The 71,200-nt window shown below is 47.6% G+C and overlaps 2 protein-coding genes across 2 annotated transcripts in view; both read left to right on the top strand.

Moving 5' to 3' along the window:
- Nucleotides 1–17,479: 17,479 nt before the first annotated feature.
- LOC125435468 (protein NKG7-like) lies at nucleotides 17,480–32,782 on the top strand. Its single transcript, XM_048501667.1, has 5 exons — nucleotides 17,480–17,576; nucleotides 26,383–26,605; nucleotides 27,650–27,796; nucleotides 29,439–29,570; nucleotides 32,541–32,782. The coding sequence occupies exons 2-5, from the start codon at nucleotides 26,431–26,433 to the stop codon at nucleotides 32,597–32,599; spliced, it is 513 nt and encodes a 170-aa protein (XP_048357624.1). The 5' UTR covers nucleotides 17,480–17,576; nucleotides 26,383–26,430; the 3' UTR covers nucleotides 32,600–32,782.
- A 19,831-nt stretch (nucleotides 32,783–52,613) lies between these two features.
- ETFB (electron transfer flavoprotein subunit beta) overlaps nucleotides 52,614–71,200 on the top strand; it is a 20,785-nt gene continuing 2,198 nt past the window's right edge. The window contains exons 1-5 of the mRNA XM_048499116.1: nucleotides 52,614–52,756; nucleotides 58,769–58,927; nucleotides 65,275–65,433; nucleotides 66,591–66,653; nucleotides 71,082–71,200. The exon at nucleotides 71,082–71,200 is cut by the window's right edge and continues 40 nt beyond it. Of these exons, the coding sequence (XP_048355073.1) occupies nucleotides 52,694–52,756; nucleotides 58,769–58,927; nucleotides 65,275–65,433; nucleotides 66,591–66,653; nucleotides 71,082–71,200 (563 nt within the window). The 5' untranslated portion in view covers nucleotides 52,614–52,693. The remainder of the gene's footprint in view (nucleotides 52,757–58,768; nucleotides 58,928–65,274; nucleotides 65,434–66,590; nucleotides 66,654–71,081) is intronic.

The following is a 71,200-nucleotide window of genomic DNA, read 5'->3' on the forward strand; positions in this document are numbered from 1 at the left end:
CCGTGCAGACAACTCAGCAATCCTGCAGAGGCCGGGCCCATAGCATTCGTGCTCTCTTTGCCTCCTTGCATATGGGTTTCGTGGGACATTGTTTTAAAATGTAATTGTTTTTAACTTATATGTATGTTTTTATATATGATATTATATTGTTCACCACCCTGAGCCCTTCAGGGATAGGGCGGTATATTAAATCAAATAATAAATAAATAAAAATAAATAGAAGATGCCAGCCACAGATGCAGGTGAAACGTCAGGAGAGAATGCTGCTAGAACACGGCCATACAGCCTGGAAACCACACAGCACCCCAGTGATTCCGGCCGTGAAAGCCTTCGACAATACATTGAAATAGTTATATGTTTTAGATGTTTTTATTGTTTATAATTGTAGTACGCCACCTGGAGCCCAGTGGTAAGATTCAAATAATTTAACAACCAGTTCTGAAAGGACTCAGTGGTGGGATTACAACCAATTCTCTGAACTAGACAAAAAATTAGCTACTGATTCTACCAAACTGATATGAATAGGCTGAATCCCACCACTGCTTGAGCCTGAAAGAGAAGGGTGGGATATTAAGACTAATAAGGAACAATAAATAAAAGAAAGAAAGAAAGAAAGAAAGAAAGAAAGAAAGAAAGAAAGAAAGAAAGAAAGAAAGAAAGAAAGAAAGAAAGAAAGAAAGAAAGAAAGAAAGAAAGAAAGAAAGAAAGAAAGAAAGAAAGAAAGAAAGGTCAAAACTTTAGAAGTGTCTGGCCCATAGCATATTTATCATAGCCTGGTCAGGGGTTAAGGATGGGAAAGGGAAGATCAATAGGGGTGGCTAGACCATCTTTCTCAAAAGGAGTTGCTTGTCATTCCACTGAATAACCTTTGCTAAGATTCTGGAAGAATACGGTGCTCCCCCACCCACCTCAGATTCTGTTTGAAAATAACTGTGGGTGGGGAGTAGATTCAGAGTCCAAAGGTCCCTTCTGCCAGCCCAAACATGGTGTAGGACAACAATCTCTTCCCCAGGTTTCTGGATGACAATCGCCACCACGGTTTACACCATCTTCATTGCCAAGCGAGGAATTGCTGAGGACGTTCGGGTCACCTACCTGCCAACTTTCTACTTGGCTTGGTACACTGCACCTGCCTTTGCTATATCAGGTGAGAAGTACAATGGAGAAATCAGCTTGCCGGGCACCACCGTGTCCTAAGGTGGCTGCCTTTGCTATCCCTGCCGAATCGCCTAGTGCGGGGGCGGCGAAGTGTGTGGCTGAAGGGAAGAGAACGGGATGGGAGGGAGGAGTTTAGCAGAGGGCAGGGGGTAAAAGAAAGAATTAAAATAGTCCAGGAGCAAACCATGACGTGTGTGGACATGGCAGGAGGTGTCTGGCAAGTGTATGCCCATCAACACCTCTGCTGGTCAGGACCACTACCACTACTACTACCACTACCACTACCTCCTCCTCCTCCTCCTCCTCCTCCTCCTCCTCCTCCTCCTCCTCCTCCTCCTTCTTCTTCTTTTTTTTCTTTCTTTCTTCTTTCTTCTTTCTTCTTTCTTCTCCTCCCTCCTCCTCCTCCTCCTCCTCCCTCCTCCTCCCTCCCCTTCTCTTCTCTTCTCTCCTCTTCTCCTTCTTCTTCTTCTTCTTCTTCTTCTTCTTCTTCTTCTTTTTCTGCTTATTCTCCTCCTCCTCCTCTTCTTCTCCTTCTCCTTCTTCTTCTCCTCCTCCTCTCCTTTTCCTTCTTCTCCTCCTTCTCCTCCTCCTCCTCCTCTTCTTTTTCTCCTCCTCCTCCTCCTCTTCCTTCTCCTCCTCCTCCTCCCCCCCCTCTTCCTCCTCCTCCTCCCATTCAAGAATTATGTAATGGTAATAATGGCCCTTTCCGCACATGTACTTTCAATCCACTTTCACAATTGTTTGCAAGTGGATTTTGTTATTCCGCACAGTAAAATCCTGCTGCAAAATGCATTGAAAGCGGATTGAAAATGCATTATTCTGCATGTGTGGAAGGGGCCAATGACTCTGTAAAGTCAGGAGAGCCAAAAACTTCCTTGACAAAAGATAGCAGAAAACATTCAGATGGTCAAACGTGAGATTTTGCATTTATGTCCTGGCTAACCCTTTGACTTTCCTCCTGGCATCTCTCCGCAGGTTTCCTGTGTCTGATGGCGCACTACTTCATGCCGGTACACCGGCTCAGCTTAACAGACCAGGATAGCTATGACAGATCTTCCAGTTTGGAGTTGAGATTTATATCGTCGGAGAGCTGTCAACGTGACCTGATGTCGAGCAGCATAGCAGGATACTGACGTGCATATCTTGCAGAAAGGCTGGAGAAGAAATGGAGGGGTGATCACAGAAGAGGGTCGACAATTGTGCACTGCTTGGGAGGGGCGGAAAAGTCTGAGACCATCTCTCCAGGCTGAAAATTGTGGAAGCCTAACGGATGGGATATGCCTGCTATCGAAGGCCACATTCAAATGCTGCAAAACAGGGCAAGCACTACCTTGGTTCATTCTCCAGATAGTACATTCCGTTCCCTTCTTCTCCTTTTCCCCATACGCAGAAACGCTTGCTTGCATTTATAGCAGACGAGGCCTGATTTCACGCGTGCAGAAGAATGAGGTTGGAATAAAATGATAAAACGCTGAGGGTAGAAGAAACTATACTCTTTCACACCGCAAGGGGAGGATAGCATGGGTTCAAAAACTCTCCACCAGTAGAAAACCGACACAACAAACTAAGCTGGGAGGGGGGTTAGGAGCTACCTCTCTGCAGTGTTGGTTATTTAGTTATAGGGAATTTTGCATGGAAAACAATATCCAGGGTTGAAATCCACTACCTGAAGTCTCACAAGACACACGCCATTCCTCTACCTAGACAATCTAGCACCTCATTTTCTGGTGCGTCTAAACTAGTCTATGCATGGATCCTTTTGCTGTTGTGTTCAGAAAGGACTGGTCTAGTGACTTTCTCCATCTGATTGCAGAAGATTTTATACCTGAAGGTCTTCTTTCTGTGTGGATGTACTGGCAACATTCTAGACGTTCAAATTAAAAGCAAACAAGCTATGAGACAGTTATTGTTGAAACTGAAAAACGTTTCCCTTCCAAAAACACCCTACTGACTCGGTCTCAAATGTTAAATCTTGTTTTTCTATCTTTTGTCTGTCTATTAGATGCCACGAGTCTGTCTTCTTATTTTTAACATTAAAGATAACAAACAAAATACAGTTGTCGAGTTTCAGTCCATAACACAATAAGCAGCAGCACAGGAAGAACAAGCGATTGGGGTGAGAATGGACATCTTCCAACCAAATTGCAAGCAAATTTACATATCCTACACAATCCTCTGAACAAGGAACAAGATCAGCGGCAAAGACTGCGAAAGATATATTCTGCTGGGATTGTTATCTAAATTGGAAAGTCTGCATTAATGAAATGTGTCCAGAAATTATTTTTTTAGTGTCCCAGTATGTTTCTTTGATTTTAGAAGATTTTTAAAAAGGCTAGAAATTGAAGTGTGGCTGAGGAGACAATTTAAAACCAATACACTCCAATTCTATGGAGAGAGGGAGAGAGAGAAAGAGAAAGGGGGGAATGAATGAATGAATGAATGAATGAATGAATGAATGAATGAATGAATGAATGAATAAATGAATAAGCAAGCAAGCAAGCAAGCAAGCAAGCTTTTTTGGGGAAAACATGCCAGCTCACTGAATGTTCATTGCATGTAGGTCAATAGAATTTCACCATTCTGTTCCCTTCACACGGCTTATCCTACAGATCTGTGTTTGTGAATGCAAAACATAGCTGGTCGTGGTTTTATTCTTCAATTGTTTTGCATTGTTCCTGGTTTGCTTTTTATCCTGTTTTCAATGTTGAGGGCACATTTGTGGCAGTTGAGGTAGGATAGCAAATAGCTTAAAGAAAAATAAATGTGTGCATGCAACAGCATTTGGTAATCAGTACATCTGAGATTAGACAGAAGCGCACAGAACAGTGGACGGGCTTAACATGTTCTTCCATGTGAGTCTGCCCATCTTTTAACACTGCAATCCTAAATTAATCCCGCCTAAACCCATTCAACTCAGCGTAGACTGGAGTAACTCTGCACACGATTGCACTGAAAGAGTCCCTGTCAGTGGTGTAGTGCCAACAGAATGGAGGTCCTTATGCTGTGGTGGCAGTCACTACCAAAGCACATATTTTAAAAACCTGCACAGCCAATCAGAAGACTTTCCCAGTAAGTCCCAGTAAGTTCCCAGGTAGATTTTTGAAAACCTACCTGACCCCACCCACTTCCTAAAACACTTGGCTCGTGCCAGAAAAGGCATTGGTGGGTGTGTTCTGAGGACCCCTTTTCTAGTCAAAAGCATCAATCTCTTGGGCTTGTGACCAGAAGCAAACCTGCTACATAGGACAGATCCCAGAAACATGATTACCATATACTAATCCTTTGGCATATCAGTAGGGACATTACTGAAATGTCATGCTTACTCCAGTTCAATTCACAAATTCGAGTTTATGATTTCTCAGGCTGAGACTGAGGTCACCTTTCCCCTCAACCCAAAATGATGTAGTCAAATGGGAATTAAACTAGACACATCTACTTAGGTGACAGTGGCATAGAAAGAGCATGCAAATGGCATTAAAATGTGTTAAACATGGCATAAAGCAGGGATGACAAAACTCTGGCTCTCTGGATGCTCATGGACTATAATTCTCCTCAGCCCTTGCCCGCATGGTCAGTTGGAAGCTGTACAAAGTTGGTCCCAGGAATTCTGGGATTGCTAAGCAGAGGAAGGTCATGGCAAACAACCACTGAATCATCAAGGAGTTGCCGGACCAATTTGCAATACTGGGCTTCTGACTCATGGTCTGTAATGGGAGGAAATTCGCTCAGTTTCTGGAAGGCTCGAATGTAAAGCTCATGCACATGGAGGATGGTAGGGTTGCAGCCAATAATGAAGGGGAGACTCTGAAAACCTTTGATACGATGTGCTATGCGGACAGGTAGTTCACGATGCAGGTAACGGGCACTTTTTAGCAGGTGGCTTCCATCCTGAGACCGCCCCGTATACAACATTGTGGTGGGTGTCAACCTCACAGAGGGCTTCTCGGCTGCTATGTCGATGGCTGACTGGTTATAGAAGGAGGTAACTGTCTTTGATCTCTCACGGGCCAGTTCATAGTGCTGATCAGTAGTTGAGGTGGACCGATACCGGAGGCCAGGCAGAAAGAGTGGGAGCACACAAGGAACCCGGCTCCCTACTCCCCCTAGGTCCACCATCAGCAATGATTTCCACATCATTCTGCTTCCACAGACATCTTTTAGGGTGACGAGTTACAGGAACATTTCTGTTTCCCCCAAGTTTCAGCACGGTCCCCTTAAGCAGGGCCTCCGTACATTCCCTCAAGTAAACTTGTTTACCTTATGCCAACTGCCTTGGTTCACAAGGACAAAGAACTCTGTTTTCATGGCTGATGCCAACCGGCACAACCGCCTCCACGCTTGGACTAAACCACCTCGCCCTCCTTTTGCTGACTTTTCTCAACCCTTGCTACAGCTGCCAATAGCAACAACCACTGAATGTCTGTTGTTTTGAAAACCCATGGAATCAACATAAATCAGCTATGACTTGACAGCGAAAAAAAACCCCTTATGATCAGGGGACATGCCTCCTGGCCTCCATCCCTGAAGTCATTGCTCTGGACATGGGGACGTGTTCCCTGGCCCCACAGAGTGACGGAAGCTAGGAGGAGGTAAGGAGGCATTTGGGGGCGCGAGCGATGCAGAGCTCGTCTGCCACTCCAGAAGAAGAAGGGCTCGCTCGCAAACGGCCCCGGGGCTTGCATCAGCCCCACTGCTCTGACCGGAAATGGCCTGAGTGTGTGTCAAACTAGGTTCCAACCTTCCCTGGCGTAAGAATTTGAATAGGGGTCTCCCATATCCTAATCTGAGGTTGTAACCACTACAGGAGAAAATGAGGCTGCACCAGTGGGCAAAGAAAGATGAGGGGGGTCAAGGTAGTAGGTTATATAGCTCTTCCAGAGCCCTACATCTTTTGCAGTTTGCTTTATCTGGGAATCTTAGAGATTTCCCAACTCTCACCTTGAACAATTCAATGGCCCAGTCTGAAGGCCCACTGAATAGTCTATACCAACCACTGTATGATAGTCAGTGGGCTTTTCTGCATTCTCATTTACCTCGTTTGTAAGTTCCGGTTTCTTCAGGGTATTTTTCTCCCAGTACTGCACCTATTTTGCTTCACAAATGGTCGATTCAATCTCAAACAGCCTTAAGACCTGCATGAAAACAACCTATAAGGGGATACACCAAACATAAAGCTGTTTGATATTGAATCGACCGCTGATGACGAGAGCAAAACGCACGCAGAACTGAACCCCGCCTTCCCTAGTCTGAAGTAATAGGAACTTACAAGCAAGGAACATTGTTGGTATATATACATACAAGTGATTATCACTTCTGTCCTGAAGGAGTTAAACATTGTCTGTATGGCCGAATTCCCACTGAAAATTTAATCTAGATACAACCAAGTTTCAAAAGAATTGGCACCTTTTCATCCAGGCTCCAACATCCTCACTGCAGCATGTTTCTAGTGAAGACATCTAGCCCGGCCCCTTGGGGGAGTGCCTGCTGTCATGGATGCAATTGTTAAGCTAGCACCAACATTTCAGAGTATCTTTAGGAGACCCTCCTGATGATACCAACCAGGTTTGGTGAAGTTTGGTTCATGGGGGCCAAAGTTACGGACCTTCAAATGTGTAGCCCCCATCTATTATCTCCCATTGGAAACAATGGGGAATGGGCAGGGGCGTAGCTAGGGAAAATGTAGCCCGGGACGAAATCTGAGTTTTGCGCCCCCCCCCCCCCCGATATGGGCAGCTGCCCTCCACCACTGCTACCAATGAATGATTTTTTGCACCAGGTCATCTCAAAGTCACCATCTCATTATAGAACATGTCCTAACTCACAAATCTGAACAGAACACAGCAATGGGCCATGCCACACAGCAGAAATAAAAAAATGTTGAAAACATTCTCAAAATGCTTTCAAAATGTTTTATTACTGCTATGAAAATGTTTTATGGTGTTATATCCAGCACCCCCAGTTGCCCCCCAGCATTAGAAATACAGTACAGAGCCAGGAAGGAAAGGAAGGAGGAAAGGGTACCGTTAACAATAACAATGTAAGGCACTTACTAACATGGAATTCACAGTCTTTAGAAATAACGAACTTAGAAACTTGGAATAGCTTTAAAATAAATTATTCTTTATAAAATAACTTAACTTGAAAAAATACAAATATTTCTGCATACAATACGCTGGAATTAGTTTTCCATGGTATAGATTTGTTACAGTCACATGCCTTATTATCTTTTATACTGTGTGGAACTATTCTTGGAATCATAAACATTTCAGTAAAAACACCAAGAGTTCCCATCTTGAGGATCTCTCACAACATACTGCATAATACAGATACTAAATTTGTGAATCCATTTTTCCATGTCCTGTCTCCACACTCAAGTCCATCTTTCAAGGACCTCTCTTCACAAATTGAGATCACAGGATCAAGACCTGGCTAATGCCCTCGGTTGCTCTAGTGTTTATGTACCCATGGCCGGGTAGGGGCTTGCAGGATTTTTCCTGTAAGAGAGTTGAGACCCTTCGGTAAGGCTCTCTATTAGGAGAAAAATCTGCAAAGGCTCCCAGAGGCTTCTAAACCCCCCAGAGCAGCCCTGGGGAGGAAGAGAGTCGCCCAGGCCACCCCCCCACCCTCCCAAACAGCGGGTCGCCCCCCACCCCCTCGGATCATGACGTGGCTGGGGCTACCCTCGGCTGCTCTGGGGGTGTTTGGTGAGCTCCATGGCCGGCAGGGCCTTCTGCAAGGATTTTTCTCCTGGGTGAGAGCTGAGACCTTTCTTGCAGGCTCTCTTACAGGAGAAAAATCCTGGCAAAAGGGCCCTGCCGCCATGGAGCTTACAAACACCCCCAGAGCAGCCCTGGGAGGAAGAGAGTCGCCCCAGGCTTCACCTCCCCCCCCCACCCTCCCCACCAGGGCTCCCCACCCTCGATCATGACGCTTGGGGCTACCCTCGGCTGCTCTGGGGGTGTTTGGTGAGCTCCATGGCCGGCAGGGCCTTCTGCAAGGATTTTTCTCCTGTAAGAGAGCCTGCAAGAAAGTCTCCAGCTCTCTTACAGGAGAACAATCCTGGGGAGGAAGAGAGTCGCCCAGGCCACCCCCACCCTCCCAAACAGCAGGTCGCCCCCACCTCCACGGATCAAGACCTGGCTGGGGCTGGGAAGTTGCTCTGGCCCATGGGCTGCTTCTGCAGTGATTTTCTCCTGTAAGAGAGCTGGAGACTTTCTTGCAGGCTCTCTTACAGGAGAAAAATCCTTGCAAAAGGGCCCTGCCGGCCATGGAGCGTGCCAAACACCCCCAGAGCAGCCCTGGGGAGGAAGAGAGTCGCCCAGGCCACCCCCACCCTCCCAAACAGCGGGTAGTCGTTTCCGCCCCCGCCCGCCCGGCCGGATTGATCCAAGGCCAGTCTGGCTGCCTGCCAGCCAGTGCCTGCGTCCTGCTTACCTGACCTGTTGTTCGTCGGACTCCGGCAGGCAGGCGCTTAGGGACTGCTGGCGGCTCACAGAAGTGGAAAGGGCTCCCTTTACAGCAGCCTTTCCGTTGCTCCTCTTCAAGCCGTATGCTAGCCACAGGTCACATGTGGTGCCTGTTCAAGCTGTGGGCCCGCCCCCTCAAACTCCCCGCCCCTCAGGCAGCCTCAGCAAGCCCACAAGGAGGCCTGCTTGGGCTGCACATCCGCCCCAGCAGCCCAGCCATAACCGGCAGCCAGCAGCTGACGCTGCTGCCCCCCACGTGACTTGGCAGGAGCCCGCCCGGGGCGGACCGCCCCGGATGTCCCCGTTGGAGCTACGCCAGTGGGAATGGGGCATCCCCCTTGGGAGTCCAAAGCTTCACAAAGCCTGGGTGGTATTAGTAAGAGACTCCTCTGATGATAACATCCAGGTTTGGTGAAGTTTGGTTCATGGGGGCCAAAGTTATAGACCCTCAAACGTGTGTCCCCATCTCCTATTAGCTCCCATTGGAGTGTTTTTTTTTCCAAAAAGTTGCATATACAAGCAGATCCAGGAAAATCCTGAAAAGGGGTGGGGGGGAGGAGTGCCAGAAACTAGACCGATCTGTGTTCCACGGTTCAACTGTGAGGAGATCTCGAGGGAACCTGGATATTTTGGGTGACTATCCCAGAATTAATCGCCAGTGAGGAAATCACCTAAATAAACAACATGCTGATTTCACATTGCGTTGGGTTTAGTTGTTGATGAGCTATTGGCTCTCCATTGCTTACATGCAACAGGTCCTGAGTGGTTAAAAAACAAATCTATGTTCCCTTTTCCTGGTTCTGTTCCTAGTAAGAAACTGTGCACCTAGATACCAATATGTGTGACAGACTGACATTTTGTCGAAATTTTCTTTTCAATCTACAGGCAAACTTACTTAGTTGGATAGTAAACTTAACATAACTTTGCAACTCATGCATCTCGGCTGATTATTCTCCGATTCTGCTAAGTATATCTCTTTGTAAAGAAAAAAACACACAACAAAAATTAGGATGCAAAAAGGCCTAGTGTGTACAATTCGTCACATATGTGTCTGTGTCTGTCATCTGAAATCCAGGGAGGGTACTCATTCCCTACACTCCAATCTTTATCCGTAAGGCGAGGGTTTTTCCAGCCCCACCCACCAGGAAGGAAGATTCCAAGGCAGTTGAAACAATCCAGGAAGTATCCATAGGGACACTGGACACCAGAACTGTCAGAAAAAGAATTAGAAGGAGGAGGGGAGAAGGTCTACGAGACCATAACCCATCCACATGGTCCCTGTTCCCAAAGGGAAGTGATTTCCTGTTGAATGCACTTGGTGTATGTGCATCTCCTTAGGTTCCCAGTAGTCCCCAAGGTTGCTTTATCTTAGCCACGATGCCTCCAACCGGCGCCCCGCAGTGGCTCCAGATGAATTTGTCCTACCGATCCACCAGCATGGCCTCTACCTGCATCAGCTTCTTTCTCCTAACCATCTCTCTGTTTAGTCCTTCCTGGACAAAAGTCATCGCCCCAGAAACCAATGAGTCTTCTAGTCCTGCCGGGGAGGCTTGCAACAAACTGGTCTGCGATCGGCCGAATGAAGACAACGGTAATGATGCTCAACTCTGAACCGTACCGCCTGAGCTTCTTGCACACGCCCTTTCCCATCTTGACGTATAACTGTGTTGCCCCACTCCAGGTGCTTAAATGGCTCCATGAACAGCCTGCGTCTCCAATACGATACCCTGTGCAACGCGTGCATCACAGCCAAAGCGCACGATGCACAAGACAATGCGGATATTTTCATGCTCTCAATTGTTGTAGCTACTCAGCCAGCCTAGGGCAGAGGGGTGTTTTTTCCCCATTAAAACAGTGGTTCTCAACCTGTGGGTCGCGACCCCTTTGGGGGTCGAATGACCCTTTCTCAGGGGTCGCCTAAGACTCTCTGCATCAGTGTTCTCCATCTGTAAAATGGATAAATGTTAGGGTTGGGGATCACCACAACATGAGGAACTGTATTAAAGGGTTGCGGCATTAGGAAGGCTTGGGACCCACGTACCTGCGGGACCGTCTTACCCCATATGTCCCGAATCGGTCTCTGTGTTCGGCAATGGCCAACCTACTGGTGATTCCTGGCCCCTCAATGATACGGCTGGCTTCCACTCGGGCCAGAGCCTTTACAGCTCTGGCCCCCGCCTGGTGGAACGCTCTCCCACCAGCTGTTCAGGCTCTGCGGGATCTGGTTGAGTTCCGCAGGGGCCTGTAAGACAGAGCTGTTCCACCGGGCTTTTGGGGATAGGGGCCCCCTCCCTCTCCTCCTCTCCTCCCTCTACTTTATTATAACATCTAGTGAATCCACCGCCTCATCCCCCCTCTGGGGCTCTGGGTGAACTGAAGCTGGCACCATCTTGTTTTAATGTTAGTTTAATGCTAAGTTTAATAATGTTGTATTTTTAATAAGATAGGGTTTATTATTAGAGCCATATTAACTTATATTTATTGGATTTTAATTTCTTATTGTGCTCTGTTATATGTTGTTCACCGCCCTGAGCCCTTCGGGGGAGGGCGGTCTATAAACCCAATAAATAAATAATAAATAAATAAGGTTGAGAACCACTGTGTTAAAACCATAAACCAAATTAATTTTCCCCCTGGCAGATTTCATGAAAGCCGCAAGAATCCTCCTCGTACTTGCCACCGCTACGGGTTTCACTGCAGCGTTCTCCCTGTTTATGTCCTGTCGATGCTTCAGACCCAGCGGGAGGCTGTCCAATTTGCTGATATCCTCAGTGGCCAGCTTTGCTACAGGTCGGAGAGCTTCCTTCCCCGCCCCCCCCCCCCAATCATGATACAACTTTCCAAAGCCGATTACCCACCGGTGCTTTGACACGTGGTGGGACCGTAAGCGCGTCGGGGCAAAAAGCCCTTGGTTGGAGTTCATGATCCTTTGTTGGCCTCTCAACAGGCACGTTAGGGTACGGCAGCATGGCTTTGTATACTGTGGGTGTTTCCTGGAAGGACATGACCTCTATCGGTCACATGCACTTCACATGGAGCTTCTGCCTCGCCTGGTTGGTGTTCTCTCTCTATTTCATGAACGGTGAGGTTTCAGACTCTCTTGCTTGGTGGGGTGGGTGGGGGGGTGTAGCAGGAGAGAGCTACTTAGAGCTATCAGGAGTGGCAAAGTGGAGAAAAGATCTGAGCTAAGGGGCACAACCCAGCAGGAAGTCCATGCTAATATCCCCGTGTTTTCCTTGCACAGGACAGCTTCCAATTCCCATGACCATTAGTTGGTTCATTAGGAGCAGGAGTGGCGTAGTGGTTAAGAGCAGGTGTACTCTAATCTGGAGGAACCGGGTTTGATTCCCTGCTCTGTCACCTAAGCTGTACACTCCAACACACACCAGCTGGGTGACGTTGGGCTAGTCACAGCTCTTCAGAGCTCTCTCAGCCCCACCTACCTCACAGGGTGTTTGTTGTGAGGGGGAAGGGAAAGGAGTTTGTCAGCCCCTTACAGGAGAGAAAGGGTGGGGGATATAAATCCAACTCTTCTTCTTCTTCATTGACTCCCTTCTATTTATTTAGATGTGTATATTTTGTTAGCTGTGAGAATTAGGGCTGCCAATATCTAGGTGGGGTCTGGAGTTCTCCTTTAATTACAACTGATCTCCAGATTGCAGATATCTGTTGCTTTGTGGAAAACAGCTGCTTTGGAGGGTAGGTTGTACAGCATCATACGCCCATGGAGCTCTCTTCTTCTGAAACTCTGCCCTCCAATCTCCAGGAATTTCTCCACCCAGAGAATGTTCCGCTAGACAGGGAATGTCGGAAAGTCCTGTATCCCTCTCTCAGATTGGGGCCTATCCTTCGCCGCTTGTGTGGATGAGGCTACCCTATTGTCATCCCACAACAGTCCAGTGTGGTGGGCATGTGCCCAAGGCCAGCACGGCAGATGGGGGGGATTCTGAACTTAGTCTCCCTAAATTGTCCAGTACAACGGTTGGCAATCTTTAGCACCCAAAGAGCCATTTGGCCCCGCCTCCCCAAGCCCCGGCCCCGCCCCTGGCCTCCCCAAGCCCTGCCTTCAGCCAAGGAGGTGGAATAGACAGTGGTGGTGATGCCAATGACGGCAAGTTGCACTTGGGATGCGGCGAGCATGCCTCCTTCCCCGCCCCCTCCTTTCTTCATTCCTCCCTCTAGCATCCTTTCGTCTCTTTCCCAGGCGCCAGACGAGGAAAGGACGCTGGAGGGAGGGAGGGAGGGAGAGAGAGAGAGAGGAAGAAGGGGGCGGGGAAGGAGGCGCGCTCGCCGCATCCCAAGTGCAACTTGCCATCGTTGGTGTCGCCGGTGCGGAGCCGCAGTATGAGGACGAAAGAGCCGCATGCGGCTCCGGAGCCGTGGGTTGCTGACCCCTTGTCCAGTACTATTTCACACTGACTTGGCACAAAGGGCTGAATTAATTACTCATCATTCCAATCCCCTCCTCTTTCCTAACTCCTCAGGTTTCTTTAGCTTGGTAACCCACATCCTGTATCCAGTAGTTGGTGTCGGGTGGCACAGAAATCAGATCTTGGAAGGAAGAGTGCAGGAGCTGTCTGCTGGGGACAACATGGCTGTGGGGGCACCACCAGTCCTCCCCTATCAAGAAGACTCCACCAACTCAGAGGTCAATGCCTTCCCAGTTCCTTCCATCTGTATAAATTCCACCATCCTCTAAATTCTTCCATGTTGACCACGGGATGGTATCAGAGCACATATGTCTGCTGTAACCTGGTGTGTTTTTGTCCTCCTGCCCAGCACAGCTGGTCTGTCTGAATACAAAGACTTGCCTTGTTTCTTCCGAGACTGGAAAGTGATGTTGTAGGTTCTGTTATTGCCTGATGTTTGCATTCTCATGCTCGCTGAGGGGCCAAAAGTTCTTTTTTAAATTGCACTTCAAAAATTGGAAGAACCACATTGGTCCCATGATGACAGTAGGGCTCCCAACATTCTGTCTCTGCCGGTAGATTTGGAAGAGGTGGCATCTGGGGAGGATGGAGTTTTGGAAGAATGTGATGTTACTTCTAGCTGACATTCTAGGCTGCCTCCTCTGATCTTGATAGTCCCTACCATAGAGACTAGGGAAAATTTCTAGAGTGTCACCATGTAGATGCCATTTTTTTAAAAAAATCCAGGGCCAACTAGTGTGGAACTCTAGGATAAAATTGGACTAGGATTGTTCACAAGCAGAGACACATCTTGTCCACAGGTTTTCCATGATCCTTTCCTTTCTCTCTCTCTCAAAACAATCATCCAGTTTTTCATTGCTATCTGGGGCAGAGGGAGGGGAACCTGTGCCCGGGGCATACGCACGCCCTGCACCCCTGCTGCAGTGCCGTCCACCCCTGCCCTACCCCAGAACACTCCCACCACGCCCCGGCTACACCCCTGATGCAGCACACGCCTGGGGCATTGCGCACCTCCCCAACCCCATTGGCGCTATGCCACTGTTATTATCCTACAGGAGACAGGAGGAATGCAGACACTGTCTAGCAACAAACTGTTCAAAAATGTGTTTGGGTGGAGGTGGTGGGAAATAACCCTTGCTGCTGATCGTCTGACCATTATCTCCCTAGACCTATATGGGGAAACAGTCTACATGCTTCCATGTATTAAGAACATAAGAACAAGCCAGCTGGATCAGACCAGAGTCCATCTAGTCCAGCACTCTGCTCTTCTGCCTTTTGGTTATGAAAAAAGGAAGTAATTATTATTTTTAAAAGACGCAAACTCAAACCAGATTAATTACAAAGAACAGTGAAAAAATGAGAAAAGTAATCTTCAAAAAAGCAGTAGTGCAAGTTATTAAACCAGAGAAAAAGAAACCAAAAACAAGGCTCTTTAGGATAATGGCTCAGTTCAGATGACACTGTGGCCGTACATATTGGGAGAATCACAATTAGCACGCATTCCTGGTACATGTGGTTGGATGTCTCCCAAACATATCACTGTAAAATATTCACATATGCTAATTTGAGCTGCTCCCCGTCCCCCAAATTACCACAGGCTAAAAATGGGGGAGAATCCTGTGTTAGAAAAAAACTGAGGACACTCTAGAACAGGGGTGTCCAACTCTGGTGCTTCAGATGTTAATGGACTACAATTCCCATCAGACCCTGCTGGGAATTGTAGTCCTTGAACATCTGAAGTGCCAGAGTTGGATACCCCTGGTTTAAATAGATGATAATGGTGGCAAGAGTTACATTTGTAACAAAAAGGAAAACAGAAACATGTCCATGCCAGGAGGACTGTGAAAATAAACTAGCTGAATATGCAGGGATTGCAAAATTAACAAACTATGTGAATAGTGGACAAGTTGAAGAATTTCAAGACAAACGGAGAGCACATAAAAAATGAGGAGCAGAGAAGGAAGGGGCTGGTGGGAATTGTAGTCCATGAACATCGGAAGCGCCAGAGTTGGACACCCCTGCTCAAGAAGCATGCCCACTGACTGCACAAACCACCAGGGCTGTCGGGTTGCCAATCTCAGGGGAGCAGGCTGAAGATCTCTTGGAATTACATCAGATCTTCAGACAACAGAGATCACTCCGCCTGGAGAAGGTGGCTGATTTAGAGGGCAGAGTCTATGCCATTGGAACCTGCTGAGGCCCTTCTCCTCCCCAAATCCTGCTCTCCACAAGCTTCACCTTGAACACTCTGGTCGAATCCCCACTTGAAATTTGCACACAGATCCAAACCTGTTCATTGTGAAACTGTGTCCTCTTCATCGGAGTTTCTCCCTCCCCACTGCAGCGAGCACACAGCAGACACACCCGGTTGCAGAACTCTTAGCAATCCCCTCTACCAGGCTAGCTTGCTTCGCCGGTCTTCCCTGATTGGCTGGCGTGCCTTGATAGGGTGGGACCTTTTCCCACTGTGGAAACGTACATTGTAGGGGCATGATAAAAAAAAAAAAACCAGCATGTAAATAACGTTTAACTGTTTAACTGGGCAAACAGTTAATCGTTACCTGTGTAAACCATTAACAATTCAAAGTTACGCGTTTGCATCCCCTTCTGCTGGCCGATCACAAAAGCGGAAATGAAACCAAGGAAAGGCTGCGCGCGCATTGCAGTGCTGATTGGTTGCCCAAATTCTGCGTCACACTCCAGGCTGGGAAATGAGTCAGGGTTTCAACCCTCATCCCTCCCCTCGGATCAGCTCTGAACCGTGTTAATGGGCTCTATGCCACTTGCAACCAGGTCCTGCCAGAATGTGGATTAACGGGGAGAACGAGGGCCAGAAACTGAATCTGCCACACAAGCAATGGGGAGGTCGTCTCTCAAACCTGGTTAGTTTGTGTTCTGAAACCTGGCTAAGACGGTAGTGGGGATTCGACCTCCGAGTGTTTGCCATCTCGGAGCTGACAATCCTAGCTGAGGATGGTCTTCAGGCATACCTGAAACAGGGTTCTCCTGGTGGTCTCACTGAGGGTTGCCAGCTTTGGGTTAGGAAACACTTAGAGGTTTTGGGGGTGGTGTCTGAGGAAGGCAAGGTTTTGGAAAGGGAGAGAATTCGGTAGCATCCAATGCCATAAGAGTCCATTCTCCAAAGCAATCATTTTCTCCAGAGGCACTGATCTGGGTCATCTGAAGAGTAGTTATAATAGTGGGAGATCTCCAGGTGGCACCTGGAGATTGGCACCTTACTCTCATCCCCACTCCCCCAATCCATACTCTGCTTTTGCCCTACCTGCAAAACCACATGTCCCCATACAAGAGGGAATGCAATCAGTAAAGCCTATCCCAGCATGCAACTGGGCATGCATCTTAATGGAGAAGACAGTGAGAATCCTGCAACCAAGAAGGCTAAGAAGGATCCAAGGTCAGTCATGAATGTGCTGAGTTTTCACCTGTTATTTCTCTCCATCACAGAACCCTGAAAATGCAAAACTTCTGCCCAGAGTAGGGGAAAGAAGAGTATCTTGTAGTAGCTGAATGTACTATGAGTAGGTTTGTAACACTCTCCTCTGTTAGCAACAGAGAAGAAGTTTAAAAAAGCTGTTGCTTGTATAACATAATTTATACTCTTTTACAAACATCCCTCCTTGTCTTTTAACTATTGGCTAGATTTGGAATACGTACACATTGCATTTGAATCTCCACTCCTCATTTGGACAGGACTTAAATTAACAACAGTTTACGTAAGACTTGGCAAACTAAGTTTTGTTTTTTTCTGTAAGTTTTTATTCCCCACCTTCCTTTGCTCATTTGGTCACTTTGACATGGTTGCCATACTAACTACTAATTTCTTATCTTTTAGTCTTCCCAAACCACCTGAAAAACTCAGTATCAGGCTGTTTTATGAGTTTTGTTTCTTTCAACAAAAATAAGTTTTTGAAGTGCTTAGTGCTCAGTAAATTACACTTATATAACTTATATAATTAAATACAATGGCTTAAAACATTATAAACTATATGTTCATATCAGGTTGATCAATGGGGAGGAAAAAAGGCTGTATTTCTGCAACCCCAGATATGCAGCAAAATATTAGCAGGGGGAATCGACTCTCATCTCTATTCTCATCTCTACATCAGCCCCTGGCTCATGCTGTTGTTAAAGGCCCAGAGGTGTAGCCAGTATAAAAAGTGAGCAGTCTCAGTGGTGGGAACAGGATGCGGCCCTTAGCAGTTTTAGCAGACAGGGCCGTGGGTCCCCAGAAGCCACAGACCCATCCGTTTAACACACCTGCCCCTGAGCTGCAAGAAGCTACAGAAGAGCTCTGTAGAGGAGGCGGGGATGTGATAGGAAGGCGAGAGAGTTAGGTGTGAAAAAGAGAGGCAGGAGGAAAAGATTGCAACGAGGATCCACAGAAGAGCTGCAACAGATCAGACAAGGAGGTTGACAGGCCAGATTATTTGCTTCTCAAGCTGGGCTTCCTGTTTTGGGTCAATCACATCCAGGTAACGATTCTTCTTGCAAGGTGATCCAGGTAAGGATAGAATTGACTTGGTCCTCTGTAGCCATCTGTGGGACAGATTTGGCTGATGGGGAAGGGCGGGATTCCAATACACCCTGCGTAGTCTGGACCGGTGTGAGGCTGAGAGAAAATGACTGAGCCAAGGTCACCCAGAAACCTCCCATGGCAGAAAGAGAGATTTGGTATGGGGATACAAATGAGGGCAGTCTTAGCCGTGAGGTAAATGGACCTACTGCCCTGGGCTGAGCAGACTTGTTTTCTGTTGCCTCAGAAGGTCGGGCCAAAACCAATGGCTGAAATTAAATCCAAAGAGTTTTTGACTCAACATTGGTCTGTTCCGCACAGCTGAAACAAGACGTCCTGAGGGATGCAAAAAAAAAAAAAAAGGAATTCTGGGAAGGCATTCTGCATAGCCTTCTTCCCAAGCTCAAGACATCTTAAAAACAACAACCTCAAGACATCTTTTTAAATACTCTTCAAAGTGCATTTCCCCCCCTTAAGCTGCCTGCAAGACGTCTCCTGCCCGGCTGCTCAGAATGCAGAGCTCAGGAGGCCTCTTTATGTTTCCTGCCTGACTATTTTGCTCCCTGGTCAGTTTCGCGCTCAGCTTGCACCCAACATTTTGTGTGGAACTAAAGGGATTCTCCCTGCTGCCATTTACTGAAGGTTGCCCCAGGACGTTTGCTCCGCAGGCTCTGATTCTGGGTGCCTTTTCAGCCGGTATAGTAATTAACTGTACTCAGCTGGTCCTGATGATTCTGGCAGTACATAGTTTACCCTTTTTTTAAAAAAACCAAAAGCTACCTTCATAGCTATACAGAGACACATGAGAGAATCATAGTTGCTCAAAAGATGGGTCTGCCACCCACTGAAAAACACTGGGTTGACCTGCCCCCCATGGACCAACATTATTTTTTACATGCCGGTCTGAAGAGGGCAGGTCAACTCAATGCTTTTCAATGGGCAGAAGATTAATCTAAAGATCAGCTAAGATCTCTTATGTGCGTCTGCACAGCTATAAAGAAAGCTCCTCAATTTTTTTTAAAAAAGGGAAACTATATACTGTTGGAATCAGCAGGACCAGCTGAGTACAACTATGTACTTTTGGGGCTGAAAAGTCACCCAAGATCAGAGCTTGAAGAGCAGCTTCCTGAGGCAACCTTCAACAAATGGAGGCAGGGAGAATCCCTTCAGTTGCACACACAACGTTGGGCACAAGCTGAGGTTGAGACTGACCAGAGACCAAAACAGCCAGGTGGGAAACAGCCCCTTTCCCCTCTGACGCCTTTGCTTTCTGGAAATCACACCAGAAGCCACCTCTTTTGAAGACGTCCCCCAGATTTCTGATTTTGGGTGTAGAGAGTGAAAAGACACAGGTGTCTCTTTTTAAGACATCTCACAGACGTCTTTTTTTGTGCTGCGCAGAATGGACCATTATGAAGAACTTCCTGATAGTGTAGAGCAAGGGTCTTCAAACTATGGCCCTCCAGATGTTCATAGACTACAATTCCCATGAGCCCTACCACTTGGCCATGCTGGCAGGGGCTGATGGGAATTGTAGTCCATGAACATCTGGAGGGCCACAGTTTGAAGACCCCTGGTGTAGAGCAGTCCTCAGCGGGCCTAGCTTCTTCAGTGGGCCAGGCCTCCACATGAGGTGGTGGGATCTCCTTTGGAGGTTTTTAAGCAGAGGGCTAGAGGGCCATCTGAACTCATGGATGACTCTGACCCTTTCCACACAGATCACCTAAAACATTTGTTAAACATTTTCAACTCCCTCCCCCTTTATCATGATATTAGTCCAGGGGTAGGGAACCTGCGGCTCTCCAGATGTTCAGGAACTACAATTCCCATCAGCCCCTACCAGCATGGCCAATTGGCCATGCTGACAGAGGCTGATGGGAATTGTAGCTCCTGAACATCTGGAGAGCCACAGGTTCCCTACCCCTGTATTAGTCGATACTCTCATGGCCACCATTTTGTGATTTCCCTCCCCCCTTTTTGAGTTTTGAGTTGACTTGGTGCATCAATGCTTCCAAGCCCCAGGTCGCAATTCTCATAGCGTGTATCGATGTTTTGAAGAGTTAACCACCCCCTGCCCAAAATTAAACAAAACCGTATGGGAAAGAATCAGAATACCCCATTGAAATCCCTTCCCTCTCCAAATCCTGCCCCTTTCAGGCTCTGTTCCCAAAATCTCCAAGTGCTTCACAATGAAGGGCTGGCCACCCGAAGTATATGACACAGCTGGCCACCCGAAGTATGTGACACAGCTGTCTTCCTGAAGATGAGCAGGTCTAAGTCCAAGCAACATACAGGCTGGACAAGGCCATGAGAATAGATCTCTCCATGGAAGTCAACGTCCCAGTGAACCAAGTGCAGGGAAGCACTAAAATCTCTCCTGCTCCTGGGATTACATTTTGATGGACCAACATGGCAGTTTTGGAAGGAGGCTGAATCGGATCCTTTCAAGTGTTGAAACACAGCTTGGTCTGTCAGTGTGGATGAGGTCCCCTACAGTTGGCAATTCTATGTTGGGGAATTTCTGGAGATTTGGAGCTTAGAGCCAGCGGAGGGCAGGGTTTGTGTGGAGAATTGGAGATCAGCACAGCATAATGCCATAGTTTGCACCCTAGGGGTGCCAGCTTCCAGGTGGGACCTGGGGATCCCCTCAAATACAGCTGATCTCTAGACTACAGAGATCAGTTCCCCTGGAGGAGATGGTTTGGAAAGTGAAATCTATGGGCATTGTACCCCACTGAAGCCCCTGCCCTCCCCAGGCTCCATGAGTTTCCCAGCCTCCATCTGGCAATCTTGATACCCATTCCTCTTTGGTGGCTAGTGGGAACACGGCATCCCAATTTGCAGGGCTTAAGAGGTAGGAGGTTAAGAGCTCGTGTATCTAATCTGGAGGAACCGGGTTTGATTCCCCACTCTGCCACCTGAGCTGTGGAGGCTTATCTGGGGAATTCAGATTAGCCTGTACACACAGGCCAGCTGGGTGACCTTGGGCTAGTCACAGCTTCTCAGAGCTCTCTCAGCCCCACCTACCTCACAGGGTGTTTGTTGTGAGGGGGGAAGGGCAAGGAGATTGTAAGCCCCTTTGAGTCTCCTACAGGAGAAAAAGGGGGGATACAAATCCAAACTCCTCCTCCTCGTCTTCCTTGTCCTCCTCGTCCTCCTCGTCCTCCTCTTCTTCTTCTTCTTCTTCTTCTTCTTCTTCTTCTTCTTCTTCTTCTTCTTCTTCTTCTTCTTCTTCTTCTTCTTCTTCTTCTTCTTCTTCTTCTTCTTCTTCTTCTTCTTCTTCTTCTTCCTTCTATTACACCACCAAAGCTGCCGTTTTCTCCAGGGAACTGATCTTTGCCATGTGGAGATTAGCTGTAATTCCAGGAGATCTCCAGGCCCCACCAAGATGTCGGCAACCCTTCCTCTAGGGGTGTTTACTTCTAAGTAAAGCCTGATATTACAACCGATCTCCAGCTCAGGTCTCCAGAGGTCAGTCCCCATGCATAAAATGGCCACGGTGGTGGGTTAACTCTATGGCAGTGATGGCGAACCTATGGCACGAGTGCCAGAGGTGGCACTCAGAGCCCTCTCTGTGGGCACGCGCGCACAGGGTTCATTATGCAGTGGGGCAGAAAATAACCTCCCCCCTCCACACACACACACAAATCTAGGCTGACTTGGGCTGCTAGGCATGACGCCCCGCGTCGAGCAGAGAGGACTCGCCTGGCAGGCCTGGTGCCTGTGCTCCGGATGGCTGCTGCTCGAGGGGGGGGGGCAGAGGCAGAGGAGGCGGAGGCAGAGATGCTACAGAGGCACAGAGCAGTGCGCACGGGACTTGCTGGAGGCTAGAGCAGGCTGGCCCCTGCTCAAGCGGGTGGGGTGGAGGCAGAGGGGTTGGGTAGAGGCACTGGAGCAGCGCAGGGCAGAGCGGCGGGTGCACACAGGACTAAAACCCCAGTATTCAGGTTAAATTGCCATGTTGGCACTTTGCAACAAATAAGTGGGTTTTGGGTTGCAATTTGGGCACTCGGTCTCGAAAAGGGTTGCCATCACTGCTCTATGGAATCAAATCCCCACTGATGTCCCCCCCTCAAAAAATCCTCTGCCCTCTGCAAACTCCACCCCAGAAATTTCGTGAAAGGGGCCTAGGGCTACAGTTGGCTGCCTTGGGCCCCCTCCACAAGTGAGGTTGGCTGAGGAGAATCTTCCGTCGTTCAAACAAGGCCTGTTGGAGGGTGTAAGAGGGGTGTGAGGATAACTGTGCCTTCAGGCTGAGAGTTTCTACTGACATCACGGGGACATCAAAAGTGTGAAAAAAAATGTCAGGAAGTGGCTTGAGGTGAGGCACGTACAGCGATGCTGTGGCTGCTGGGCCCACCTTCTTGTCTCCCACCAGAGTGAGCAAACCCACGTAGCTCTTTCTGATCTGTGTCCCTGGTTTTCAAACTGCTGTCTGAAGAACACTTTGGTTCTTCAAGAGCCGTTCAAGGTATCCAAGAATGTTTTTAAAAGCCTTGCTGGATCAGTCCAGCAGTCAGTCTACTCGATTATCCTGTGTCTCAAAGCAGTCCACCAGTTGCCGTGGGAGCAGTGGTGGGATCCAAAAACTTTAATAACAGTTTCCCGTGGTGGTAGGATTCAAACAGTGGCGCCGCCGCACAACCGCACCTCCAGTCCCTATTGGGCAGGGAGGTTGCTTTAGTAACCCCTTCTCGGCACTCAGAAAAAATTAGTAACCACTTCTAGAGAAGTGGTGAGAACTGGTTGGATTCCACCTCTGCCTGGGAGTCAACAAACAGGTCACCGAAGCTGAGGTCTTCCTCTGAAAGCAAACATCTCCCCCCTCCTAATACTGGTTTCCTCAGGGACAAAATGCAGTAACAACGGATGGTAATCTTCTGGTAGGACTGCCAGGTGGGGCTGGAGACGTTCCAGAATTATAACTGATCTCCAGATAAGAGATCAGTTCTCCTGAAGAAAATGGCTGGTTTGAAGGGAGGCCAGCATGGCATTAGGAGAAGGCTGGGAGGTCCCTTCAGCCATCACCAGAGGAAGGGGGTGTAAAGTGGCTGAATCCAGGTTGGGGAACTTCAAGAGATTTGAGGATGGAACTTGGGCTCATTCCGCACATGCAGAATAATGCACTTTCAAACTGCTTTCAGTGCTCTTTGAAGCTGTGCGGAATGGCAAAATCCACTTGCAAACAGTTGTGAAAGCGGTTTGAAAATGCATCATTTTGCGTGTGTGGAAGGGGCCTTGGGGAGGATAGGGGGAGACCCGGTTAGGGCACGATGACTCAAAGTCCGCCCTCCATCTTCCGAGGGGAACTGGACTCTATAGCCTGGAGATGTAATTAGATGTAATTCCTGGGGATTCCCAGATCCCACCTGGAGGTTGGTAAAAATAACTGCACCAATGGTTCAAAACTCAATTATAATTTATTCTTAATTAATAAATATTTTGCCAGGTGACAGTCTCTGCATATCATTTAACTATTCATTTACAAAATCAACAGGAAATAACCTCTAAACTATTTTTTTCTGAGATAACAACTTATAAACCTCTTTTTAAAAAATGATAAACATCAAAGTGTTGTAGGGCTAGAAAACCCCTGGATTGGGTCGCACCTCATCACAAGGACTTTGTTTGGGCTCTGTAAAAAACTTTAAAAACAGCCCGGGTTTGTGCAGGTTCACATTATATTCTCTTAACTTCTTGAGTTTGTTACTTTTTTAAATTCACCTGATTCATGCCCTGCCTTTTTCCCCAGTGAAGACTCAATGTTGCATGATACATGCGCAGCCTTTTTTGTTTGTTTGTTTCGTGAGTGTATCATTGTAACATGTGCATGAGAGAATATTACTCTCAAATAGCTTAAATGTGTGCACGAGAGAACATTACTCGCTTAAACGTTTGCATGAAAGAACGGTACTCACTTCAACGTTAGCACGTTTATTTTGCGCAAAAAAAGTTCCTGCCCCAACACGGCACAACAGCCAATCAGGACGAGGAAGGAAGAGTCGCTGAGCAGATCGTGTGTTTGATCGTGCTGTAGTGGGGATTGCTGCACTGTTTGAAAGCGTGATTGAGATGGATGTCCTCATCACACACACACGCCACGATGGGGAGGGTGAAACTTCAGTGAAAAGGTGCCGTTTCTTTTGAAACCTGGTTGTATCTGTATTTAATTTTCAGTGGGGATTCAGCCAAAATCAAGGTTCCTTCCTGGCATCCTTTCTTTTAAATTGGGGGCATGTAACAAACTCTCCTTACAGTGTGGAGAATAGAATCCAGTCCCTTTAGAGTCCTGGTTTTGCTTGAGACTCTACAAGGTCATCTCAAGTAGAAGCAGTCAGGTTTTTATCTGACGGTTTCCACGAAACGCTTTTGAGAGATCTGACTCCCACATCCGTAGACTGTGTGTGGCATTTAGAATTAGAATGATCGGGTGTGAGAAGAGGTGTGAAAGGTAGTGACAACCAAATCTCCTCAGTTTCTAGTCCTCCGTCCACCCCCCCTCCCCGAATGATGAAGAAGCCTTCAAGTTCATGCCGCTCCTTTTAGAATTGTCTCTTTCTCAATTTTTGTTTTTGGCGGTTGAGATAATTCTGGGGCATTCACCCAGCTGTGGAAGATGACCATATAGGAGTTTGTGCCAGGGGTGGGGACAAATTCCTTTCAAGTTGGGGGCAGAATCCTATCTTGGTCACTATTTGGTCCAGTCTCCAAACCACATCCAGAAATCACCCCATTTCCAGGGACTTTGGAGCACAACCACGAGGTGAAGCTTGCCATAGCTTAGAGATGTCCTGGTTTTGCTGGAAGATCATCTAGGCCACATATAAAAATGTGGTGTTGTGGATGCAGTGCAGGCTTGGTCTGATGGAGTCCTGGATTCAAATTCAGCAGTAAAGCACCTGATTTGCATGCCAAAGATCCCACATTTGGTCCTTAGGGTCTCCTGTTCAAGATCTGGTCTACGGGCAGAATTAGTATAACATAGTGGATAGCACATTGTTTTGTGACTGGAAGAGTGATGGATACAGATCATTCTTGCGCCTCAGAATTCTACCAGCTCCTTAGCTACATTCACAAACCAGGCCTGAAAGTTTGCACCTCAAACTATTGTCTTATATTTGCTGGCTGATGCACGGTTAGCTGTCCAGCACACCCTTTAAGATCCTCTTCCAAAGCTTCGTGGCTCTGCCTGTAGGGAGGAGTTGAGTGGCAAAGAGAAATGAGGTTTTTTCACCTCACCTTGGGAATATTCTCCCTGAAGTGTTCTGGAACCTTCTTTTCTGTCTCTTCATATGCCTACCCAAAGCATTATTTTTAACCCTGAGGGGTTCCAGCTTTTAAAGCTGATTTTGCGGAATGCTTCTAAGCTGTGGACTGCTTTACAGATCGCATTCTAGGCTACGATATTCTGTTTTTATGACTTCTGTTTACTGTTGCTGGCAGGCCAAATAGCTCAAGCTGCTCAGAGCTTGGAAGCTATGCAGGCTGGGTCACAGGATGGGAGACCACCAAGGAAGATTGGGGTTGCTATGCAAGGGAAGGCAATGACAAACCACCTCTGCCCCTCTCTTGTCTTGAACACCCTGTGGGTGGGGCTCATCATGAGTTATTTGTACAAATGATGATGCATGATTCATTCTTTAGTAGAGATCATTTGATGGTGCGTTTCTGATTTTATGATCTTGTTTTCTGAGCCAGCTCGAGAAGGTCTCTCACACAAGACGTTTTCTACATGTATTTATTTTATTTATTTGTTACTTTTATATACTGCCCTCCACTGGAAGAGCTCAGGACAGTGTGTAACAGGTACCATGACAGTAATGAAAATCAATAAAACCAATAATATAGTCTACAGTCTTTGGGGTCAGTTGAGGATTGCATCTGTTTTCATTTGGCGGACATAAACACAACGATTACATATAAGGTGGCATTTTTGTGTATTTATCAATTAAATTAAGGAAATTGCCACCCTCAAAAGTAAATCTGTCTGTCCTACCTACAGAATTGATTATGGTGTTTTATCTTATTTTATTTTGTGGTATCTCTTTTATTAATATGGTTTTCGGTTCTGTTAAGGCCCATGGCTATAACATTTAATAAATATTTACATTTATATTCTTATCATATTTTGGCACTATTCTAACATCCAAGGGATAGCACATCAAATTCAGACTCTCGAAAAGACACCAAACCACATCATAAGGGAGGAAAATGGGAGAGAGGGAGTTTGCAGCCTGAATGACATTTCTTGAAAGATGTTGGCCCCTTCCACACACGCAAAATAATGCGTTTTCAAACCACTTTCACAACTGTTTGCGAGTGGATTTTGCTATTCCGCACAGCTTCAAAGAGCACTGAAAGCAGTTTGAAAGCGCATTATTCTGCATGTGCGGAATGAGCCGTTATCAAGTATCCCCTCCCTTCTTCCCCTTTGTGCGTTAAGAAGAAGAAGAAGAAGAAGAGTTTGGATTTATATCCCCCCCCCTTTCTCTCCTGTAAGGAGACTCAAAGGGGCTTACAATCTCCTTTCCCTTCCCCCCTCACAACAAACACCCTGTGAGGTAGGTGGGGCTGAGAGAGCTCCGAGAAGCTGTGACTAGCCCAAGGTCACCCAGCTGGCGTGTGTGGGAGTGTACAGGCTAATCTGAATTCCCCAGATAAGCCTCCACAGCTCAGGCGGCAGAGCGGGGAATCAAACCCAGTTCCTCCAGATTAGATACACAAGCTCTTAACCTCCTATGCCACTGCTGCTCCTAAGTTCCATTCTCTTACACATTTAACTCCATTCTCTCAGGTGTCGGGCAAGAAGCCAATACAAAGGGAATCATCGTACTATCACAAGATGCTCACTTGCAGAATTCTTAGCCTGCTGATGGCTTGCGTAAGCCTCATCTGTCTACTAATGGCTCTGGTGACTGACTATTGGCTAGTGGTCTATGGAGGAAAGGATATAGCTCACAGTGGACTCTGGAAGACATGCATAGCAGGACGCTGCTTTGCACCCACTGCGCCTTATGGTAAGGCCACGACAGTGATCTCAAATGTAGCTTATGGGATCCCTGCACAGAGACAAATTAGCTCCCCAAGTTACTGCCCTAACCTAGGGCTGCACGCTGCTCTGAGCGCGCGGCATCCCTGGCGCGCGTCCGGGCGTCCCCAAAACCCCGCGTCTGCGCGGGGTCATCCAAAGGCGCCGTTTTCACCAGCACCAGGGATGCCGCGCGCTGAGCGGGCACAAGAGAGGCAGCGTCGGGGCGGCTGCGCTGTTGCCGCCCCTGACGTGGGGAGTGCAGTGGGACCCCGCGCTACTTGCGGAGAGTAGCACGGGGCTTAAGGTAAGTGGGGAAAGGGCCCTAGATGGCTAAAGCTAGCCTTATTTCAGCTCTCAGAAGCTGAGTGGGATTGGCCACGGTTAGTACTTGGAAGGAACGAAGGAAATCCAGCACTACTATGCAGAGTCAGGAAATGGAAACATAAACCACCTCTCTTCATCTCTAGCCTTTAAAACCCTACAAGGTTCTGTAAGTCAGCTGCAGCTTGACAGCATTTTCCACTACCCAGTTAGTCATCTGAACAAATGCTCCCCAGTGGCGTCCTGCTAATGGGGATATGTGGTATCCTATGTCCCTGGGTGCGTGCCATTTCATCACATAACGAAATGGCATGTGCCTGAGCTGCCCACTGCCAAGCCCCGCCTCCGCCCCCACCCCTTTCCCGCCCTCTCTGCAGACTGGCTCCTGCCCTCTCCAGAGACGGGGGGCGGGGCACCACAGCAAGCAGCTCAGGCTGGCCCAGGCTGGCCCAGGAGGAAGCCCAGGCTGGGCCAGGAGCCAACCTGCTGCTGCAGCGCCCATCCGAGATGCCCTTGAGCCCCACCCTCCCCCAGCCACCCTGCTGGCTCTAGTAAGTGGGGGGAAGGGGGCAGAGAGCCTGGTGGGAGGGGTGGGGAGGCGGTCATGCCCTTGACATCATTTAGGCCCAATACACCACTGATGTTCACCTATCCACAATTCTTTTAAGAAGTTTTAAGAATTCATTCTTTATTGCTATTTATTTTGCAGATTACATTGTGGCCACCCGCGCGTTCCTGATCTTAGCCTCCCTGGCAGCTCTGGCATCCTCTGTTTCTCTTAGTGCTTCATTCACACAATGCACCCTCTACAACGTGCGGGGTTCTTTCATCGGTTCCATTACTGCTTTTGCGGCTGGTAGGTTGCAAACTGGCTAGCTACAGATGGCGCAGGATACAATAAACGTCGTGGTATCATGTTCGACACTGGACGGCTCAGGCCTAAGGGTCAAGGCATGGGAGGTTACTAGATAGGGCTGTCAGGTGACTTGACAACTAGCAGGGGAACTTAATGCCCATGGGGGAGGCCTAGCCTAGCATCGCAGTGACATTGCTAGCCATGTGGTGATGTCACTTCCGCCATGCACCGGAACTGATGTCATCACATTGCTGGTGCCATGGGGCACTGGTATCAGGCCAAAATAAGCTGTTTTTACCATAGAACTTTTGCCCAAATACCAGACTATTTTGTGTTGTCGTTGGTCTACAATGGCACTGAATACCAGAAGTGAGGTAGCGGCCACATTGGGCTAGGCCTCTCACAACTGCTGAAAAGTGTCCCTGCCACCTGATTGATGGCAAAGGCCCACAGCTGAGGGTAGAGAGATCTTCCACAGGCAAGAACTTGTCATCAGAAAAAAGGCTAAGGGTCAACTGAGCCCTTCAATAGAAGAACAGTTGGATTTCTATCCCCCCCCCCTTTCTCTCCTGTACGGAGATTCAAAGGGGCTGACAATCTCCTTTCCCTCCCCCCTCACAACAACCACCCTGTGAGGTAGGTGGGGCTGAGAGAGTTCAGAAGAACTGTGACTAACCCAAGGTCACCCAGCTGGCATGTGTTGGAGTGCACAGGCTAATCTGAATTCCCCAGATAAGCCTCCACAGCTCAAGCAGCACAGTGGGGAATCAAACCCGGTTCTTCCAGATTAGAGTGCACCTGCTGTTAACCGCTACGCCACTGCTGCTCTCTATGAATACTCCTATAAGGAGGTAGAGATGGAAGCCCTGCCCCTCTAACAGCAGGATACCATGTCTTAAAGAGGCCTTGCCATTACTGCGTCCACTTCAACGGGGTTGGATCTTTCATGGTCTCCTAAGGCTTGAGGTTTTATTTTGTGTGTCGATCATCAACATTCTATTTCCAAAATGGTGTTTCAACTCTCAGAGGGTTAAGAGAGGTAAAAACAGTCCATACTGATTTTCTGAAATCCCAGTGAAATGGGCTTAGCTTATTTCTCTTGGAAGAGCATTCCAAAAATGAAGACCACCCTTACCAGAAACAACAGGTGAAGACAGATGTAATATAGAACAGGGGTCCTCAATATAGTACCCAGGGTCACCATGGCACCCACTGACACTTTTTCTGGTGCCCGCCAAGTGCTTAAGGAAAGTGGGCAGGGCTAGGTGGGGTTTTTGCCCAACAGGGCTTCTGCTTAAAATGTGTCCTATTATATAGAATTTCTGCCTGAAATGTTGAAGAGGTCCTATTGTAATTCTGTATAACCTCATTCACTGGCATTTTGTGGTTGGCTCAACCTTCTGTGGCAGCCATTTTGTGACTGTGCCCACCACACCCTGTGTCAGAATTCCCAAAATACCGGGACAAATTGTTTAAAGGCGGGACTGTCCCGCCAAAAGCGGGACGTCTGGTCAGCCTATTGTAAGCACAATCCTTAGACACAGAGAAGAGCATATACAACTGATGCTGCAGGGATGAAATGATGAATAGGCATGCCTATTACTTTTGAGGCTGAATTAACCTCTCACCTGCTTCTTTGCAGGACTATGCACGCTTATTGCTGTTGCTGTGTATGTGGCAGAATCCTGGGAAAACAGTGACTCCAGTATCCAGCAGACTTACGAGTGGTCATTCTACCTAGCATGGGCGGCATTTCCCATGCTTCTAATGGCTGGTGAGCTCAGCAGTCAAGGCGTTCTGTTGCAGGAAGGCTAAAAAATGGGGGAAATATTCATTCATTCATTCATTCAATCAATCAATCAATCAATCAATCAATCAATCAATCAATCAATCAATCAATCAATCAATCAATCAATCAATCAATCAATCAATTTTATAGGCCACCTCATCCCTGAAGAGCTCTAGGCAGCTCACAACAACCCCAAATGACACAACAAATCCAATTAATCCAATAGAATACATAAACCATCTAAAAGGCCATTGCGTTCACATCCTACATGTGAGCTCCCAAAGGCACCTGGTGGGCCACTGCGAGTAGCAGAGAGCTGGACTAGATGGACTTTGGTCTGATCCAGCTGGCTTGTTCTTATGTTCTTATGTTCTTAAAAACAGTAAATTAAAATTAAAATGCAGCAAATAACTCCATCACAGCAATACAGCTCATGATTGGAGGCACCCAATCTAACAGGCCAGGAGGGGCTGGCAGCGCTGAAAGATGGAACCAGCAGAATATGATCCAAATAGGTAAAAGTCTCTGTCATGCCCCTAGAGACACCCTCACTATTTGCTTTGTTTAAGTCTCAGTTAAACCGTTCGGTAGAATGGACAACTGTTTTTCCAGAATTCCTTGAGAGGGAACTTTAGTTAGACCCTGTCCCTTTAAGAAGCCCTCTAGAGGCAAGAGCACTACAGTATTTTATTAGCTAGCAGTCCCTTTGTTTCAGTTTGTTTTAGTCTCAGGTGCCAGTGGAAGCCTGAAGACAGCAATATCCCAGACATATAAGATGTCAGAGATCAGAGGCGTAGCTATAAGGGGACAAGGGGGTGCGCTGTGCACCGGGCACGCACCGGTGGGGGCAGAAAATTACTCCCGCCAGGCCTGGCCCTGCCCCACCAGCCTGTTTTTAGCTGGCAGAAAGCTGTTTTCAACCGGCAGAAAAAGGTAATTGGGGTGGGGGCAAGGCGGAAGGCAGGGCTGCGGGGTGGTGGGACAGGACCACAGAACTACACAGGCTGGGAAGAGGGAGCTTTCAAACATCAGTGCATGAACACTGCAGTGTCACACAGCACTCCAGCTCAGTTGTGCAGGTGAGTACAATGCTCTTTTTCATCGGATGAAGCCCAGCCCAGCATCAGGGCTGGGACTGCTGAGAAACTGCTGAGCCGCCAGGCCTTTGGGGTGGAGGGGGGGAGGCTCAGAACATCTAGTTTTAGCCATTGCACCCCAACCCTTTCCTCTGGAAAATAATATTTGGCCCAGGGCCATACTAATGCATGGCTGGGCCACTGGATTTTCAAGTACTTCAGGCCCCCTCCAGCACTTCAGTCTTGCACCCCACTACAGCTGACGGTAGGTACTAGACCAGGGGTCTGCAACCTGCGGCTCTCCAGATGTTCATGAACTACAATTCCCATCAGCCCCATGAACTACAATTCCCAATCAGCCAATTGGCCCTGGTGGCATGGGCTGATGGGAATTGTAGTCCATGAACATCTGGAGAGCCACTGGTTGCAACCCCCGTACTAGAAGAAGAAGAAGAGTTTTGGATTTATATCCCCCCTTTCTCTCCTGTAGGAGTCTCAAAGGGCTTACAATCTTCTTGCCCTTCCCCCCTCACAACAAACACCCTGTGAGGTAGGTGGGGCTGAGAGAGCTCCGAGAAGCTGTGACTAGCCCAAGGTCACCCACCTGGCGTGTGTGGAAGTGTACAGGCTAATCTGAATTCCCCAGAGAAGCCTCCACAGCTCAGGCGGCAGAGCAGGGAATCAAACCCGGTTCCTCCAGATTAGATACACGAGCTCTCAACCTCCTACACCACTGCTAGACCACAGTACATAGCCCTATATCCATTTTGAGGATCTCCTGAAGGATTTGACTCACAATTTTACGCACACACATGCGATCAAGGTCATGGCAGGACTGTATTGCCCATGGAGGTGTAATAAGGGGTGGGTGGGTGGCAGCATGATGTCACAACCCTGACGCTAGAGTGATATTGGCCTGCTGTCTCGGCCACCCCCAATTGACTTAAAACAAACCTCAGTTGACTACGAGCGCGCCTTGCAACTTGCTCTCAACCGCCTCGCATGCTCGCTCAGTCAACATCTGTCAGAAAGGCCGCAGGCCTAGGGGGGACGGTAACAGTGCCTCAGCAAAAAACAAAACAAAAAAAATTGACAGACCCCCCCCCCCCCAGTCCCTGCAGGCCCTCTAGGCTTCAGCCTAGTCAGCCTTATGCATAATATGGTCCCATTTGGAAGGGTTGCTTCTCCTTTTCCAGATAGCTATATTCCCCAATGTTACTTTCAGGCAGGACGAACCCAGTGGTGGGATCCACAAATTTTAGTAACAGGTTCCCATGGTGGTGGGATTCAAACTGTGGCGTAGCGCCAATGGGGCTGGGCGGGGCATGACGGGGGCGTGGCCGGGCATTCCGGGGGCGGGGCATTCCTGGGCGGGGCGGGGCTGTGGCAGGGACGGCAGCCGCTCTGCAGCTTGAGGAATCCTTGGGCGGGGAAAGCAAGGCCTGCGCGACGCGAGCCAGGCTGCCACACACGCCGGTGCACCTCCTGCTAGACTGCTTCAAGTTCTGCGTGCTACTGCTGAGAGGAGGGGCATAACTAAGGCAAAAATCACGTGGCAAAATCACCAATTAGTAACCCCCTCTCGGCACACACAAATAATTAGTAACCTACTCTTGGGAACCTGTGAGAACCTGCTGGATCCCACCTCTGGACGAACCTTCCCTTCCCACATTACACAAGCCCTTGACCTGCACTCCTCTTGACCCATCATCCTTTCTTGTTTTTGAAACGCAGCGAGACGAAACTCTGCATAGGGGCAGGACTACACCGTTGTAGGGAGAGGTCAGAATTTTTCGAAACATAAAGGGAAATCTGCAAGTCAACCGCGCAGTGTCTGACTTCATGCGTCCACCTTGCTTTTCTGTCTCTCTCCTTGTAGGTATATTCAGCCTTCTTCTGCACCTCCGCTCGCCAGCTCCCGGCTACGGGAACATATGAGCCCTCGAAAGCACTGAAGCCGATGTAAGAAACTTTGCAGTGGAGACACAGCACAACCATAACGACGACAACCAGTTCCAGGCTCCTGGAACATCCTTGATGCTATCTTGCTTTTTATCCTGCCTCTCCTCCAAGGTGCAGAGCGGCTGAGAACCATCCTGGACTGACTACAATACACAAACACGTTGCACCAACCGCTTTTATGTATGTGCATCATAAACAACAATAAAGTGCATAAATGGTAAAGTTCAGTGCAAAACACAACAAACCGTGCAATTCTTACAACAATACAAATTATGATGGTTTCAATTGCAGCGTTCACTTATCACGCCTTTAACACGTCTCAGTAATATCCTCTTCTATCTTTAATTGTCACGTAACTTTGTATCCATAATCTTCAAAGGGACAAAACCTGCTGTTCTCAGAGACTTCGCATAGGCTGCAGTTTGCTGCATCAACGATTCATCCAACTCTTTTTATATAGAAAGTGCTGAATAGCTTAACATCTGAATGATAGGTGGACTGGTCAATGTCCAATCTGAATGCTTGAAGTTGCTTGGAAAGAACGGATTGCGCTATTATAGCCGTTTTTCGAAAAAATCTTCTTCAGATTATTCTGTAAGTCTTAGTTGGGATAATCATTCAAGGTGAAACTTTCACATCCATTCATTTCCCCATCTTGTTGATTGAAACCATCCTGGATTCCCAGATGGATTCCTTTTTGGTCCCTGTCCTCTCGTCATCCAGAGCCACATGGGAAAGCAAACCAATCCCAACAGTTCCCAAGGGGAGACACAGCCCCTGGAATGTTGTCTCCCTTTCTGGGATCCCCTCTAAGGAGATGAATGCAATAAACATTGGTTCTTCATACTTTATCTTTACAACAGCCTTGTGAGTAGGTTAGGCTGGGAAAAGGGACTGGCCCAGATGGCATCATGGTTGAGGATCCAGACTTAGTTTTCCCTTGTCCTAGCCTGTCACTAATTACCACACCGTGCAAGGTTTGTGTTGTGTTTTGTTATTTCTGCCCCATCAGCAAGCTATGCATGGTGCCTCTCATAGGGCCACCATTTTCAAATTTTCTCCCCTCCATCAGAAAGATATTGCGACATTTAACTTCTCTACTGAGGAACCTGTGGGCAACTCCAGTGCGCCACACCAGTATTCTCAGACATCCCATTAAGTTCTTTCCAAGAATCTGTGATTTTCCCTGGGACATAGTTTAAACCAGGGGTGTCTGACTCTGGTGCTTCAGATGTTCATGGACTACAATTCTCATCAGTCCTGCTGATGGGGATTGTGGTCCATGAACATCTGAAGCGCCAGAGTTGGACATCTCTGATTTAAACCATGGGCAGAGCCATTTCTCTCCCTCCTATGCTTGCCAATTTTCTGGACAGCTCCCTTGAATTACAAGTGAACTCCACATGGTAGAAATCCTGGAGAAAATGAATGCTTTGGAGGAAGGGGTCTATGCCATTATACCTCACTGAGGTCCCTCCCTTTCCAAAACACCACCTTAGGTCTCTAAAGGGAACCCGATATGGGGCTACTTTTTGATTCCAAAGCTCAAAAAAATCCTTCAAAAACTGGTTGGGAGGGGAAGGAATGTATGGGGGGGGGGTGTGGGGGGTGATTTTGTTGTTCTTTTTCCCTAAAAAGGGTGTTTTATTAGTTCCTTCTTCTTATGGGTATAGTAAGAACTCTCCAGTGCATTAATAGGAATAAGGCCGAGCGCACACTGTTGTGCAAATTCAAGAATTTGCGTGGAAATTTCACTTTGCTTGAAAGGTAAATATGTGCAAAAAAATTTTTAATTGGCAATTGACTTTGGTTGTAGTCTATCATACAATTTCTCTGGAGCAAATCACGCAAAATCTGTTGATCTGGCTTCTTTTACACACTCCCTGATACTGGTGGTTCCATTCTTAGGAATCACGGTGAACAGCCCGAGAGCGCTTTCACCTTTTTAACCTGTAAACACAGGTAGTCATCATCATAGCTGGTACCTTTGGAATGAAGTGTGGGTGTATAAAATGCCATTCAGAGCTGACTCACAGTGACCCCACAGGGTTTCCAGAGCAAGAAATGTTTGGTGGTGGTTTGCCATTGCCTACCTCTGTGTGGGCTGAGAGAGTTCTGAGAGAACTGTGACTGGCCCAAGGTCACCCAGCAGGCTTCATGCGGAGGAGTGGGGAATCGAACCCAGTTCTCCAGCTTAGAGTCCACAGCTCTTAACCACTACACCACACTGGCTCTGTGGGGTGAAGCAATACCCTGAAAAGGGGGTGCGATCTTCTGGAAAGAGAATAATAGGGTGGCAAAAGAAGATGCAGGGCTAATTGATGGAATCCTTTGTTCTCTTTCCATGGAAGTGGGAGGGCTCACAAGGAATCTGCAGGTGCTCTAGAACATTGGAGTTACTATGGAAGTTCTGGTTCCCTGTATCCACCAATAGAATCTGTGGGTTTAGCCCAGGGGTCTTCAAACTATGGCCCTCCAGATGTTCATAGACTACAATTCCCATGAGCCCTACCACTTGGCCATGCTGGCAGGGGCTGATGGGAACTGTAGTCCATGGACATCTGGAGGGGCATAGTTTGAAGACCCCTGGTTTAGCCTGAAAGGTCAGGGGGGTTGCAGGGATGTTGAATCCAGTTATTTGCACTGGGCCGTGTCTAAAGGCTTGAAGATGGGTGGGTTTCAATCCAACCCTTCCAATCCCATCGGCAAGATCCTCAGTCTACTATCCAAGCACTGCTTTTCTGCTGTCTCCAAATGTCCTCTTATCTTCCACAGCCTGGACGATGACCACAATATGTCCTGCCTGGATGGTGCCATCCTCTCTTGCGTGACTACTGTCCCGGTGGTGATCACAGTCTTGACAGAATTCTGGGCCAAGCACTTGGTCCAGGGGATCTTCATGTCTCGGGGGCTTTGGGGGGATTGCCAGAGAGGGAGTTGTGCCCGTCCTGGAATAGCTCCATGTAAGGGAAATGGAATGCTCAGGACTTCGGGGAGAGGCAGGTCCTCAGTGGTAGAGATGAGCTTGGCCTCCAGAAGGTCGCATGTTCTGTCCTCAGCAGCTCCAGTCAGAAAGCTCAGCAGTAAGTGATGGGAAAACCTGAGACCCTGGACAGCAGCTGCCAGCCTGAGTAAACAATACTGGACTTGATGAATCAAGGGCTTGATTCAGTATAAGGCAACTTCATATATTCAGCTTTCTACAAGAGGCCTAGTTAAAACTCAGATAAAGCAAGGAGTTTCTTAAACACTTAGGCAACCTTTTCAGGATGGCAGCATTTGAACAATGTCTGTCTGTCTGTCTTTTCCTTTTGCTGGAGTGAGGTCTGGAAAATTCTGCCAGTTTTCAACCTCAGAGCGGGGAAATCTAGCTGTAGAAGGAATGGATTGGCTAGTGCTAATGTATTCACCAACACATTATCCTCCCCACACTCGATCAGGGCAGCTTCGTGACTGTTTTAATGGATAATGGGCAACACTGATAGGAGCTGAAGATGACCAATGAAGCCTGCATACTTTTCACCCTTCTTAACTTCAGGGAATATTTTCCGCATTTCTGAAACCGTGGTATCTCCTGTCATCAATGTACAATAAAGCACTTCAGCTCTCTGAAAATGTATAGTGACCTGGTCAGTACGGTGTAATTCATTAAACTGGTTATTTTCATAACGTTGTTTTGGGAAGCTCTGAATTCCTTGGAAATGTATCAATTGATAATGCGGGACCTCTTGAAAGATAGCGTACCTACCCATTCCTTGTGATTTCACACTCTGTAGATTATACTGGCGAGTCACAAGATGTGGTCTCAGTATTCACAGACAGGAGTTACGTTTAAGAGGGTGGGTCCCCAGATAAACTCAGAATGAATCTCTGAGGGCCATGAAAGTCTCTGGCCCTCCTCAACAGTCAGATCAAAGCGGAAAGGGTTGGAAATGTGTCCAACACCATGTTGTATGCCATGACCCCTAAGTGATAAGGCTGAGGATTATTTGTTTACTTAACTTACACCATGCCTTTCTCCTTGATGAAGACCTAAAGTGGCTAATATTGTCATTCTCTTGCCTGTTTTTTAAAATAATTTTTAATTGTATCATTTGAATATTACATTTTATATTAATGCTTTTCTTCATTTGTTTTCAAACAATACTTTCCCCCCTTTTCCCCTCCCCCCTTCGTTTTTCATAGTTTTGTCAAACAAACAGCAGTAAGTTTATTCTTTGTAATCTTTTCTCCCATTTCTCCTCATTGACTCCAGCTTCTTTCATCCAGTCCTCGTATATGGTCCATATCTTTAAGATTTCACTCTGTTTATCTTGCCACAGTTTATTCTTTGTTATTATGTCGAAAATGTCCAGTGTCACTTGTTCCCAGACGTATTCCAACCATTTCTGGATTGTCCATTTTTTCTTTTCTTTCCAGCCTAAAGCTATTGTTGCATGTGCTGCTTTGATCATTATTTTATACATATGGCTATATTTTTAATCTACCCTTCTATCCTCCATTACACCCATGAACATTAAGTCGTTATTTATCCCTTTATTAATCTTCACTAGTTTCTCGATATATAACATTATGTTTGTCCAAAAATTTTTCACTTCTATACATTCTGTCCACATATGGCTATAATATGCCTCCTGATCTCCACAATGCCAGCATTTAGGACTGAGTCCTTTTATCATATATGCTAGTTGTTTTGGTGTTCTATACCACTTCAATATCACTTTTCTTTCCAACTCCATATATTTCTCATTCTCTTGCCTGTTGTACCCTCACAACGACCCTGTGAGGCAGTGTGTGACATCCCAAGGTCACACAGCCAGCTTCCACAGCAGAGTGACAAACTGAACCTGGGTCTCCCAAATCCTAGTCTGACACTTCTAGCTCACATTGGCTGTCTCTAGCTCACATTGTCTCTAGCTCACATTGGCTGTCAGTGGTCTTAAAAAGTAAAAAGAAATTGGGGAAATCTGGCTTTTTTAAAAAATGCAAATATTTGCAAATGTCATTTGTTAACCATTGACCTTTTATTACAGTTGACAACATGGCTTCACTGGAGCAAATCATTTGGAGTCCATGGACTTTCCTGGACTTTCTCGCTGATCCTGGAGGCTCCATTTTTATGGATAAGGGCAAAAGCCAGCACGAGTCCTCTCCCTTTTTGTAAGTCCCTCAGGTACCCATTATCACAGCTGGTAGATTACCAATGACTTAATACCCCTCAAAAGGGGTGTGATCTTCTGGAATGGGTATAACTCAGTGGCGGGATCCAAACATTTTAGTAACAGGTTCCCATGGTGGTGGGATTCAAACTGTGGTGTAGCGCCAATGGGGCTGGGCGGGGCACGACGAGGGCGTGACCAGGCATTCCGGGGGCGGGGCATTCCTGGGCGGGGCTGTGGCAAGGACGCAGCCGCTGCACCGGTCCTTGGGCGGGAAACGAATGCACGCAGGCGCAGGCTGCCATGCACGCGGTGCACCGCCTGCTAGACTGCTTCAAGTTCTGTGCGCTACTGCTGAGAGGAGGGGCGTAACTAAGGCAAAAATCACGTGACAAAATCACCCATTAGTAACCCCCTCTCGGCACACACAAATAATTAGTAACCTACCCTCGGGAACCTGTGAGAACCTGCTGGATCCCACCTCTGGTATAACTGGAAGGCCAAAAGGGATGCTGAGCAAATTGGCAACATGATTCTCTTTCAGTGGAAGTGGAAGATCTCCTGAGGAATCTAGAACACTGGAGTTGCTATGGCAGCAGGGATCTGTCTTTATTCGCCAACAGATCTGCAAGTTCAGCCTAAAACATCAGAGAGTCCCACAGGCATTCAATCAAGGGATTAAGTCCCAAGTCGTGGCAATGGGTGGGTTTCAATCCAGCGCCCTCAACCCCTCTGGCACGATCAGTTGCCAACCTGTGGCCCGCTGCTTTTCTTCCATCTGCAAATGCCCCCTGTTGTGGTGGCTCATCAACCTGGATGAGATTCAGAGGTGCCGTCTGGCAGGGATCATCCTCTCTTGTGTGGCAACTATCCTCATGACCATCACGATCTCGACTGAATTCTGGGTCAAGCGCTTTGTCCGCGGGATCTTTGTGTTCCGGGGACTGTGGATAGATTGCCAGATGGGGAGTTGTGCCCGTCCCAAAAAAGTTCATTGTAAGGGCGACGGAATTCACAGAACTTTGTAAAAGTCCAGGTATTGTTTCTGTAGCAAAGAGTCCTTGGAAGGTGAACACGGAATGGCAATCTTTTCTGAGTGGCATCCGCTAGGCTAGGGAAAATATGTATATAGGTATACTAGCAGGATACCCGTGCTTCGCTACGCATACTTCATCACAGCCTCTCTATTAATTTTGGGGGTGACATTCAGCATACTTCTTTACAGCCTGTTTGTGAACTTTGGGGTGACATGCAGCATATTTCCTCGCAGCCTGTCTGTGGACTGACGGGTTGGTTTTCGTATATTTTGCAGCAGCTTCCTGTAGTTGTCTTTTTCTCTAATGCAATGTGTAAATTGCTTTCTGCGTTTAATTCCTGTTCTCCCTTTAGTAGTTTCAGCAGAAGGAACAGGTTCGTATATGTTGAGGAGGGTGGTGTTAGAATGCAGTTGGCGCACTGTTGGATCAATCGTGCTTGTTGTTTGGTGGGCATTAGCAGAACTTGTCGATGAGACAAATGGAGTTAGAGCTTCAAAGTGCCCTTCATTAAAATGTCCTGTGAAACAAAGCTATATATATAAACGCGAAGTACCACTCACTGACAGACTGACTGACTCATCAAAAGAATTCAAAAACCATCGAAAATACCATGTTGAAGGACATGAAACTCGTGATGTTTGTGCAGATGGCCAGAGTTGAACAGTAAATATCTAATGTTGAGTGGAAGTTAATATTTTGGAAAAACCTTTCTTAGCAAGCACCTGAAGCACCTGAAACGAACCGGTGTGCCAAATTTCAACTTTGTAGTTTCGGTGATTTTTGAGTTCTTTTGATGAGTCAGTCAGTCAGTCAGTCAGTCAGTCAGTCAGTCAGTCAGTCAGTCAGTGGTGGTTTGCGTTTATAGATATAGATACTTCCCCCTTCATTCATTTGGTGAGCTCAGGATGATTCTGCCAGTTATCAAAGTAATCCAACTGAAATGGGGGGAAACAGCTGTGGAAGGCATCTACGGGCTAGTGTCTGTGTAGTCACCATCACATCACATCACACAGAGAGACCCCAGGAGCCTAGGAAGGATGGATTGATACTGGGGGTGGGGGGGGGGCCGTGAAGGTGCATCACATCAAACAAATTAGCAGGCAGAGAAGCCTTCCGGATGCTGTAGAGGAAAGCCACATGAATCTATAAAGCTGCCTTAGGCTGAAGCAGATCTTTAGTCCACCAAGGTCAGTATTGTCTACTCAGACTGACAGCTGCTGTCCAAGATCTCAGGCAGAGGTCTTACAGGTCACCTGTTACCTGATCCTTTCAACTGGTGATGCTGGGGATAGAATCCAGGACCTTCTGCTACACCTCTGAAATACTGGCCCTAACCCTAATAATCAGCTTCTTAGTGCTACATATTTTTTGTAAAACAGGTGTTCCTATTATTGGTGCAGACTGCTCTTAAAACCCTATGGCTGCCTCCATCCTAATTTCCCCCAATTCACATCTTCCTCCATTTCCCACAAGCCCTTTGCACCATCTGCTGGATATTTCATAACATTGCAAGGAAGTGACTTGGTACCCAAAGAAACCTTCGAACTTAGCAAGGATCTTGCTCTTATAGGGCCAGGGTTTCAGCTTTCCTATCTTCCAGAAATCTTTCCTGTGTTCCTGTTAGCTAGGTGGCTGAGAAACCCTGGGGTCTGCTTAACATCTGGATGTGCAGAGCACAGACTAGCAGAGTATAGATGCCGAACATATCTTCGCTGCAGTGCATTGCAGCCGGTACTATGTAGACTATGTAAGTGCTGTCAAGTCTTAACTAGTGATCCCAGCACGGGGTTTTTGAGGCAGTTGAGAAGCAGAGGTGGTTTGCCCTTACTAGGAGCAGCAGTGGCGTAGTGGTTAAGAGCAGGTGCACTCTAATCTGGAGAACCGGGCTTGATTCCCCGCTATGCCACTTGAGCTGTGGAGGCTTATCTGGGGAACTTATCTGTGCACTCGAACACATGCCAGCTGGGTGACCTTGGGTGAGTCACAGCTCTTTAGAGCTCTCTCTGCCCCACCCACCTCACAGGGTGTTTGGTGGGGGTGGGAGGGAAAGGAGATTGTCAGCCTTACAGGAGTCTCCTTACAGGAGAGAAAGGGAGGATATAAATCCAACTTTCCTTCTATTTAAGGGCTCAGTTGACCCTTAGCCTTTGCTCTGGTGCCAAGTTCTTGCCTATAGAAGATCCCTCTACCCTTAGTTATAGGCCTTTGCTATCAATCAACTAGAAAGGAGATTGCAAGCCCCTTTGAGTCTCCTTTCAGGAAAGGGGAGTATAAATCCAAACTCTTCTTCTTCCCCTCCAGAGTCTTGCTTGGTGGTCTCCCCTCCAAGTACCAAGCCTGTTTAGCTTCCATGACCTGACAAGATTGGGAAATATCATCATGCTTTCCATTCTGTGGTATATAGAATTCTTGTTTAAATTACACTGCTGCAGAAAAAAAAAAAAACTCCTTCCACGATGCAAACCCGCCCCCCCCCCAAAGTGTGGAATTGCCTCTCTGTAATTTAATCTATACACTATACAGCGTATACTGTGGCACAGATCGATTCCTTCAATTTCCTTATGTTCCGTCCCCTGTCACATTGATGCTAAACATGCACACGGATCTAACACCAGTCAGGAAAAAAAGCAATCTTATTGTGTTTGAAAACACAGGCATCAAGCTTTCTGTGATGTGGCGTTTTAACCAGTGCACTGCAGGGCATATGTACATCAGTGAAACAAATGCAACATGACAAAGATCTTGACGCATTTGCATGCACAATCACGTCCAGATTCTTCGTAGTGTTTTATCCGCGAGGATGTGCTGACCAATACAGTGCAAGGAGGGGAAGATGAAAGTAGCAAATAAAAATTGGGGGGGAAACCCCCCGCCCCTTAGTTTCAATTGGAACACAAAATGAGTTGAAGGACTGTGTGATACCACGGAGTGATAAAGGAAGAGAGATGGGAACATTCTGCGTCTCTTAAAATAATCATCCGTGCAAGGAAGCAGTCTTCCATGGGCATCTGTCTTCTATTGCCTCTAAGAAACCCATGGTTATCATCCACGCATGAGTTTATTTTAGATGTTCCTACTCTATCCTTCTTCCAAAAGCTGGTCAGAGGCCTGACTAAGCTTCAAACAAACAAAACAAGGCTTAGAATTTAAGAATACAGCTTCTGGGGCCCTATTGTCTTCACCCATCTCTAGAAGGCCAAGAGCGAGGCAGGAGCAGCAGTGGCATAGGAAGTTAAGAGCTCTGGAGGAACCGGGTTTGATTCCCAGCTCTGCCGCCTGAGCTGTGGAGGCTTATCTGGGGAATTCAGATTAGCCTGTACACTCCCACACACGCCAGCTGGGTGACCTTGGGCTAGTCACAGCTTCTCGGAGCTCTCTCAGCCCCACCTACCTCACAGGGTGTTTGTTGTGAGGGGGAAAGGGAAAGGAGATTGTAAGCCCCTTTGAGTCTCCTGCACGAGAGAAAGGGGGGATAAACATCCAAACTCCTCCTCCTCTTCCTCCTCCTCCTCCTCCTTCTTCTTCTTCTTCTTCGGGAGGCTGTTTCACAATCTGGCAAATCCCTTTCTCATTTTATCACCATTTTATCACCAAACCCTGCTCACAAATTACATGTACAATCTGCGTACGATGTAAGCTTTTTTCTTCATTTACATGCCGAGTAAATCTCATGTTGCAGTTAATGCACATACAACTGAATGTGTGATTTTAAACCCCATGTTTCCCCAAGTTCTGGTTCCTGATTCCATTTGTAAAAGGCAGTGGTGTAACGCCAAGGGGACGTGTGTGTGTGTGCGTGCGATGCATCATGCACGCACCTCTGTGAGGGAGTGGTGAGGACATTCCGGGGTGCTTCCGGTATGGGCAGGATGGGTGGGCGGGCAGGTGGGCAGGGCGCACATGTGCCCCAGGCACAGTTTCCCCTCGCTCTGCCCCTGGTAAAAGGGGACATGTGCAAGTGTCAGCTGTTTCTGTAAAAAAAAGATGTCCCCACGTCTCCTTAAGACAGTGGTTCTCAACCTTCCTAATGCTGCGACTCTTTAATACAGTTCCTCATGTTGTGGTGACCCCCAACCATAAAATTATTTGTGTCTCGGTTCCTAAGACCATCAGAAATATGTATTTTCCGATGATCTTAGGCGACCCCTGTGAAAGGGTCATTCGACCCCCAAAGGGGTCGCAACCCACAGGTTGAGAACCGCTGCCTTCAAATATACTTGTGTACACTGTAGCATAATCATGGATCTGGTCTCAACTTATCTAAAACTTCCAGTGTCCCCTTTAATTTGGCTTGAAAAATCAGGGTTGCAGGTGATCGGAAAAGGTCACCGCCGAACGTGCAAGTGCTTCCATGGAAGATACAGTTTGTACAGTATGGATTGTTCTCTTTCGGGAGCAACTTAGAATGACACACTCTTGTTGCTGATTCACCAGCAGTTTCGAAGATCTCAAGATGTTGTTCCTAATGGTGACAAAGGGGAACACTCTGCTGAAAATTACACATTACAGAGTCCGTTTCCAATTACTGGGCAAGGGCTACCATTTATCAGCAGTCTGGTCAATTCTGTAAGGCAGAGGTGTCAATCTCGCGGCCCTCCAGATGTTATGGACTACAGTTCCCATCATCTCCTGCCTGCATCATGCAGGCAGGGGGTGATGGGAACTGTAGTCCATAACATCTAGAGGGCCGTGAGTTTGACACCTGTGCTGTAAGGACTGGAAAATACTTGGAATGACACACTCATTCTGTTTCTGTAAAAAAAAGTTTTCCAAACTTCTATAAATTTTCCAAACTTCTATAAAGTTTGGAAAATACCATGCTTTGTGAGCTACAAAGCCAGAGAGAGAGAGAGAGAGAGAGAGAGAGAGAGAGAGAGAGAGAGAGAGAGAGAGAGAGAGATGGGTGCTGGGATGGACTGTCGACACCTCACCTCTCCTTTTCTCTTGCAGTCTATGTAGTGGTTTCGATCATCTTAATGCTGATCTCTGTGGCCACGTCGTATGGAACCGTGATCAGCGGGACACTCTCTCTCACGCCCTTACCACGACTAAAGGCACTGTCGTGGCCGTGGCTCGCTATTTTCCTGAGCTTCATTTCTGGTAAGAGCAGAGTTGCTAACATCCAGGTGGTGGCTAGAGATCTCCCAGTACTACGACTGATTTCCAGGCCAAAGAGATCAATTCCCCTGGGAAAGAATAGCTGCACGACCTCTATAGAATTGCACCCTGCTGAGTCAGGCCCCTCCCCACCACAAACCCTGCCATCTCTAAGCTCCACCCCCAAATCTCCAGGTATTTCCCAACATGGAGCTGGCAACCGGAGGTAAGAGGAACCATTTACAGACTCATTGTGTGTTCCCAGAATGACTATGGAAGATTGACACCTGCCTTTAAATTGACTCCACTTCCTTCTCCTTCCTTCCTTCCTTCCTTCCTTCCTTCCTTCCTTCCTTCCTTCCTTCCTTCCTTCCTTCCTTCCTTCCTTCCTTCCTTCCTTCCTTCCTAGCAGTTCAAGAAAGTTTTGTCCAAAGTCAACCTCACTGTTGTGTTCATTTAAAACCAACTGTGGTAGTAGACTGCTAAATGGAATTTCCATGTTTTGGAGGAGTTGCATTTCTTGACTCCCAATCGTTCGGCCGAAAACAGAGAAAAAAGTCTTCACAGAGGTCTTGGAAGAGCCCTAGAGGGGGGTTGTTGTCACCCTAAACATCGGTCCTGGAGTTCTGATCTCCAATCTACAGAGATTGCCTCCCACCCCCTGCAGAAAATTAGCAGATTTAAAGGATAAACTCAACAGTTTCACATTCCTTTTGAGCTCATTCCCCTCCCCAGATCTTGACAAATTTCCCAATCCAGACTTGGAAACCCTAGCCCCTATGGCTAAACACTCTGGCAAACAGGACTCAGGAATCTGAAGCAACACGTTTCCTCTAACGTTCACATATCGTAAACTCAGGATATCTGTGATTACTTATTCCTGAAGATTTTTGAACCACATTAAGGCTGAAAGCGAGCCTAGTTTGGCTAACTGGGAAGGAAGGAAGGAAGGAAGGAAGGAAGGAAGGAAGGAAGGAAGGAAGGAAGGAAGGAAGGAAGGAAGGAAGGAAGGAAGGAAGGAAGGAAGGAAGGAAGGAAGGAAGGAAGGAAGGTTGACTTTAAAATCACTCTCCCCAGGCTAGACCATCCTAGGGTTGCCAACATCCAAGTGGCACCTGGAGATTGCCCACTATTACAATTGATTTTCAGATGGCCGACATCGGTTCTCCCTGACGAAAATGTCTCCTTTGAAGGGCAGACTCTATTGCATTATATACCCTGCTAAAATCTCTGCCCTCTCCAAACCCTGCACTCTCCAGCCCCACCGATCATTTCCGCCCCACCGATCTCCCAAGGGGACTCGGGGTGCAAGCCCTGGGTCCTTACTGATCCATGGGGTGACATCACGTCACAACCTTTACCATAAGCAGATTATGTGTTTTAAAAAGGCTGAAACACTGTTATAATGGTAACGTAGATTGAAGAATCAGTTCCCTTGGCTTGAATTGTCCATGCATGCAATGTTCCATTTTTACCATATTTACTATTGGCTAGAAGTTTCTAATAAAGTAAATTAACAACTACTACTACTACTACTACTACTACTACTACTACTACTACTACTACTACTACTACTACTATTATTATTATTATTATTATTATTATTATTATTATTATTATTATTATTATTATTATTATTATTATTATTATTATTATTATTATTATTATTATTATTATTATTATTATTATTAATTAGGCTTGATAGACCGCCCAACCCCCGAAGGGCTCTGGGCGGTGTACAATGAGACATAAAACAAATACAATATAAGATCTCATAAATACAATAGCGATAAAACATTAAAATTCATTAAAATACATTATAGCTTATAGCATAAAATGAAGCTTGTAGCAAAATTAGAGTCGATAATAGGCTGATGCTGCCACGTTCCCCCATATTGGGAAAGCAGAGAAAAAGGCTGGGATGTGCTAACCTTGCTCTCTGCCCTGCTATTCCCACCTGCTCATGTTCTGTACCTCTGGTGGGTATTTGCCCTTTTGATCCACAGGCCAGAGCTGGCCATTTGGCAGGCCCACCAAAAGACACATGTGGCAGGCCCCTTCATCCTCCCCTTCGAAACTATTTGTGATCGGCTTCCCCGCCTTTTCTATGACTGAGCTGTTTTGATGGTAGCATATGCGAAGTTTTAAAGCTGATCTGCTCAGCCTAGGGAACTCCAGAAAGGTGAAGGCAGCCTGTTTTTCCTTTGTGGCAAATCCCCCTTTTCAAGGCACCACAGCACTGAGACATGTTCGACAAACAGAAGTGAATTTTATGCACAAACTAGATGGAATCAGGAGATATTTCAAATGGATGGAAATCAAGCAGATGACTTAAATAATCTTCTGGGATTTCCCACCTTGGAGATGATAACCATCGTCACAGTTGCTTAGTGGTGAATTCCAACCTTTTCAGGAAGCAACTAAGGGCCAAACTACACATTACACTTTTTAGCCTGTCAGGTCTGGGTTCCCAGATGTGGCCATAGGTAGGCGTGCCAACCTCCAGGTGGAACCTGGAGATCTCCCACTATTACCATTGATCTCCAGATAACCAAGATCCTCCAGAGAAAATGGCAGCTTTGAAGGGTGAATAGTTTGGTATTACATTGGACTGACTTTCCTTCCCAAATCCCACCTTCCTCAGGCTACACCCTGCAAAATCTCAGGGTGTATCCCAACACAGAGCTTCCCTAGGCCATGGGCAACAGCATTTTTGAAGCCAACAAGGACTTGATTTAGCTCACAGTGTGGGGGAGATGGGAGTTCAGCGCTCCCCTCACTCCATTTGTCCAAGCCAAAATGGCCTTGAAGGAAGCTGTATGACTAGGTTTGGATCATGCCCTGGATATTTTTCGTGCAGCTGCCAACCTAACTCTCTGTCCTTCCATGCTTGTTCCTCCTTGGCTCTTTTCCATTAGGTGTCACAGGAGCGATGAGCCTCTTCACCTTCATGCGCTTTGCAACCACAGAACCCAGCTCATACCTTTCGTGGTCACTGGCATTCGGGTGGTTTGCGGTGATTGTGATTTTCGTGGCAGGTACAAGGCGCGATGTTCACAAGTGCTTTGGGAAGGGGAGGGATGTCCAAGCAGAGACCAGAGGCCTTCCTGAATCCAGGCAGTGAAGACTAGGACAGGACAGGGCTCTCTGTGCCCTCAGAAGCTATATCGTCAATATCAAATCCAGCACCTGATGGCACATAAGTGGATTCTGCATAGCATAATAAGAACAGGTTGAATCCATTATTTTTGAATCCCAGTCTATTTTTGTCCTTCGCATGGGTGACCATTTTCCATGAAGGAAACAATCAGTTTTCTTTCTATCCCTTCACATGAACCCGCTATGTTTTTTACAATGCAAACGGAGCTGCGCAGATGCAAACATCCCATTTTACCTGTGTTTTGATTGGGTGTTCCATCCCCCCTGCCCCTTTTTCTCCCGTTCCTGCCCTCTGCTAAGGGAACGCTTCCAATCGGTGGAGAAACTACGGCAACCCCAGGAGCCCAAGCAGGATCTCCCCCTCCTATTTCTACAACGTGGGGAAAAAGTTTAGGGCTTTGAAACCATGACACATGTAAACATGAAGAATGCAACAGCCCTTCCTTATGTTGTGGCATAGAAAATAGTAAGATCTGTTCTCAAAGGGAGCAAAGTAACATGAGAAAACATGCCTGGGGGACATTTCTGAAATGGTGGGCTATCACGCCAATCGGCAGCTCAGTAGAAACGAAACTGACATGATGTATGACAGGAAACAGGCAGTGGGCGGGATAAATAAAGCAGTTGAGTGTCCATGCCTTTCCCTCGGGAGCGGGATCAACCTGGGATTTTTCAAAAAAGTTGCGTTTTTGGTGATTTTTGAAAAACCTGGGTTGAGGGAAATATAACGGGCTAGTCCCACTTTGGGGAAAGGACCCATGCAAAGTTCTTCCCCAAACTGGGATATTTCCCTTCATCAACCTGTTGAACTGTTCCAGTAGGGTTGGCAGCTCTGGATCGACAAATACTTGGGAGATTTTGGAAGTGGAGCCTGAGGGGAGTGGGATTTGGGGAGGGGAAACTTCAATGAAGGTTTAATACCACAGAGCCCATACTCCAAAGCGGCCATTTTCTCTGGATGAACTGAACTCTGTCACCTAGAAACAGTGACGAAGGGAGGGGGAACTGTGCCCGGGGCATGAACTGCCTGTGCACACACTCCCACCCCTGTTCCCACCTCCCCACGTGACTGTAATGGTGGCGCCCGGGACAAGCCGCCCCGGATGTGCCCATTGCAGCTACGTGCCTGCCTGGAAACGAGTTGTAATCCCAGGAGGTCTCTGGGAAGTAGGTAACTTTAGCATTACCCCAGTGAAGCAGAATTCAGGCCTTCTTCTGACTCAACCATTGTAGTTCAAGTTGAGAGAAAAGGGACTGGGGTTTCCCCCATCCAGCATCCTGAACCATGACCCTACAAACGACCCCCTCTCTTTCTCTGTAGGACTCTGCCACTTCTGGGCTTCCCGATGGGAGAAAGAACTGATCTCTGAAAATATGGGTGTCAGCCGGACACTTCTGACGCTGGCGGAGGAAGCCAGGTTAATGGAACATGAAACTTCGCTTCTGAGACAGAAGACTAAGACCTCCGAGACATCGCTTTAAAACGTATTTGGCCCAGTGTGCAAGCAGAGGCGAACAGCGGGGTCTATATCCCAAATCCACATGAAAGCTGGATGCAAGCTCATTCCCACCAACCCCAACCCCACCCCAAGAACAAACTTACTATGGCCCTGTGCTTGGAAATCATGCTTACGATCCCATGTTGGAAGGAAGCTTTCATTATCTCCACAAAGAGAGGACGGACGATGACCTTGGGTTGCAATCATGCTGTTCTGATATGGATGGCAAGGAAGGCCCCCAAGCAGAGCAGTGCGGAGCACCATGCCTTGGAAAATGTTCCTGATTTATTTATTTTTAAGAAAAGCCCTTCTTGGTCTTCATTACCACCATAAAATACTCATGCAAAATGTGCTGCTCGTGATGTGCTCCATTTCTTCTGGATTGGCAGAGAGAAGAGGAATTCGTGATTTTCAGGGGCTCAGGGCCAGTTCCAGGTTTGGGTGGGGGGTGAAGCAGAGGTGGGATCCAACAGGTTCTCACAGGTTCCCGAGAGTAGGTTACTAATTATTTGTGTGTGCCGAGAGGGGATTACAAATTGGTGATTTTGCCGCGTGATTTTTGCCTTAGTCACGCCCCTTCTCTCAGCAGTGGCGTGCAGAACTTGAAGCAGTCTAGCAGGAGGTGCACCGGCGTGCGTGGCAGCCTGCGCCTGCGTGCATTCGTTTCCCGCCCAAGGACCGGCGCAGTGGCTGCGTCCTTGCCACAGCCCCACCCAGGAATGCTCTGCCCCCAGAATGCCTGGCCACACCCCCGTCGTGCCCCGCCTAGCCCCATTGGTGCTACGCCACAGTTTGAATCCCACCACCATGGGAACCTGTTACTAAAATTTTTGGATCCCACCACTGGGGTGGAGCAGAGAGTTCCCAGGACGCTCCCGCTCCTCCTCCCACCCATTTTCTATCTCACCCATCTGCATGCCATTGTGTCCTCCCGACAGTTGCTGGGAAATTCCAGGAGTTTAGGAGATGAAACTTGGAGAAGGCAGGGCTTGGGGAGGGGAGTGACTTATAATGCCATAAAGCTCACCCTCCAATGCATCCATTTTCTCCAGGGGAACCGTCAGCTGCAATTCCAGGAGATCTCCAGGCCCGACCTGGAGGCTGGCAACTCTACTCCTTCCCTGTCCGCTTGCAAATCCTCCCTCCACCAATGTCCGTAGCCACTGCCCTACCTGCAGCTCAGTGGCACCATCCATTCAAACATCTTTGAACACGGCTGGTGATGCGCTTGCAAGTGTGTAGGCAGGGGAGTGTTACCCAAGTGGTCCAACTGCGCATGTACCTTGACCAAAGGAGCATCTTCCCTCTACAGGTCAAAAGCCTATAAATGCCAGTGCAAATACAATTGGGCACTATGTAAGGCAAATATAATTGGGACCAAATTGCCTGATGCATACCAAGATCCAGGATTTGATCTCTCACATGGCTGTGCAGATTCTTAGAGTCAACAGACTAAGAGTCTTAGAGTCAACCGTTAAGGATTTATTCAGGACAAAAAAAAAAGAATAATAGCCAGGGGAATTACCAAACTGAATTACAGATTTTGAAACAATATCAGCAAAATATTCAGTGGACTGAAAAGTGTTCAAAATGTAAAAACAGACCCTCCTCTCCTTCCAGGTAGTTTCATGGATGGAAAGGTTTTCTAGATAGACTGCCTCTGGCTGAGGGGGTTGTCTCCTGTAGTCTTGTGCCACATGGTGACTTCTAACTTTCACCATGAGTCGCAAAGGTTGTTGAGCAGAACTGTTGTTGTTGCTGAAAGGGTACCCTCTTGCAAGTCTGCTTGCCTGTCTGGATAGACCAATACAAAGATTCTATCTATCTATCTATCTATCTATCTATCTATCTATCTATCTATCTATCTATCTATCTATCTATCTATCTATCTATCTATCTATCTATCTATCTATCTATCTATCTATCTATCTATCTATCTATCTATCTATCTATCTATCTATCTATCTATCTATCTATCTATCTATCTATCTATCTATCTATCTATCTGCCTGCCTGCCTGCCTGCCTGCCTGCCTGCCTGCCTGCCTGCCTGCCTCTCTTTCTCTCTGGTTCCCTATAAAATGAGGCTCTAAGTAAGAGCTTGCACAGTATCAATATAAGGAAAATTGACATCATGCTTTAAAGGCAACCTTTGCTTTTGGCTTTTGATGGGGGAGAGACCCGGTAGTAGCGGAATCCCCAATGTGAGAGGCAAACATCAGAGGTTTCCCACTCTCACTAACTGCAGGGCTTCCAGGATCATCAGCACTGCAACCTGGATGGTGTGAGTACAGAAATCTCTGCCCCGAAGGAACTGTACCTTCGCTGCGGGGCACAGCACCTGTGTATAATTTGACATGGATTATCAATTGTTGCCCATATTCATCTACATCTTCTTAGAATTTAGGGCCTACAACTCTGGAGGCAAATGGGGATCAGTACAGAACCTCCTATGATACTTTAAAAAAGAAAATGATACTTTAAAAAAAGATTTGTATTCGACTCCTGGCAATAACCTGCATTTTGAACCAACTGAAAATGTCAAACTGTCTCCAAAAGCAGCCCCATGTAGAGGCATTGCAGTAATCTAACTCAGAGGTGATCAGAGCCTGGATCAGCGAGGCCAGATCACGCTTTTGGAGGAATGGCTGTTGTCGGTGCATCAGCCCAACCATGCACAGATTTACACCAATGCACACACACACACACACACAAAGATCACATGGGATAGTTATTTTAACTTATTGTGAGAACTTGTGTGCTCCATTCCCTAATACAAGAGCGACATTGCCCATCATTCGGCCTGCAGACACTTTATGGATTATTAATGTACTTGTCAATCGTCAACAATGTTACATCAGTGGGTGTTGTTTGCATAGCAGAATATAATGCGAAATAAGTAAGACAGAAAGTTCCCAAATTTGTATCACGTTTATAATTCATTGAACATTAAGATCAATTTTATTGCTATTTTATTTGTTATATGGTTGATGTTTTGTCTACAATTTCCTATTTTTCAGTGGGTTTTCATATGGATAAAACATTATCCAATATAAACATTTTACAGTTTTATGTATTGTCGAAGGCTTTTTACAGTTTTACAGTTTTGATTAGCAGGGCAAGCAACTCAATTCAAGTCAGGGGATTTGCCAGCCTACGCTTTGGTGTGGTTTCTCAATACACAGGAGAGTAACTAAAAATAAAAATTGTTTCCTTTTCGCTTGTGTGCAAACGTTTGTACTGAGAAAACTTGCATGATCAGAAAACAAACAAGCCATTTGTCTTCCCTTCACCGGGGAAGCGGATGGAATCTGGAAGATGCGTGTCGCCGACCAACCCGGTTCAAAGGATATTTTGCAAAGGTAGGAGGGGTTTTGGTTTTTTTTTTTTTTTGCATGAATGCACGTCTGCAAAGGACACATGGAAAAGGCAGTTTATAAGATAGGGAGCGGGAGAGGATGCCGCTTGGAGTTTTCCAGTGAGAAAAGTTTGCTCCCTCTCCCCACTGCGTTCTCCCTCTTCAGACATTACACTGTTCACGGAAGCAGTGTACTGTGAATTTTCTGAATTATTTCCCTTATAGCTGTCTCTATGCAAACCCGTTATTACTCAGGAGGGTTAACCGGGGGCAAGAACGCCCGACCTGGTTTTGCAAGTCTGACGACGATCCGAACAATTGACACGCGACTGCGCCAATCCCCAGGCTGTCAGAACCCGAGACACCTTCTGCACTTTCCCCCAGATTCCTCCCACTGGCGCCCCACCCTTTAAGGCTTTGATAATAAAAAAGTGTGCAAAGTGATTGGCCCAGGGTACTGACGTCACAAAGCCACCCTTTCCCCGCCTCCGCCTCTTCTCTGATTCAATGACTGAAGAGACTCCGAGTGTTTCTATGACTGGCCTTACGCCCCCCTGTCGGGTTGTTCCATTGGCTTATAGGAACACGAACTCGAGGTCTGATTGGATAAAATGCATTCTGTCCCCTCTCTTTCCGAAGTCACGCCTCTGCGCTTTTTTTTATTGAAGTGAGCTTCTTCACCGGTTGGCTGCATCGGTCAAGTGGGCGGAGCCCCTGGGATGAAGGCGGGGCTGCAGGGAGAGTGACCGGGAGGAGGCCAAGATGGCGGCGCCCGGCCTGAGGGCGATGGTGGGAGTGAAGCGGGTCATTGACTATGCGGTGAAAGTACGTGTCTAGTACTGTTGGGTTCCCCTCTCCCTTGGGGTCGATTGAGCCGGTGAGGGTGGCATGCCACGTGGAGCTGATGGGGGGGGGGGCTGAACTTCCATGTGCAGGAGCAGTTTATCTCCTTCATATGTACCTGAACTGAATGGAGCCTTGTGTTTCATGCAGGGATGCTCTACTTGTAAAAGCAGCACTAGAGAGTAAGAGGAGGAAAAGGTGTGGTGTTCAGGTTGCACGCAAAGTGGAAGAGAGGGGAGAGCTGCACAGCTAGGGTTGCCCACTTTAACTTGAAAAATCCCTGGAAATTTGGAAGTCGGGCCAGTGGAATGCAGAGCCTGGGGCAAGCTCTTGGAGAGGATGGGATCCCATAACAGCCTGCTCTCCGAAGCCGCCTTTTGCTCCCAGAGACCTGATCTCTGTCATCTTGATCCCAGGAAAACTCCAGGCACCTCCTGGAAGTTGGCAAGCGTCAGTACAGCCTAGCTTGCCATTGCAAAATCAAAACCTTTGGCCTCCTTTCTGTTCCATTTTGCAGAGGTGAGGCTGGTACCAGCTAAAGACAGGACATTTTTGGTGGTAGCTCCTGGCCTGTGCACCACGTTTTTGCTTCTTGTGTCCTCTTGACACCTACCTTGCTGTTGTATTGTTGATGGTTTTCACAGCTGGAATCAACTGCCTGTTTTGGGTCTTCAGGGTTGTGCAGCTGTGGTCTATTAGTTTTTGCTCCTAACGTTTCACCCACATCTGTGGCTGGCATTTAACCGCCCTGGTAGCTTCAGCCCTGAGATAGACTTCTCCTGCACATGGAAACTCAGTTTTCCGCTTAATGCCAGCCATAGATGCGGATGAAACATTAGCAGTACAGACTACCAGAAAACCCACAACAACCATTACCTTCCTGTGGTTGATCTTCAGGCCAACCTGTTTCTTCTTCCGCCCGGCTTTTTGTTGAGCGATTCTGTTTCACATCTGTTTTTACAGGCCACTTCTGTTCCGAGGGATGTTTATGAGCGCCGGATGTTGTTTTATGTTGTGTTCCATGTTTAGTTTGTTGTCGATCTTTTCTAGGTTGTTCTTATTTTATGGTATTGTTTTTGCCTAGCGAGCTGCTTAGATTGGGTTTCTCAGGAAAGGCAGTGTGTAATTTTTTCTGAATAAGCCCGCAACCGCGGTGAGGCAGAGGGGCAAACCTGAAGCTACATGGGAAGAGGCAGCGTTCCTTGGAACTGCCGAGCCTTGTGACAGATAACTACTGTTGCTTTCATGTTCACCTTTTGGCCTTCTTGTCTGGTCATTGCTGGTACTTGGATAGTGGACTAGATAGAAAAGTTGATATTTATACCGCACTTTTCTCTACTGTAAGGAGTCTCAAGGTAATTGGGTATTGGACTATCCTGTGGTGGTGAACCTTTGGCACTCCAGATGTTATGGACTACAATTCCCATCAGCCCTGCCAGCATGGCCAATTGGTCGTGCTGGCAAGGGCTGATGGGAATTGTAGTCCATAACATCTGGAGTGCCAAAGGTTCGCCACCACTGGACTATACCTTCTTCAGGATAAAGATGACACCAGATTTGGTAATTCATCTGCAATTTCCTGGATTGTCTTTGTTCTAGAATGCTCTGCTTGGGTCCTAGTGCCTTGGGGACAGAACTAAATAGGCGCCAGGACCTGAATGGAGCAATCTAGAACAAAGACAAAGTCCAGGAAATGGTGGGTTAATTCTCACATCTGGTGCCATCTTTATCCTGAAAAAGATATAAAAGAAAAAGAGTTGGTTTTTACATGCCACTTTTCTCCACCTTAAGGCAGCGGACAATCACCTTCCCTTCCCCACAACAGACACTTTGTGAGGTAGGTGAAGGTGATAGAGTTCTGAGAGAACTGTGATTCATCCAAGGTCATCTCAGCAGGAGTGGGGAATCGAACCTGCTTCTCGCCAATCAGGAGGAGGAGCAGGGAATTAAACCCAGTTCTCCAAAATTAAAGTCTTAACCACCGTACCACGCTGGCTCTCCGCTGAGCTGTTGACCTGAACTAGCAGTTCATCTTACATTTTTTTCTCCTTGCAAAAAAGCTTAAAAAATACAGCAAGCCTGAGAACCTGAATGGTTTGCCACAGAGTCCTTATTGGAACTTCAGGTTTGGCTGATGATTGCTATTTTCAAAAAACCACTTTATTTAAAAGCAAAAGCAGGTATGGCTGCATTTACAGTAAGTGGCCACAAAGAGGCGCTTTGCTCACGGCTGGGTTGAACCATTGAGCTGGGAGGAGCAATTTGCCCTGATCTTTGCCCCTGCTTAAAGAACTAGGTTAACCTTTTCTGTTTCATTGTGATGACTCTCTGTCAAATAGGACCACTTGAACTTGCAGCTTTGTATTTATCCAGAGCCAGATCAGCTCAATCTACATCCCTGCTGCTGTCTGTGCGTTCTTGGAACTGGGAGGCATGCACTTCCTCCCAGGTTGCATTGTCCAGTTGTCAGTTGTCTGAAAGAGGTCTCTTGGGATTAAGTCCCTTACTTTTTCCAGGGCTACCCTGTACTGATTTTGTGCCTTGAGCCTCTGCCTGGGTCTCCTGGCTGGTGGATTGCACTCTGCAAGGGTAACTGTACATTTTGCCCCATATGGTGAGGTAATTTAGCTCAGGAAAAGACACAGAGGACTGGCAGGCAGAGAAGAGCCAGCGCTCTCTTCGTTAGACTGACTCTCAAAAGTTTATGCCACAAAATCCTGTCAATCTCTAAGGGGCTACTGGAATTGAATCTGGCTGTTCTTCTGCAGACCAACCCGCTGAAACTATTTGAATCACAGCCATTTCAGAAAGACACCAGGGGGCTATCTCCGCCACTGTGTCGCTTGCAGCTTTAAGACCTTTCAGGCCACTGTTGGTGTTCAAAGAGCAGTTTTGCAATGCAGCACCCAATGGTATTTGACACAGCTGTGTGGGGGTCTAGAAATCCAGCTCTTCTTTGTAGCTGTGTATGGAATCACAAGCAGGCGAGTTATGGTCCCTAACATATGTCCCAAACGCTTAAGAACATAAGAACAAGCCTGCTGGATCAGACCAGAGTCCATCTAGTCCATCACTCTGCAACTCTCTTCTCCTTTTTACAGTAGCATGTGATTGCTGCTCACTGCGCGCGGAAAGAGTTTTTGACCCGAGGCTTTATGTAAATAGAGGCTTCTTCTGAAGACCTTTGACCAGCATGTATTGGAGAAGTCTTAACAATACTAACTGGACTCTTGCGGCCTTCGACCATGCGCACTTTCTTTCCCGCAAACAGGAGTAGAGTTTTTTGCCAGCCGATTGTTCCTCACAATTATTTGTGTTGTCCTTTCAGAATATGAAAAGTGTCCTGCTAGATCAGACCACAGGTCCTTCTGGTGCAGTGTCTTGTTCCTGTCTGTGTTCGACTGGAGGGAAAAAACCCAAAAGCACTATACTGTGGCTAATACATTAACACGTCATGTTTGTATTCTCATATGTATGTATTTAATAAAGTTCAACCTCTAAACATCCGAACTGCGTAATCATAATACAGCACAGATGTATCTAGAAGATACTGCAGACATCTAGACCAGAGGTCTGCAACCTGCGGCTCTCCATATATTCATGGACTACAAATCCCATCAGCCCCTGCCAGCATGGTCATGCTGGCAGGGGCTGATGGGATTTGTAGTCCATGAACATCTGGAGAGCCGCAGGTTGCAGACCCCTGATCTAGACCATGTACTGGACAGTCAGCTGGTATTCTAAAAGTAAGTCATAATCGGTATGCATAGTCCAGAGAGTCCAACTGCATAGTCCAAAGTATGTATTCCAAATCAGGACTGATGTCCGGACAAAATCCAGATGATTACAGATGGTCAATAATTCTTCTTTATCAGCAGTAAGTATATGCTGTCATGCCCATCACATGACAATAGTGGAATTGTTGACTCTCTGTGAAACATGATTTTATCCAAACACTTGTGCTGATTTGGAATGCATACTTTGGACTATGCAATTGGACTCTCCGGATTTGGGTATGTAAATGGATTATGACTTGCTTCTAGAACACTCGCTGATTGTCCAGTACATGATCTGGACTTTTGTAGTTTTCTGGACACGTCTGTACGGTGTTATGATGTTGCCCTTCGGATGTTTAGAGGTTGCACTTTATCAAATATACGTCTATAAGCATACAAATGTTATGTGTTAACTTGTTAGTCACAGGGTAATGATTTTAGTTTGATTCCCCTTCAATTGAGTTCTTGAGTCTGGACTATATTTTCTCTTTGTCTTTTTTTCCTTTTCTGTTCCTGTCAGCAGCCAAAAATTTGCCTAGGAAGCCAACGCCTTTCTGTGATGTTGCCTCCTAGCATTGCTACTCACAGGTTGTGTGCCTTGGTATATGGAGGTTCTCTTTAATCACCATGGCTAGTAGCCACTGATGGGTTTTTTCCTCCATGAATCTGTCTAACTGCCTTTTAAAGCTGCTTGGTGCATTAACTGAAATATTAGTGGAATCTTTCCCGCCCTATTATGAGATCTTTTATTATGTTTTCAAGCATGGGGAGGGAATCACGGGGCCCAAAACGTTCAGATCCTTTGAAGATGCCAGCCACAGATGCAGGCGAAACGTCAGGAGAACATGCAACTGGAACACGGCCATACAGCTGGGAAACCTCACAATATCCCGTTAATTTTTTGGTTTGCTCCCCCACCCCTTCACGTGGACTGTTGCCAGGAAAGAGTTGGTCTGGAGGAAGCTATTGTACCAATTGGCAGTCTGGGGATATGCTTTGATTCCTGCAATCATGGAGCGATCAGAGAAATAGCTGCAGAGCGTGTCCGTGTACCACCAGGTCATGTCTGAGTCGGTCTGCATGTAATTTCATTCCTGTGCATGACCAAGGAGAACGAGAGAAAGGAAAAAAATTATAATCCCAAACGACCATTTTAATTGGCCCCCTAAGAGGGCAGCGCATGAGAAGCGGCGTGCGCCGTTGCTTCGCATCTGTGGCAAAACCGAGGAAAGGTGCAGCTCAGAAATACAGTCTGGTCAAGAAGTTGTAGCTTGATCTCATCAAATCTTGGAAGCAAAGCGGGAGCCACTCTGGCTAGTACTTGGATGGGAAACCATCTCTGGGGAGTCTATGTTTGCTCTGCCAAGGTGAGCAACGGCCACCCGCCTCTGTTCATCTCTTGTCTTGAAAATCCTGTGGCAGGAGGCCTCAACTTTTTTGTGGCTGCAGACACCTTTGGAAATCCGACACAGGGTGGTGGGCCTGGCCACAAAATGGCTGCTGCAAGAGGCGGAGCGGATTATAAAATGGCCGATGTAGGAGGAGGAGACAACTTCCTCCTCAGGGAGTGAGGTTGTGCCTAACTCCCATAGTAACTTTTCAGCATTTCAGGCAGAAGTTCTGCTTGCAGGATGCTTTTAAAAAGAAACATATGGTTTAAAAAGATGTTCTTGAATACACACAGTTTACCTTCAGTCATACGGTGGAAGACATGGTGGTACGGTTGTAGTTGCTGCTGAAGCAACGTTTGTTTGTTTTTTTAAATCTTCACAGCCAACTATATCTTCACTGAACAATCAGAAGCTCTGCTAGGCCTTGATTGCTTCCGAAAAGCACTGGTGGGGCACCAGGGAAAGTGTTGATGCCACCATGTTCGGGATCCCTACACTATGGGGTCACCATAAACCAGGGGTCTGGAACCTGCGGCTCTCCAGATGTTCATGGACTACAAATCCCGTCAGCCCCTGCCAGCATTTGTAGTCCATGAACATCTGGAGAGCCGCAGGTTCCAGACCTCTACCATAAACTGTCTGCTGCTTGACAGTATTTGTGAGTATTTGGATTTGTGAGTCCGCCTGCCTCATCTGAGTAGGTTTTTATGCTGTTGCTTACAGCTGTTGCTGTTCCCCAGCCACATGTGGAGTGGGGGCTGCCCCCAGATGTTAGGTATCCAGTTATGGCTCGCTTCCTGAAGGAAATTGCCCTTCCCTCCTTGCAGGTCCGAGTGAAACCGGACAAGACTGGGGTGGTGACGGACGGTGTGAAGCATTCCATGAACCCCTTCTGCGAGATCGCTGTGGAGGAGGCCGTGCGCCTCAAGGAGAAGAAGCTGGTCTCGGAGGTGGTGGCGGTCAGCTGTGGTCCCCAGCAGTGCCAGGTGAGACCACAGGTCACGGATACAGGGGGAGATGGACAGAGGGAAGTGAGTCTTCCGCCAGGCGAACCTATAACAATCTACATGTGAATATCCAAAATTGTATTAATCTTTGCCTGTTCCCACATTCTGTTAACGGTATCTCAAAACCCAATTCTGTTACCTCAGGTTGCGTGGTCCTCTCTGGTTAATCATAAATGGCTGCTGCTTTCCCCCATCCGCAGCTTTCGTCCATGTACAGTGGCACCTTGGTTTTCGCCGGTAATCTGTCCGGCGACACTCGGCGAAAACTGAAACTGGCGAAAAGCGAAGCTACGCCATTAGCGCATGCGCTACGCAAACGGAGTAGCAAATTTACGCAGAAAGCATAACTTTACGCAAATGGTGTAGCAAATTTACGCAAAAAGCGTAAATTTACTCAAACAGCGTAGCCAAAAACCGAGGCACCAGGTGAAAACTGAGGCAAAAAAACGGCTGGGGGCGACCGGGAAAAACTGAAACGGACGGAAACCGAAGGCTATGGTTACCGAGGTTCCACTGTATACTCCTTGGGTTTAAAACCTTCAAGCAGCTTAAACAGCCCATTTTAGTCAGAGCTCTTCAGAACTTGGAAGCTACGCAGGGACGGGCACAATTAGTACTTGGATGTGAAACCCATGGATTGGGTCTCTGTGGGTCAGTTGCGACTTGAATGTATCTTCTTTTTTTACTGCCTCCTAGTTTAATTCAGCTTGAAGCAAGTTTGTTTGATGCGCAGTTTACACAGAATTTGGTGTAGGACACAGACTAAAAACCGCCTTGAGGTCTTCAGGCCAATACACTTGACTGGTCCAGCCGGTAAAGTGTGCACAGACCTTCGGAATATGTATTTCCTCCTGTTTTATTACTGAAGGCTTATAAAATGGCACATGTACTGAAAGCTGCATGCCCTTTTTATTTTCAGCACAGTGGGAGTTTTCCTTGGGACCTGATAACACAGTTGGCATGTGACTTGGCTCGCTTACTCAAGTGTTCTTGACCTTGTTGTGGAAATGCCCCCCTCCTTAGCGAATCTTGTGGCAAGTTGGGATGATTGAGGTGTGCATCACTGACCCATGGCAGGAGCTGGGGGTGCTTTTCCGAATCATTGCTGCTTCAAACCTCTTGGGTGGTTAGATGGCCTTCTCCCAAGTGCGTTTCTTCAGTGGCTGTTTGGAATCAAGCGGAGGTGGGCAGGTTGTGCTATTTCCCATCTGCTAGCTTGGTCAGCGGGCTGCGAACGGCATGATTAATTCCAAAGCAAGGCTGTCATACTGTGTTAGCCGCAGCCCAAGAGGCAGATGACCACTAGGTGGCAGCAGCTGTACTCATGAGGACTATTCTGAGGCAAGAAGAAGAAGAATTGGATTCATACCCCCCCCCCCCCTTTCTCTCCTGTAGGAGACTCAAAGGGGCTGACAATCTCCTTTCCCTTCCCCCCTCACAGCAATCACCCTGTGAGGTAGGTGGGACTGAGAGCGCTCCCGAAGAACTGTGACTAGCCCAAGGTCACCCAGCTGGCGTGTGTTGGTGTTCACATGGGGGGGTGTTCACATTTTGTCTTTTTCCTCTCCCCGATTTAACCGCCTCGCAGGGCCTTCCTAATTTTTATTTATTTTATTAGACTTTTATCCTGCCCTTTCCTTACCAAGGGCAGCTCACGATAAATAACACACCCATGCCCCTAAAAATATCTAAAATATAAAAGGTAAAGTTTCCCCTTAAGTCATGTCCGACCCTGCGACAAGTGATTTTATAGGCAAGCCTTTTTTGTGAGGTAGTTTGCCATTGCTTTCCCCAACTATTCTTTACCCCCTAGCTATGTACTAGGTACTCATTTACTGACCAAGAAATGGATGGATGGCTGAGTTGACCATGAGCCAGCTGCCAGGATATCTGACCCACAGGGGGCTTGAACTCCTGACCATGTGAGTGGCAGTGCAAGCACTTAACCACAACGCCACACGGCTCTTATCTAAAATACACAGTACAATAAAATACCACTCCTGTTATTTGTTTGTTCAACTTATAAACCACTCTCCCTGTTTGATAAACAACAACACGTATTCCTTATAAAGTGTCATATAGATTAAAATCCACAAACTATATATGGGACTTTCAACTGTGTAAAATTAATCTAAAGACAGCAGCAATATTACACCCTTCAGACCCAGTTGACTTCAGAGGTGTTGCTCTGCTTCGCATTGCGCTGGTAAAGTCAAAAGGAATGGAAAAGGCCTGTTTTGGGTGGTTTGCTGTGATGGTCTGCAGTAGAAGACCACTAAGAGGCCACTAAGGCCACTAAGAGTGAGATTCCAATCCGGTAGCACCTCATGCCCTGGAAAAACCCGATTCTATAGACTGTTCTGGCCTGATCGTAATTATTGGGTGGGATCAGTTTGGGGGATTTACTGCAGGATTTGGAAAGAGAATCTAGGGCCCAACCTAGTCCCACAAGGGTGTTTTGTTTCAAATAATTCTCAGCCCATGAAATGTGCAAAGACAAATAGGACTGTAGCGTTTGTATGCTTTTTCCGCTGTGGCTTCTGCCTTGTGGAATGGCTTGCCTGAAAAGGTCACGAAAACTTCCACTCTCTTGGCCATCTGCAAACTGTTCAAAACTGAACTCTTCAAGAGGTTCGAAGGCTTTCACGGCCAGATTAAATTGGTTGTTGTGGTTCTTCCAGGTTGTGTGGCTGTGGTCTGGTAGATCTTGTTCCAGGCTGTGGTCTGGTAGATCTTTTCCAGGCTGTGTGGCCGTGGTCTGGTAGATCTTCAGAAGTGAAGATGCCACCAGCCACAGATGCAGGCAAAACGTTAGGAACAAGATCTACCAGACCACGGCCACACAGCCTGGAAAACCCACAACAATCAGTATTCAGGAGGGCTTTTCTGCCCAGGTAATAGAGTCAGGCCATACTAAATGGTTCACAAACTTGCTTGGACAAACAGTCGAGGCTGTGATACACGCTGCTGCATATAGCATCCTGTAAATAGAATCCTACTTACAGTTAAGATCCTATTGTATTATTTCTGTACTGCATAATGTGTCATGTTCGTACTGATGCTGTCCTTTAGTTCTTTCTGGTGGTTCCATACCTCTGACATCCCAAGGCGTTGGTTATTAAATGGCTCATCTTGTCGTTTGTACCAAATCACTGTGTGTAATAGGATGATTTTTGAAAAAGTATATAAATAAAACGAGGCTTGCATGAAGTCGTCAAATATGCAGGTAAAAAGTACTGTTCCCCCCGCCCCCCGAGTCTTTGCATCGAACAAGGGAGCCGCGTCTGCCAGAATCTCCTTCTGTCTTTGAGAGAGGGTGTGTGAAATCCTTAAAGCTGAATGTGTGAGTGGAACAGGCTGGGGATGAATGGGAGATAGGAAGGTTGTCCTCCTGTGGGCTCATCAAGGAAGAAGAAGAGTTGGATTTATATCCCCCCTTTCTCTCCTGCAGGAGACTCAAAGGGGCTTACAATCTCCTTTCCCTTCCCCCCTCACAACAAACACCCTGTGAGGTAGGTGGGGCTGAGAGAGCTCAGAAGAACTGTGACTAACCCAAGGTCCCCCAGCTGGCATGTGTGGGAGTGCACAGGCTAATCTGAATTCCCCAGATAAGCCTCCGCAGCTCAAGTGGCAGAGCGGGGAATAAAACCTGGTTCCTCCAGATTAGGGTACACCTGCTCTTAACCACTACGCCACTGCTGCACCCCCAAAGCGCTCAGTTGATAAGGCCTATTATTGATGAGTGCTTATGAGTGTGTGTGTGTATGGATGAGCAAGTGAGTGAAAGAGGGAGGGAGGGAGATGCTGGGTGTGTGGCTACTCCAGCTCTGTGACAGTAACCAGTCCAGACAAGCCTCTCTCCCGCAGACCTGGCTCGGTTCTATCTCCTGCCGACTGCGGGCATCCTGACAGCCACACCATTGTCGCCAGCTATTTTCTGCGCTGCTGCTCTCTGCCTTCCCGGTGACCTTCACTTTGCTGAGCTGCTCTGCAATCCCTCCCCTTTTTACCGGCCTCCCCCCCCCTTCCCTCCCCAATTCCCAACCTGCTGACATTCCTCAATCTGAGACCGAGAACTCCGTTGATTTCCTGCACCCCTTTCCGCTGTTGGACGCTGCCCTGGGGTGTGTAGGGGGAGCTTGGCCGCTGCGGCGGTGATGTTTGCTAACTCAGCAGCCGCCCCTGATGTATGTACGCAGTGGCTTGGCAGCCTTCCCAGTGGAGCAGGCATTCCCCCTTCCCCACAGACGTGATTATCGGTGCTATTAAGAAAGCTGGAAGGAGAGCTCAGATTCCTACATGCTAGCATCAGGGGTTTTTCCCCTCCTCTAAAATTCAGCATCAATATTTTATTTACCCTGCCTTGTGTCGAGTAGGTAATAAATATTCTGTGCCAGCACAATGCCTACCTAGTACGGAGAAGGTCTATTGAGTGTTTCTTGCTTGTGCAAAGTAGGCTGGTCTCTCAATCTGGTATGTTGGTTGCTTGGGATGCAAATAGGTGTGAGGCGAAGGTGGGGATTGGCAGAGCGGGAACAGATGTTGCCAAAGGCACTCCCCCTTCTGAGCAGTTCATAGGAGGGCAGAGTGTTAGGGTTGGGGGCAGTGTCTCAGGAGAGGGTACAGCGGAACCTCGGTTTTCGTTGCTAATCCGTCCGAAAAGAATCGATGAAAACCGAAACCGATGAAAACCGAGGCAAACTTTTCCATAGGAATCAATGTAAATTCAATTAATCCGTTCTAGGCTCTCCAAAAAACATACCAAAAAACACATTTTTGGGTGAATAAACATAGTGTTTAGTGCTGAAAACAGTAACAGACAATAACACTAGGACCAGCTTGAGAGCCAGTGGACCAATGTCGCACCAAAAAGCTGTCCAAAGAGGTCTGTTTCTGATGTCTTTTAAGATTTGTCTGAAATGGGGCAAGACATTGTCATTAAACAAGTTGCAGACACGGCCTGCCACGGCTTTGTCCGGGTGACTTTTCTCCACAAATTTGCCCCTTCCTGCAAATCAATGAAAACCGAGGCAAATCAATGAAAACCGAGACATATTTTTCACTGAAAAAATCGATGAAAACCGAAACCGATGAAAACCGAAGGCAATGAAAACCAAGGTTCCACTGTACGTGTATTTGGTATACCTGAGGGTTTCCCTCCTTCTCAACTTTCCGGTAATAACATCTCCCATCCACGATATGCTGGGAATTTCCCCCATCCTTGACTGTGTAAAAGTGCTTCCAAGCTTGGAGGTGTGAGGCAGAGCCAACGTGGGATTGGGTTCGAATCCTCACTCCACACTGTATTCACTTATTTCATTATCCCTTATTTCAGTAACTCGGTCCCTTCCATACTTCACGGAATGGCTGTGAAAATAAAAGGAGACGATTCCTTCTGTGCTGGTGCCTTGTTCTGCTTTGCAACCACATAGTGCACTCATGTGGATAATATGTCACGCCCAGTCATACACTGAGCCTGACCATAATTCCCTTCCTGGCGGGAGATGGGTACGGTAGCTCGTGATCCCCTTCCCACCTCAAATGTAGTCCTGGGAATCCACAGCCTGTTGTTTTCGTTTGACACCCAGAGATGTTTCCTGGGCTGGCTTGGGTGGAGTAGAATCCGATAAGGGGAGGCCAGCCACATTTCTATCCAGCTGAGAGGGAAGAGTTCAAGCCAGCGTGGTGTAGTGGTTAAGAGCAGGTGCACTGTAATCTGGAGAACCGCGTTTGATTCCCCACTCTGCCACTTGAGTTGCGGAGGATTATCTGGGGAACCGGATTAGCTTGTGCACTCCAACACATGCCAACTGGCTGACCTTGGGCTAGTCACAGCTTTTCGGAGCTCTCTCAGCCCCACCCACCTCACAGGGTGTTTGTTGTGAGAGGGGAAGGGAAAGGAGATTGTAAGCTCCTTTGAATCTCCTTATAGGAGAGAAAGGGGGGATATAAATCCAAACTCTTCTTCTTGTTCTCTGGGATCGGAGGTGTGGCTTGGGGGTAGGGCGGCAAGTTCTCTTTCCTATTTGAAAGGGGTTTCAGCAAGGCTTCCCAGTTCTGTCAATCAACATCTGATGCCATATTTTTCCCTGAACCCCTGTTTCTGAATAAAGACTTTTGCTCACACGGAAATGCTTTTCTCGAACAGACCAGGGGTCCTGACACAATGCAACCCATTGGGGTAGGCCAGGGGTCTGCAACATGCGGCTTTCCAGATGTTCATGGACTACAATTCCCATCAGCCCCTGCCAGCATGGCCAATTGGGTCTCGCAGATAGGTCAAGTCCCAGGTTTGCTGCTACACCTGTTCTGTTCCCCCGGCCCAGGAGACGATCCGCACGGCCTTGGCGATGGGTGCTGACCGGGGGCTGCACGTCGAAGTCTCTGCCAAGGATTACGAGGACCTCAGCCCCTTCCATGTTTCGAAGATCTTCGCCGCTCTGGCCAAGAAGGAGGGTGTCAATCTTGTGTTGCTCGGCAAGCAGGTGAGACAGACCGGCGAGGAAGGGCTGCAGGCCTACCTTTCAGTGTGAAGGCGGAGCCTCATGAATCGATGGCTTTGCATCTTTTTCCAAGGTTCTACCCCTCGTGGTTGCAAATCGCAATAGCCAGTGAGTTGATAGTGGTTAGGTTTTCAGCACTTGCCCTGAAGAGCGGGAGTGATCTAACCAGCAGACAGTATCCTCTGTGGGTGCCACACCAAGAGTAGCAGTGGGCACCGTGCCCGGAATAAGGCACTTAAAGTCAAGGAGGTGCCGTCTGGGGATTTGTTATGCAGTAGAATTGCCAATAGGCAAGAGGGAAGGGGTGATTGGATACTGGAGAAATGAGCTGAATAGGTCTAGGGCTCACAGGATTAGAGGTCTTACTTTCAGCCAAATGCCTGGAAAGAGGCTAATTAGTTCCCAGAAAAGCTTCCTGGTAGGACCAAAATGGGTAGAAAACAGAAGGATTATTTTGCTGCTTCCCCCCTTCTATGCGCCAAGTAGGGGTCACTTTGTACCTGATTGGTTCTGGGCCTGAAGCACTGCCAAGAGGGACCAGCACTCTCAATTTGCTCAGCTGACAATTAAATCCTAGGGACGGGAAGTGTTTTGTCCTGCTGCGAGGGCAGATAGGCCACTCAGCCCCCTAGTAGCCACCTGTGTCTCTACTCCTGGGATGGCAGACACAGTAAAGCAGCAGTTCTCAACCTGTGGGCCGCGACCCCTTTGGGGGGGTCAAATGACCCTTTCAGAGGGGTCGCCCAAGACTCTCTGCATCAGTGTTCTCCAAAATCTGTAAAATGAATAAATGTTAGGGTTGGGGGTCACCACAACACGAGGAACTGTATTAAAGGGTCGCGGCATTAGGAAGGTTGAGAACCACTGCAGTAAAGTTTTCCTGGGAGAGTTCATCCTGGCAGATTCATCCCATCTAATAGCCGTCCTCCAGCAGTGTTGCATAGTAAGTTGGGGGAAGGTAAGACTTCATTCTGGCAGGTTCCTGGGAACCGTTCACCAGGAATTTAGGCTCTGGACAGCGAGCCTGTTCCTCGCCTGGGAGCGTCCTTCCACCCCAGGCCTTGAAAAACTACTTGCAAGCCGTGCTTGTCCTATGTGCGATGACACGCACCAACTCCAGCCCTTTGCTTGTTTTCCAGGCCATTGACGACGATTGTAACCAGACGGGGCAAATGACAGCAGCATTTTTGGACTGGCCTCAGGTATGATGTGTGCAAGAAAAGCAGAAAAAGTGGGCGCGAGTCGGTGGAAGAAGAAGAGTTTGGATTTATATCCCCCCTTTCTCTCCTGTAAGAGACTCAAAGGGGCTTACAATCTCCTTGCCCTTCCCCCCTCACAACAAACACCCTCTGACGTAGGTGGGGCTGAGAGAGCTCCGAGAAGCTGTGACTAGCCCAAGGTCACCCAGCTGGCGTGTGTGTGTTGGAGTGTACAGGCTAATCTGAATTCCCCAGATAAGCCTCCACAGCTCAGGCGGCAGATCTGGGAATCAAACCCGGTTCCTCCAGATTAGATACACGCCAATGCTGCTCCTGATAGACAGCTTGCTCCCTCCCTATGCTTTCCGTCATGCCTGTCAAGGAAGTCAGGAAAATTTAGATTCTGGGTGAACAGGGGCAGCAGCCTTCTGTTGAGTGGGACCTCGGGCCTATGAGGGTCCATCTTGGCTATCCTGCCCAGCACAGAGGCAGAGGTGTTTCACATCACCTGATCCTTTAAACTGGAGATGGCGGGGATTGAACATGGGACCTTCTGTGTGCCAAGAAGATGCTTCACCACTCTAATCTGGAGAACCGGGTTTGATTCCCCACTCCTCCACCTGAGTGGTGGACTCTTATCTGGTGAACTGGATTTGTTTCCTTGCTCCTCCACATAAAGCCTGCTGGACCAGTCACAGTTCTTTGGAACTCTCTCAGCCCCATCTGCCTCACAAGGTGTCTGTCACGGGGAGAGGAAAGGAAGGAATTTATAAGCTGCTTTGCAACTCCTGATGGTTGAGAAAAGCGGAGTATAAACCCAAGCGCTGCTTTTTCTCAATCATCCTCAACTTCTCCCCCGAGTATTTTTCCTTTTCTCATATCCCTCCTAATTTTAATTTCCTATCAGTCATAAGAACATAAGAACAAGCCAGCTGGATCAGACCAGAGTCCATCTAGTCCAGCTCTCTGCTACTCGCAGTGGCCCACCAGGTGCCTTTGGGAGCTCACATGCAGGATGTGAAAGCAATGGCCTTCTGCGGCTGTTGCTCCCGAGCACCTGGTCTGCTAAGGCATTTGCAATCTCAGATCAAAGAGGATCAAGATTGGTAGCCATAAATCGACTTCTCCATAAATCTGTCCAATTCCCTTTTAAAGCTATCCAGGTTAGTGGCCATCACCACCTCCTGTGGCAGTCGCTACAGTGATCATTTTCATCATTTACTTCCTTATCCTTTTTAACTGGAGAGGCCAGGGATTGAACCCGGCACCGGCTGTGTGCCAAGCGGATGCTTGACCACCAAGCGACAGCCTCATCCTCAAAGCATCTGAACACACGATGCTGCCTTGACCTTGAGTTAGACCACTGGGTCAGAATAATCTACTCTCGACTGCCTGAAACTCTCTGGTAAACACCTCTCATGTTACCTGCGACCCGGACCTTTTAACTGGAGATATTGGGGTTTTGAACCTGGGACCTTCTGCATGCCAAGAGGATACTCTAAGCGCTGAGTCCGAGCTTTGTCCTCAGAGCATTTGAACATTTGAAGCTGCTTTAACCTGATTTATACCAAGGTCAGTCTTGTCTGCTCTGACTGCAGAGACCCTGTGGATGAAGGTCTTTCACGTCGCCTTCTTCCTGACCCTTTTAACTGGAGATATTGGGAACTGAACACGTACTCAGCCCTGTTCCGCCGAGCCACGTCTAACCTGCGGAAGGAAAGTTCAGGCTTCCCACTTTAGCTGGCCCTTCCCAGTTTGTTTTCCGTTTGACCCCCGAGAGTAAGATCTTCCATGATCAAAGAATACACCAATGGGGTGCTGTGTGGTTTCCGGGCTGTATGGCCGTGTTCTAGCAGCATTCTCTCCTAACGTTTCGCCTGCATCTGTGGCTGGCATCTTCAGAGGATCTGAAGGTTGGTATCTGTGGCTGGCATCTTCAGAGGATCTTTCCTCTGAAGATGCCAGCCACAGATGCAGGCGAAACGTCAGGAGAGAATGCTGCTAGAACACGGCCATACAGCCCGGAAACCACACAGCACCCCAGTGATTCCGGCCGTGAAAGCCTTCGACAATACAATGCACCAATGGTTAGTTCCAGGAGTTGGTCCGGGATAGTTCTTTTCATACGAATAAAAAGGGATCGATCGCCCTCTGGAAGGAAATCTTCCCTTTTCAGATGGTCCTCCGGCCGAGCTGTCGCCAGGCCGCTCGGGGCAGAACCAATCGCCAGCAATCTGTTTTGTTCCAGCTAACAACGGCCTAATTAACGTGCAGATGAGACACCGGGACGGTTGGAAGGCAAATTACCGTTTGAAATCTGATTAGCGCGCAGCGGTGCAGTTTCTAGAGAGAGTGTCTTGTGGCCCTTTGTCTCGGGCAACGGTTCCAAGATCACGTCGAAGGGGCAGCCTGCGTACCTTCTGATGGCTTTTTGCCTGGTCCTTGGCACTGTGCATCCCCCCCACCCCGCCCAGATTTTCTGCAGTGGTTGCCAGCAGCTTTCAGCCATTAATGGAAGCAGTAGGCTGGAGAATGGCCTGTTTGAAACGGTTGAAATGCCAGCAGGTCATAGCATTGGCTTTTTGGCCTGCCCGGACGCCTGCACTTTGTCTGGGGTTGAACTCCCAGCGCTAGATGTCTGTTTCATCTGCAAAGTGGGGTTTGATGATGGCTGATAAAATATTTAATGTTACCTTGGCTGTTTGGGAGGAAACTGTTCTTGCTGGCTCCTTTCTGGGAGTAAGCGCCACTAAATAGATACAAGTAGGATTCTGAGTAGACCCACGTAAGGCTGTACTTTAAATTATTTTAGTACAGTGATGGCGAACCTTTTCAAGACTGAGTGCCCAAATTGCAACCCAAAACCCACTTATTTATCGCAAAGTGCCAACATGGCAATTTAACCTGAATACTGAGGTTTTAGTTTAGAAAAACTGGTTGGCTCCGAGGCGTCCGTTACTCGGGAGTAAGCTTGCTGGTAGTTGGTGGCTGAATCATGACCCTAGAAGGGTTTACTCAGAAGCAAGCCCCATTGCCAGCAACCGAGCTTACTCCCAGGTAAAGGATCGCGGTTTAGTTCTTTGCATGAAAATCAGTGGGGTTTAATAGCGCTTAACAGGGTTACCTACACTGCTTCTCCAAAACTAGGTCTTAGATTTAATGCTAATAATCGAGCCCAGCGGCCCAGGCCAGCCTAGATGTGGGGGGGGCACTCTGTTTGCGCGTGCCCACAGGGAGGACTGTGAGTGCCACCTCTGGCACCCATGCACCCGCCACTACTGTTTTAATAGGTAAATGTCTCTCCATGTGCACATACACCACGTGGTTAGTGGTTAAGAGCAGGTGGATTCTAATCTGGGCAACCGGGTTTGATTCCCCACTCCTCCACCTGAGTGGCAGAGGCTTGTTTGGTGAACCAGATGTGTTTCCGCACTCCTACGTTCCTGCTGGGTGACCTTGGAGCTAGTCAGTTCTTTGGAGCTCTCTCAGCCCCACCTACCTCACAAGGTGTCTGTTGTGGGGAGAGGAAAGGAAAGGAGCTTGTAAGCCACCTGGAGTCTCCCTATGGGAGAGAAAGGTGGGGTATAAATCCAAACTCTTCTTCTCTTAACCAGAGGCCTCCAACATGGTACCCATGGGGCCCCATGAGACCTTTCCTAGCACCTACCAAATGTTTTTAGAAAGTGAGTGTTGGCAGATAAGTTCTTGCCCAGCAAGGTTTCTGCTGTGTCGCTGGAGATCTGATTTGCTGTGCAAACTTTTTAAAAAGTTGCTTTGGTGGCAGCTGCGAGAGCTGTGTGTGCCTGCGAAAATATTTGAAAACAGTACGTTAATTTAGAAGAAGAGGAGTTTGGATTTATATCCCACTTTTCTCTCCTGTAAGGAGACTCAAAGGGCTTACACGCTCCTTTCCCTTCCTCTCCCCACAACAGACAACTTGTGAGGTAGGTGGGGCTGAGAGCGTGCCAAAGAACTGTGACTAGCCCAAGGTCACCCAGCAGGAATGTAGGAGTGCAGAAACACATCTGGCTCATTGGATAAGCCTCTGCCACTCAGGTGGAGGAGTGGGGAATCAAACCCGGTTCTCCGGATTAGAATCCACCTGCGCTTAACCACCACACCACGCTGGCTCTCTTAGAAAGTTGTTCTGTTGAATACATCCTCTGCCTGAAATGTTAAAGAATTACTATTAGAGTTATGCATGACCTCACTCCATGCCATTTTATGTCAACATTCCACAGGTTCCTTCAGGGTCAACCGGGCTGTGAACCCTGCTGTTGTCTTTATCTGTTGTGTTTTTAAAGCTGATGCTAATTTGAAACGTGTACAGCTGGGACAATACCATGTTTAATTTACAACGCTCCGGTTTGTGTGCTTGCACCCAGCAGCACCTGTCCTGCTAACCTAGCCGCCCTTCTCTCCCTCCTGCAGGGGACGTTTGCCTCTGAAGTGACCGTGGACGGGGATTGGCTGAAGGTTGAACGCGAGGTTGACGGGGGTCTGGAGACGGTTCGTCTCAAGCTGCCGGCCGTCGTGACTGCCGATCTCCG

The sequence above is a fragment of the Sphaerodactylus townsendi genome, linkage group LG06 (assembly GCF_021028975.2).
Source record: "Sphaerodactylus townsendi isolate TG3544 linkage group LG06, MPM_Stown_v2.3, whole genome shotgun sequence".
Taxonomy (NCBI): domain Eukaryota; kingdom Metazoa; phylum Chordata; class Lepidosauria; order Squamata; family Sphaerodactylidae; genus Sphaerodactylus; species Sphaerodactylus townsendi.

What these genes read in the sequence shown, in the direction of transcription:
- LOC125435468 (XM_048501667.1), top strand. Translation starts at nt 26,431, where the DNA reads ATGCTCACTTGCAGAATTCTTAGCCTGCTGATGGCTTGCGTAAGCCTC. An exon ending in TGCACCCACTGCGCCTTATG is followed by an intron (nt 26,606 to 27,649) that starts GTAAGGCCACGA and finishes TTTATTTTGCAG; the next exon opens with ATTACATTGTGGCCACCCGC. An exon ending in CATTACTGCTTTTGCGGCTG is followed by an intron (nt 27,797 to 29,438) that starts GTAGGTTGCAAA and finishes GCTTCTTTGCAG; the next exon opens with GACTATGCACGCTTATTGCT.